This window comes from Leuciscus leuciscus (genome assembly GCF_965113295.1).
Source record: "Leuciscus leuciscus genome assembly, chromosome: 11".
Lineage (NCBI taxonomy): Eukaryota > Metazoa > Chordata > Actinopteri > Cypriniformes > Leuciscidae > Leuciscus > Leuciscus leuciscus.
In genome coordinates, this window is record NC_138735.1 from 16,967,545 (window position 1) to 17,039,633 (window position 72,089).

Here is a 72,089-nt window from a genome sequence, read left to right on the forward strand (position 1 = left end):
CGGTCTAATGACATTTGTTATGACATCAGCTTCAAACATTACAGTACTCATGATAACTTTCATTAACTCTTTAAATCCACTTCACCTGCTACTTACTCTTCGACAGCGATGCCATAGAAGTATACAGAATTACCGCAAAAACAGAAGTTCAAACACAAATTTCTAAAGATGGCTGCGTGCTTGTTTCTCTGACGCTCAAGGTCTATAGGCCTACATCCAATTTTCTTTGGTCTGAAAGAATGTGGAATGTTGTATATTGTATCAAATAATCTAGATATTCCTGCTTTATATTGCTGACAGATGTTTATGTCAGGAAAACAGAGCCCTGGTTTGTTTAGATGAATAGAATGTGAGTCATTTGCCAAGTACTCTATACACTACTCAGACTTTGGTTTTCTTAGTCATAGTGCTTACAATTAAGGGGTGATTCACTACATATAATCCATTATATGTTTACTCAATGATGATTCAATGGTGCTAAGCTAAAGACAGAAAGATCATTTTGCCCAAGCTAATGTCTTAGCAACTCTGTTTTAAGAAAACACATAACCAGCCATATCCCTTCCCTGCTTACTAGTCTTAATCCAATTTCAGCAACATGTTACATTCGCTTTTTAGAAGCTGGTAGATCTTTGACCGCTGAAGACGTTTAAGATTACACATGTGAAACTGATTCTTTGGTGTGGTGCACGGTGCTCACGCTATGTCTACATTTAGTCATGCAAAAGTGAAACGCTGAAAGTATTTTAAATGGTCAGAGGGTTGCACTGTATTATAACTGTACTGTACTTCTGTCTAGTACAGAATAACCCAACAAAAGTGAATAAATGTAAAACAGGGTGCTATTCTGTACCAAATGGGTGTCAGTTGATTTTAGAGATTTTTTTAATGTAATTATATTATAATGTTGTGATTCACTTTTAACATTAACAATTGTAGTTTTGAGTGTTTAAATTTTTTTTGGGGACACAATTACATAGAATTTTAATCAATTTTGGTAACACTTTACAATAAGGTCTCATTTGTTAATGCATTAACTAACATGAACTAACAATGAGCAATATATTCTGCATTTATTAACCTTTGCTAATGTTACTTAATAAAAATGTGCAAAAATGTTATTTTTAGTTCACTGGGCAGTAATTAATGTTAATAGATATAACTTTTGATCTTAAAAAATTATTGGTACATGTTAAGATTAACAATTAACTAAGATTAACAAATGCTGTAGAAGTATTGTTCATTGTTATAGTTCATGTAGCTAACTAATGTTAAAGTCAATCATTTTAACCCTTAAAATCAGCAAAATCCCTTAACTTTGATCACCAAAATGACATATTTAAAGTTTTTTCCTTGAAAAAAGATGCTTCATGCCTTTAATTATCTTGAATGAAACTCTACACACCCTTGTCTCATTTAGTATATGCAGTTCTATGAATATGCAAATTAGCCCCGCCTCCACTCACTCACACCAGCTCAGAGATCCACTTGTTGACGTGATTGGTTACAAGGTTCACTGATTCAGAATCAATGACCTTACAATTTTAAGTACAATTATGATGTTTAAGTCATTTCAACTTAAATTACATTAAATCCTCTATTTGGGTAATTTTGACCCAAAATTATATATATATATATTTTTATTTAGTGTTCATCCTCTGGACTTTTGTCGCACTTGAACCATGATTACACACACAAAAAAAGACTGGATTCGAGGAGTTTATGTGGGTGAAATAAAAAAAGTTACAAATCCTTCACTCAGGGTCAATTTGAGCCCCTTAGGAATGAATGGAATGCGAAGAATGCTTCAGTATAGAAAAACCTAAAAAATCTCAAAATTAAAACAAAAAATGCTAAATCTTGTGTATATGAATGCATACTGAAGAGAAAAACTGACTTTAGGACCCAACGGAACAGCTAAATCGCATAAAAAAATAGAAAAATATTCTAAAAATGAAATATATGTTTTCTGAAAAAAAAAAAGAAAAGAAAAAAAGTATAATTTTAGGGGCTTCAGGACCCGAGAGGGAAGGATTTGTTACAGGATGCGAGGAGAGGTTGAAGGTTAAAAAACCCAAAAATTAAAGTTGAATCTTGTATAACTTGTAATGTAAAAACATACGTTGTCATAACTTACTGATCATATAATTTTTTACAGTGTAACAAGTGCTTTAGCGTTGGACGAGAATCAGCCCATAGATGTGTTGTTTATTACAGCACAATAGTTGAAAAGGGGGAAAAAAATTATGGAGAAAGCAGACTTACAAGGTATAACATTTTATTATACAGATAAATACCATAACTTTTCAATTACAGAAATACGTGGGGCTCTATGGGCTCGAAATGTAACAGAGATTAGGGTTTTTTTTGCATTGAAGGGTTCAAAAAAGTATTCCTGCATCCTCAGCATTTCAAGTCACATTGAATCATATATAGTTTTAGTGTTTTAATTCTGATGTGTGAGATACAGTGCTTGATATAAAGGAGCTATACTGCTTTTGACAAAATACAGTTGTGCATTTCAATAGAAAAATATCGTAGAATTCGTATTGTAATGGCTGTGCTCTGTAAAAATTCTTATAAATAGAATAAACCTTATATAGTATATAAATGTCTTTTGTTTGTGCAACATCTGTTTTTAGAAAAATAATTCCTTGTCCTGTCCTGTTATAAGAGCTCCAAACTCTCCTTCAGAAAACATATAAAAAAGAGCCCGTACACATTGCACTGCATTGTTGCACAGAATTGAAATACAACCAAATAAAACACGTCCTTCAAGAGTAAATTTTGATGCCTTAAACATTTACCTCAGATTGTTTTGAATCAGATATACAGGCGTTAGTCCATTTAAAGTCTCCATGCAAACGAAAACTAAAAGCAAATGAGGGTTTGAAGAAGAGAAAGCCCTTGTACACTCACCAAACACTTGAAACGATATCTAGAATTCCATATATAATAAATAAATCTTTAATAAACCTCCCAAAGAGGAAAAATGCGCATAAATATGATAAGAAGAATAACAAACAGAAGTTAAATTTCCGGATGTACCCAAAGAAAATCATTTTACAATATAGTGGCACATTTAAAATCAATTCCCAATGACTGCGTCAGTCAAAATTTGCATACTACAGATTTAAGACAAAGACTTTTTCCTTTATTTCGTTTGAGGTAAACTGAAGTACTGTTAAAGACTCTTAAAGGCAATGTCCTACTTCCTCTAGCGCCACCTGACTGTGGCACTACCTGACTTTTGATATCCAAAGCATCCAAGGTCACAAGCATGCAAGCAAGCCCTCAACGACTTTTTTTTTTCCTCTCCGAAACATCTCACCTGCTGTCACATGTCATACCTGACATCTGAAGCATGACAACTCTTCCACAACATCGCATGCACAACGGCATAGGCTTCATTTACATAACATGACAAACAGTCAATTCCCAGAATTCAATAAATAACACACTTTATAAGACTTTTTGATTGGTTTTGCCATGACCAGAATGGGCGTGATCGAAAAAAAGAGCGGGAAATCGCATATCAGTGCATCATTAACTTTTCAAATCCGTTCATGTTTTTCCTTCTCTTAAATACCAGAACAAATGGGACAGAACTACAATGTCCCTCATTGGTGAAAGATTAAACTCTGTAAGTGTAAAAATAAATCATATTGCACATTTTTAATAAATAATATAATATTTTCCCATTTTTCAAATAGTACCAATACTCACACACACAAAAAAAATTGGTAGTGATTTTTTTTGCTTCGTATAATTCAAACACGGTGTTGATTGAGGTGAACAAACGTAAAGGAAAGAAAGAAAGGTACATGAAAACAAAAACTGAAACGTGATGAGTACAGTAGGGAGCTTCCGAGAAGAACGAAGGAGATGCTAGAAGAAACTGCAGTGGGTCAGTAAAGGGTGTAAGACGGGACGAGTGACGCTGGTGTACGCGTTCGGTTTCCTCTCACTGGAACGGACGCCCGCTGCAGCAAAGTCCCCTGAACGCATTCCTCTGGCACTCGGAGCACATCTCCCAGTTACACGTCAGATGGTAAATGAGTAAGGCAGCTGCTCTTGCCCATCATGTAAAAGTGCATCATCAAACATTTCCAGTTAAGTCTCTGCCAGAAGCCAGAGACCTATGGAGTGGCTGATATTAAGGCTTTCCATCAGCAGATATGAGTCACGTCACACTGCATTCTCTTCTTCTGTTTCCATTTTAATGGTAATTTTTCCCCCCGAAATATTTTCATCTCGTTTACCAGAGCCGCATGACATCAGACCATGTCATTTTCAAGGATGATGCTCTCTGGATTTCAAACTCCCATATGTTGATTCTTCAGCTCTCTCTGCTCTCTGGAGACTGCCTGGTGCCGTTTGGATTTCAGAAAGGTCATTGACACAACTGTGTGGGTTGCCATCCAACACTAAAGGAATAAATGTTATACAGGGTTAAAAGTCACAATACATCCAAAAAAAAGAAGCTTGGGATAGTTGTCACAGGGACTGTTGCAGTTAGTTTGTATGTTGGCTTTAAACACATTTTTCAAAAATGTCTTTCTGTAAATTAGGATTTTTTTGTGTGAATTCCATCCTCCAAACTGCAATTTCAGTTTTAGTATGAATGAACAAGCTACGTTTACTGTAAAAAGTTGCTGCCTTAAATTTTTAAGTATAATCAACTTGCATGTTTAAGTAATTTCAACTTAAATTACATTAAATTGACTTAAAATATGAGTTGAATCTTGTATAATTACATTTATTTGATCAGTAATACAGTAAAAGCTGTAATATTGTGAAATATTATTACAATTTAAAAGAATCGCTTTCTATTTGATTATATTTTGAAATGTAATTTATTTCTGTGATGCAAAGTTGCATTTTCAGTGTCACACGATCCTTAAGAAATTCTAATATGCTGATTTGGTGCTCAAGAAACATTTCTTATTATTATCAATGTTGATAACACTTGTGCTGCTTATTTTTAATTTTATTTTATTTATTTATGGAAACTGTGATACAAAATCTTTGTCAGGATTCTTTGATGAACAAAGTTAAAAAGAACAGCATTTAATTTAAATACAAATTTTACTGACTCCAACATTTTGAACTGCAGTGTATAAAGAAAAAAGCTTACCTTAAATGGTAGTGTTTCATGTCAGGAAATGGACAAAAATGATTGCCAATCCAATGTTCAAAAGCATAACCATTGCAACCAAAACTGAGTTAGGACCCTGGGTAAAAAAGACACATGATGTAACAATTACAGCACAATCCATAAAAAGACATTTGTAAGTATAAACGAGACACTTAAAGTAGCCAAGCACTTACAGATTCTTCCGCTAGTGTTTCATCTGCCATATCCATGCTGGCTTTCTTGGTATCAGCTAAGCTCTTTGGTTTAATGGACTCTTGTTTCCTGATCTTGGGCTCTGGTTTGGGAGGCGGAGGCATCCTGGCCAGGCTAGACTGTGTCATCTCAGGCTCTTCATCTTCTGGTTCTTCTGGTGGAGGCATCTTCGACATTGGCTTCACATAGTAACTGTGATAAGCAGCATGTAGCTGCCCATTACCTGTGCTCGCAGGTTTGGACGGGGGCATAAGGGTTTTAGGGGGTTTTGGTGGGGGCACTTCCTGTAACTTGATGGCCGGTACAAGAGGAGGGGCGGATACTTTGGTGATCTCTGCCACAATTGAGGCTCTCTCTTCTTTGCTTATCTTGCGAGCTACACTACTACTGTCCTTGCTTATCTTTCGGGCTACGCTGCTGTTGTCTTTGCTTATCTTGCGGCTGGCACTGGGGTTGGGTGCTTGGCTCTTCTGAGGAGAGTGAGGAGGTGACGGGTTTGGGCTCTGGGCAGGAGAGTGGGTTGGAGTCGTGCCGTGGCGATAGAAAGGGCTGCTAGAAGACTTCTCCTTCTCCTCCTCCTCTTTAGGTACTTCCTCCTTAATCTCATCCACCGGCTCACTGAACTTTTGTTTGATGTAGTCAAGTCCTATAAGGAAGGGATCAAATGTTGGAGAAAGTTAGGGATATTACAAACTAGAACAGGCAGCCAATACAGGTCAGAAAAACTAAAGAACAATCCTAAAGAGATTCAAGGATTCAATACAAGTTAACCAGCATTTTGACAGCAAACTTCACTTCATTTTAGCCAAATTCTAGATCATAGATTAATGTGGCCCTGTTATGCTATTTTAAAGGTTCCTCATTTTGTTTTGGAGGTTTCATACAACAGGAAACATGCATCTAAGGTAAAACTAAGTTTTTTTTTTTTTTTTTACAAATTAAATGTTTAGTTAGAAGATTCTGTCTCTCTAAACCCCTCCTTTACGTGAGGTTACTCTGCTCTGACTGATCAAATGGTCAGTCTGTTGTGATTGGGCGGGTCAAAGTAGATGTTGTTTGTGGGCAGCCAATGAAAACCATAGGCTGGCATTATGCAAATTCGTTACAAACTTATGTAGGCATTTTTATATTCAGTAATATTCTTTAAAATGAGATACTAGTAACATGTTACAGCCATGGATATTCCAAATCATAGCAACCAAAGCATCTCAGCTGGATTTTTTTAAAATATTCAAATTAATATATATATATAAACAAGTTAACACTGCTGCGATTTTTCCCTGTTTTGGAAAGCCGTGGAAATACTATAATGGATTTTTTCTTTTGCTATAGAGTAAATAGGAATACAAAAATTATATTTGCTGTGATCTCCCATTCACCACTATAGATGTTTACCCAACTATGCTGACTTCTGTTTCTGAGAACCCCAGAAATGTGAAAGGGTCCATGAACACCTTCTCAAGTCTATTCTGTAAAATAAAAGCCACTCTTTGTAATGTGTGCAAACCGTTCTCTGATACCCAACAAAAAACTTGGTTCACTCTGCCAATGAAAACTCTTAGTGCCTCTAGTCTAGATCAATTCACTTATAAGGTAACAGCAAAACTATGAATGACACAACGCTGAGTTTGCATAATAGAGCTTTCCGGGAAAATCAAATGGCTCGAACTAGCTTAAGCCCAAACAATTTAACCGCAGTTTAATTCACTTGACATCTCTGGCATCCATGATGACCAACTTCAAAGAGTGAGAGGGCATTCTTAATGTTTAAATGGCTTAAAGTATCTTCTGAACATAATTTCTCACAATAACTTGATAAGAGCTCATGCTTTATGAGGATCCATTCCGTTTCTTCCTGAACAGAACTTCTGTCACAAGTTCCTAGCATTGTCTGTGTTATTTGCTGACCTAAAGGGACCATGGTAGCGCACTGCAAGCATAATTCACTCCCAAACAAACACGCCTGTTCTTCTGTCATTTACAGAAGACACTGATCTACTCATATGACCAGCTATTGACTAGCTGAAGTAGAAAACAGAATAAGTAACTGTTAAAAAGTTAGCAAAGTTAAACATAACATACTAATGAAAGAAAATACGTTTCTATCAACATTAAGACTGATTTAGATCATATGATGTCTCATGTTACACGCCTTTGTGTAGAGTGTTACTCCAACGGCAATAACTTAATCTTGTAGTTGCGGAGCAACTTAAAAATAAAGTCCACATAATGCTCTAAGATTGCTTTGATCTCTCTTTAATCCTCAAGCAAGACTCTGAAAGTGGCAGACTGCTACCCTGGGATGGCACAATAGTAAAATACTGTATTTTATATAAACAAAACAATAAATACAATGCACTTGAGCAATTTTAATAATCATTTAAATTCAAAATCATCTTAATAATACACCATGGCTGTAAAATTAACAAACATCGAACTAGCGCACAGAACTACAATGGAAACTGAAAAACACACAATAGGGCATTAGACCAGTGATTCCCAAATAGAGTTACATGCACACCAAAGCAAAACAAAATAAATAAATAAAAAAAAAATTTTTTTAAGCAGTCAAAAGATTACAATTTAAACAGGTAAATAATAAATAAATTTAAAGAAATATTTTCAGTTATTTCTATAAAAATTAATCCAAAACAAGACTGGGTGTGCTACAGTGATATATGAGAGACAAATAATAGATATAAAATAAATACAAAAGATTAATTTGTTCTCAGATGAAACAACAACATTTTCCAGGACAACCACTGTTACAAGATGAAGATGAAGACAGACGAAAGCAGATTCAAAATATAAAAGGAGGTTTAATCCACAAGCAGGCGATAAAAGGTAACAGCGTGTGTTACACACACACACACACACACACACACACACACACACACACACACACACACACACACACACACACACACACACACACACACACACACACACACAAACAACAACCAACAGAGAACTGAGGAGAAAACGGAACTTAAGTGCAGATTCAAACAAGATAATTAATCAAACACAGCTAAACCCAACAAACTAATAATTTGTGACCATAGAAACAAAAGAGAAGCGGGAAAATCAAACAAAGGAACACGCAGGAATGAATGAAAACAAACTAAAAGTCCATGAAAACTGAAACTAACTGAACATAACTGTGATAGTACATCCCCCGCAGGGAACAGATGATGAAGAGGGAGGGATGGTGACTGGCGGTGGCGGAGGAATGGTGACATATCATAGCATACTTTTTAATAGTCGTGAAGTAAATTCAAAATTCAAATTCAATAGTATCTACACAAACAGTACGGGAGCTTGGACAATGGAAATACTGTAGGCAAAACTGTGTTACTTGATGCAACGATATGATTATATTCATAATCAGAATGCATAAAACAAATCAGTACAAATGCATTACAAGCATGTAACGTTAGGGCTGAAAAATAAAAGGTAATTTCAAAGCAATCCCATAGGTTTATAAGAATAATATGTTGCTTTGTGTTGTCCACAGATGACGGCTATATAATGGATAATCCTGGCCATATTCCAGCACCATTAGACAGGCCTATGGGGAAGCACGGGCCGTTTAAATCCTTTGGAGCATTGCATCCTCGCCAGCCTTAAATTAGACCAAGCGTCAATAACAAGAGGTATTCATTTGATAGTTGACGGGCCGGAAAAGGCCTCATCTTCTGAGTTAAATGTGCTGTGCTGGAGTTAAAAAATTGCCTTTGTGGATTAGATTATGGCATATGTGCGCTGTTATGATTATTATTATTTTTTTCGTAATTAGTATTTTTGTTTCCACCCCAAAAAATATCTAAACACCCTTCAAAGTAAATTCCAATATATTTTTTAGCACAATTGTAGAACATAATAAGACATTGTTTCAGAGATTATTTATTGAATTAAGCTTAAAAAAAAGCAAAAAATTCAAACAAATTTGGCCTTAGGGTAAGAAATATAAACTTAATTTAAGATATATTCTCTGAATACAAGGCTTATATAAATTTAACTTGTTTTAAGGATGCTTAGATGCTTATTTAAACAAGACAAAAACATTGCTTAAGAAATTATTTTTTATATTGTAACAAAGCAAAAAACAATTCTACTTACTAATGAAATAAAAACAATACTGAAAACTACCTTAAAAGAAGATCTTACAACAACATGATGAGACATCGAGATGTATAATGAGAACTGTCATGTTGCCATGTGAAATTCAACTCCAAAAATAAGTGGTGGCAATAGAACCTCACGGCTCAAAATCAGCATAAGGCATTTGACAAAGATCCAAAGGCCTCTCTTATAACATGAGAAGGATTATGAAATCTTTTCACCCACAGTTAAGAGACACAACTCAATTACCTGATACTCAATTAAAGCGGTACCCTTGTTTTAACATGCATTATATGAAGACGCTACGACACAGCACAAACAAACCTAGGCATGCAATCAACCTTAAAGTTTTGTTTATTATCTACATGGTCCGGAATATTAATAGGCTCTCTATCCCAATAAAAGCGGCTATCTGTCTTGATGGGGCATGTGATGCAGGGCCCGGGGGCTTTTGAATTTATTAAGCACTTCATAAATTCATGCCAGTGGAGTCTTGTGTGTATTTAAGATTCATACCGTAATGTATTTCATAATGACAGACAACTGATGGAATAGTACTGACTGATTTATAGTGGATCTATGTATATTTATCTTTTACTGTAGCGACAGTACAATAGATTCAATAGAACAATAGATGTTCCTTTCCTTCTCATAGAAAAATATTAATTAAGTAAATTAAATACTATTAAATTAATACTATATATTAATCGTGATTAATCGACTCTAAAATAAAAGTTTGTTTACATAATGTGTTTATATATGCATATATAAATACACACACACACATATATATATATATATATATATATATATATATATATATATATATACAAACATATTATGTAAACACAAACTTTTATTTTAGAATCGATTAATCGCGTTTTGACGGTGCTATAATATATATATATATATATATATATATATATATATATATAATATGAGTTTGATTTGTTTAAACAAGAAACAGTCGCAATTGTGAAATACATCAATATATTTATAATCTATTTACTTTCTACATGTTCTTGCCTTCTTTCATAATAATAATAATTATATATGTATAAAATGTATATTAATGTCTTAATATAGACATTAACATATACATTATTTATTTATAATAATGTATGTCATAATCTGAGCCATCAAGTTTGTACTGGAACGGCATAAATAAAGAGGGAAAACGATTTGGGGGTCATAGGGTCAGGGAACCAGCTGGCCTCTGTGCACCTTGCATTGAAGAGGTGGGCAATGATTTAAAGAGAGGTGGGAAGAGGAGGTGCAGTCAGGGTTCAAACGTCTGACTGAAGGAATGGACAGCTGCTCGCTGTCCTGCCATTCCAACTATCCCTCCGTTAGCTCCCTGTAAAGGACACACTCGCTCCAAATATAGCGCAATTAACGTCACTCTATAAACCTCGTTGGGTAGACCATTTCAAACGGGACCTAAAGACAACCGTGGCGACAGTGCAGCGTTTTTTTCTTGATGTGTTACAAAGGCATACATAACCTCTGCACTAATCTGCCATAAGCCAGAAATGTCAATTACGAGTGCTAGTGCTTACTCTTCTGAGCGGGATGTTTGAGAGCTAGTGGGAGAACAAGGCACCGCTGGGGATCAGGCGGATCAGGCCGGATCATATCAGAAAGCCACTTTGTTTTCATACGACACTTCAAATTGAACACACACAACTGTGTACATCAGCAAAATTTTATATTATTGTGCAAAGTTGCTGCATTCCTTGGCAATGTTTTTGAAAGAAGTCACTTCTGGCTACATTTATTTTATTGAAAAAAGTAGTACAATTTAAAAGAACCGTTTTCTATTTTAATATATTTTAAAATGTAACTTATTCCTGTGATGCAAAGCTGAATTTTCAGCATCATTACTCCAGTCTTCAGTGTCACATGATCATCTAATCATAATTAGAAATCATTCTAATATTCTGTTTTGCTACTCAAGAAATATTTCTTATTATTATCCGTGCTGAAAACAGTTGTGCTGCTTAATATTTTTGTGGAAACCGTGATGCATTCTTTTCCAACATTCTTTGATGAATAGAAAGTCCAAAACAACAGCATTTATTTGAAATATAAATCTTTTGTAAAATTATAAATGTCTTCTTTACTGTTACTTTTGATTCTAGCTGAATAAAAGTATTAATTTCTTTCAACAAAAAAAAGTCATCTTACTGACCCCAAATTTTGATGCATATGTAACTATTTATTCATCATATCGCTGATGCCAAAATTTGAAACAAACAGCCACTTGAGGCTCTGCGTTACAGTGACTCTAACAGTTTAAGCGAGGTTTCTCTTCATGTCATCACCAATAACATTTCGTACCCTTACCGATAGTAAAATCCCTATGTATGTACAGCTGTTTATGTCTTATAGATAAATCTAAAAGCTAAATCTGATCAGCAACAAGCAAATCTATATAACATGGTACTATTTGACATTATATTTGTAAAAGGTACAATCAATCATGGCTGATAAGACAATAATGATGATGTTAAAAACAAACCTACTTTAAAACTGAAATATAAAGAAGAGCAATACAGTGTTTGATGTTGCACTGAAAGTGTTGTTTAACTGGATGCAGTGTTGGTTCAAGTAGACTCTGTGCGTATTTAATACTTGGAAAGAAGATGAATGACATGTGGAAATGTTTGTGAAGCCTAAGCAACACAAATGAACAAACAGAACCAGGAAACGCCCAGGAATGTCTAATTTACATAGAAACATATGGGCAGCATATTGCATATGAGTTCTGTAAAAGAAACCTCACCTACATAAATACACAGAGTTCTACCACTTGCACTCATGAAATGTGAATGTCTGGTTAGTTTTAGCATGTAGGGTATGTACTGAAAACTTATCATATTAAATAAACACATGGCAGTTATGACCTCAAGTGTGTTAGTCATTAAATCTAGTGGCACTTATTAGAGGCTCATTAACAAATTATATCCTCCCTTGGATTAATCAACTATCAGAAGCACTACTATCAAAATAAACCTGTCTATTTGAATGAATCTAGTTTGACACATCATGTTTACAGTGAACTGAATTCTATTCATCAACAAAAATGTATTTTCAAATTTAAATATATTACATAAACTACCAGTTTTACTAGTCAGCAGTTTTTGTTAAAGATATTCTGCAAGGATGCAATAAATAATCAAAAGTGACAGTATAACATCTACTGTTCTTTTGAACTTTTTATTAATCAAAAATACTGAAAAGAAGTTTCCACGAACATATTAAGCATGTTTTTTGAGCAGCAAATATGCATATTAGAATGATTTCTGAAGGATCATGTGACACTGAAGACTGGAGTAATGATGCTGAAAATTCAGCTTTGCATCACAGGAATAAATTACATTTTAAACTATCTTAAAATAGAAAACAGCTGTTTTAAAATAGTTTTTATTGTGTTTTTTTTATTAAATAAATACAGCTTCTGTGAGCAGAAGAGACTTCTGAAAGAGCATACTCTTTACAGAAAGAGTGTACTCATTTTCAATAGACACAATCTAACGTTACAAATTCTTACAAAACCGGTTTCGCTTCATCTCTGAACAAGCCGGAATAAGGTGGTGTTTCTAACAATCTTATTCAAACAATAAGGTGGTGTTTCTGTAATGTGTGTGCGGTTGTGTAAATGTATTGTAATGTACAATGTAAAGCGACCTTGAGCTATGGAAAGGCGCGCTATATATATATATATATATATATATATATATATAAAAACTGGCATTGATTAGATTTCACAAATAATGGATTTTGTGGTTTAATGACAAAAAGGCGGTAAATAAGGTCACTCAGAGAGTAAAAATAACTGGTAGAACAAAAAGTAAGCTCTGAGCAACAACAGTTCTCCCGAACCAGCTGTTTAATTAAGATATTATCTCCCTAACAGCGCTCGCAAAGATTTCCCAGTACCTGCAAGACATGACTCATTTGCTCAGTCACATCCAGTCCAACATGAGTGTCTCCTCTTGAAGGTGATTTCCAGTTATAGATCTGCAGAAATGTATATACCAGCCCCCCCCTTGTGAGTTTGACCTTTCTCCCTTGACCTCCCTGTGCTCAGCTGGCAGGAGTTTATGTGTTTGTGTGGGGTTTGCTTCTGAAAACTGAGAAGTGTTTCTGGGACCTTTTCCATGAGAGGTGAGCGGCACAATAGAGCTGTAATTTGACATGCCCACTTCTTATCTGAATCCGCTTACTGATAGCAATGTGCCGTACGCACGACACACTCAACAAGCCTTGCATTCCTCATCCGGAGAACATTCTCGGTTTGATATGGACCACATTCTTTGGCTGCTGTCTGAAATATTTCTAAAGGGAACTAGAACAATCACTGAGGAGCAGTCTACTAATATTAGTGCTCTGTAATGTTGAGTTATACACTTCATTTGTTTTGATTAGGACTGCCAATGTAGGAGGCTCATTAATGATGTCGGGGAAAACTGAAGTATTTTCTTTCTTAGCACGAAATCTCTCGAAGAAGTTCCAAAAGATTAGACTTTATTGAACAAAACAACAAAGCCGAGTTGCTAATCATCTGTTACCTAAAAAGTGTGTTTCTGTGCTCTTTCCCAGGGTTTAACACATCCCATTTGTTTGCCACAATTAATTATCAGACCATCTGACTTCTTTTCAATGGTGGGATCCAGCCAACTAGTCTATTTTTAAAAAAGAACATTTAATCCCATTAATCAAGAAAGTGTACATTACATGTAAACAGAATAGAACAGCTTGATTAATGAGTGTGTCATTCAGTGATTGATGGATATTTTCTTCACTGTATTCCATTCTGTGTATCAATGCTGAGATGAGACGAGGCATATACAGTATAGTGAGGTAGACCTTTTGAGGCCTACTAAAACTAGATTTTCCTGGTTTATTCCAGGCTATATGTTTGAAACAAATATACTATCATGATAAAAAATCATATAAAAAACACATAATGCTAATAATGATCCACTACCACATTCAAATTTGAATCTACAAGTGCAAAGTTTAAAGGGACATAATTGAGGAAAACACATGTCTGTAGCCTCAAACAGTTCATCTGTATTTATATTTCATTTATTATTTTAATAAATATTTACTATTATAGTATAAAATCTCATATCATATAATACAAATATTATAAATGATATCAAATGTGGATAAAAACAGCATGACTCGCGTCATCTGATATTTGTTGTGCTCAGAGCAACCATCTGCATGTTTCATGAACATTATGAAATTAAATCATGTTTAAGAGTCAAATAAAGGTCAATACTTTCAGATCTGTCAGGTGTTCTAATATTTTTGGCCACCACTGTATATTAAAAATAGATTAGAGTACATTAACACATGACAGCTAATATTTACATATTAATGCTTTGATAAATGTCAATCATAACAGAGGTCAGAAATCTTAAAGGTACAGTAGCAAACAAGCCTGATTAGCTCTCAGGGTCAGAGAAATATGTCATTTCACTGTCAAAAAAACCTTGATCAACTTGATAACCCAGGGAAAAGCATTCATGTCTTTGTACTCTTTTGTTTCTACCCTCAACAGAGCTCCACTGAGCTAGTTTCATGTGGAGAGAAAGTATCTATTGCGAGGTTTTAATTACAGGTGTTTGGTTATAATCTAGTGACTTTCATCATGGGTATTTATTTATTTGCAGGGTGTGTGTGGGAAAGTAAAACATTTCTTATGTATAAACTGTACCTGGTTGATTGAAGCTTGGAGATAATTCATAAGCCACAGCTCTGGCTAAGTCGGATTCTTGACATCCTGCAAGTGCGGCCTGGTCTGCTGCTTCACTCTTAGTTCTTGCGTGGGACGTCCTGTAACCACAAAAGTTAATGGCATACATCATTTTCTGGCATATATACGTATGCATATGTGTGTATTATACAAAAAAAAAAAATCATACACAGTACACACATATATAATGTAAACACAAACTTTTATTTTGGATGCGATTAATCGTTGCCCAGCACTAATATGTAAATGTATACACACATATATGCCCACACACTCTTACAAATGAGTCTTTACTTTTTCTGAATGCTTCACTTTTTGGAACTTCATGTCCCCTTAATTTCACACTTCACATTAATTGTGAACTCAATCTATTAACTTGAAAGTTCATTTTCATAAGTATATCTATTGTCTTTTTGATTGTTTTGCTGTAAAAAGTGTGCTTATGCTATGTATATTTGAAATCCTGAAATATGCACAAACATATGAAGACTTCAGATGCAAAAGCCTCTAAGTGCCATCTGAAATTTTCTTCTAAAATTATCATTTTTATCAAGCTTGTATATTTAGGTTCAGTAATTTCACTTTAATGACAATTAATAGGTAATTTTCATTGCCATTAAAGTAAAATAACTGAACATAAACATACAAGCTTGATAAAAATGAAAATTTTAGAAGAAAATTTCAAATGGCACTTAGAGGCTTTTGCATCTGAAGTCTTCATATATTTAATACATTAAACACATATAGTACATACTGTTTAAAGTGTGTGTGAGTGAGCATTTCTTTGACTGAGTGGTTTGCTGAACCAAACCAGAGTGGTTTGCTGTTTGGGTTATTGAAACACAGATGCATTATCTTTTGTACTGTGGCCTGCCTTTAGCTGTGTATAGGGAGACAGAGGGAGGTTGTGTGTGTACATGCACATGTGTGCACACATGTATCTGTGTGTATGGAGGGTAGAGGATTCCTGTGCCTAAATAGTACTATGGGGTGTGCTGATCCCCCTGTTTTTGTCAAATCCAAATCCTGCTTTTACAAACGGACAGGGACAAAGCATTTAATCTGGTCAGAGGGCACAGACCACAGGAACACATCCCTCTTACTCAGCACACAACAGACATGGAACACTAAGACCTGTACTCCAATAAATAAACTATTCTACTAAATAAAAAATTATAATACTATATTTTATATATAATGAGCAAATCATATATTAGTATTTGAATATATACTATATATACTTTTATAGTGTGTATATGTATATATACTGTATATATCCAGTACTGTATTTTGCGAAATGCATAAATGTAAATGTAAATATACAGTACTGTGCAAAAGTCTTAGGCACGTTAGTATTTTCACCAAAAACAAAAAGGTTTTAAGCCAGTTATTTATATATTTTGCTATAGTGTGTCAGTAGGAAATATCAGTTTACATTTCCAAACATTCCTTTTGCAATTAATTGTAATAATCCAGTGAGATTTTTGTATGCACAAGAAGTCTGACAACAGCCAGTGGTCCACACGGAGATCTGATCTCACCATCATCAAGTCTGTCTGGGATTACATGAAGAAACAGAAATAAATGAGATGGGCCAAATGCAAAGGAGATCTGTGGCAACGTCTCCAAGACGCTTGAAGAAACCTGCCTAACAGTAGAAATGTGCTTTTGCAGACTTTTGCACAGTATTGTATACACAAACACACACACATACATACATACATATATATAGGGCCTAAAATGAACACTCGCCAAGCGCCAAATGTTAGTACAAATTGGTATTGGCGAGTATATTATGAAACGGTACCAATCGCCAGTTGGCTCGCAACAATATTATGAGTTCTAAAAATGCAAATTTGTGAGAATGTGAGTTCTAAAAATGCAAATTTGTGAGAACGTGAACAAATGTGAACGGCGCTCAGGACAGTTGATGGGGCAGTACTGCATCGGCACAAAAGTTTAAACCTACCCAATTTAAATATACAAGCTCAAGAAGACACAAAAGCGAACTAAATTTGTTCTTCTGTGCGTAAACATCCGAAATGCGCACCCAGAAATCCACTTCTAACTGGCAAAATTATCTCAAAATGCCCATATTGGCTAGTTTCCTTGTAAACAGTCAGTTATGCCTTAACTAACGTAAACAGTTGAGAAATAAAACGCAAGTGTGACAGTATATTCATTGGATCTGTGCATTAGCTCTTAAAGTGACAGTCAGCCTAATATTCCTGTAGCTGTCTGTGTTTTTAATGCTAATCAAACAACAAAAAAACAAAGAACAATCACTCATTGCTCTTGTCTGAATAACTTTAGTAACTTTAATCTATATTTCATTACTGGTAAAAAATATTTATGGCTCGTAAATTTTCTTAAGTCACTGACCCTGTATATATATTAGTATTTCAATATTTCTAATATGAATAACATTGTTCAAATGTTAATAAAATTAATATTATTACCAATAAAAATCGTATCTTATATCTGTATATGCTTGGGTGGGACATGCCTGAGGAAGTTACCAAGAGGACAATGTTCATTGCACAGCATGGGACGTTGTTGAGATTTGAAACAAGTGGAAACACACAAGATTACGAGGGTCTTTTTCTTAAGAGCAAAAGTCTCCATATGTCTCCAGGCGAAATAATCATGAACACAGGAAATGATCATACTAGCACATATTATAACAAGTAAAAGTTTATGTTGTGTTGGGATCATGATAGGCTTGGCCTCCGGACGGCTTTAATGAAGCCCGCATCATGCTGAAACACAAGCTTAGTTATCAAGAGGTGACCTGCTTCTCAAATCCCTTCAAAACCCCCAACGTGCTGCAACACACACTGTTTTCATCTTCTCACAGACAGGCCAGATTGAGTCTGTGCAGCGTATGCATTAGGCATTAGGGATTTTCCCCCGTCGGTTCAGAGCTATTACTATAACTATTACGCAACCCAGCATCAAAAGCACAAAATAAACTCTCTAAAATGCAGGGGATTAGTCCAACTTGATGCTTCAGTAAGAACTACCTCCAAAATATGAGTCAAGTCAAGATTCACGATGTCTGAAATAAATAGCTAAGTGTTCTGCAAAGAGACTAAAGCTTTTAGTTCTCTATAATATCAATCAGTTTCTTCCTGTGACCATGATGGATCGAGATGTTTACGGCTTTGTTAAACCCTTCTTAGACAAAGTGGTGGTCTGTTTTAATCATTAACCGTATTTCAAATGCAAGAGGCCAGATGCTTTGGGATAGTCTGGCCACCAGTGCAAAAATAGCTTATCATTTGGGGACAAAGAGGTGCTTTCTGCCCAGATTCCGATTCTGACACATATCGACCTCTATTTCCGATCGTCGCATAATAACGATCATTGTAGAGTCCTCATGTAGACAGTGTGAAGCATGCAAAGCAAGTGATAACGTGTGAGGGAGTTCTAGACGCATCTATTTGGGGTATGAGACAGACCGTGGGGTTATGGAGGCCCCCACTGACAGAATGTTTAACCTCACGGCCCTTAATAAGCAAATCCATAATGCTTTATTATAAATAAATACACCATGCAAGCTGTGTCAAATCTGTTTAAAATTATTCACAGTAAAACCTCAATGAAGTAATACACTACTGTTCAAAAGTTTGAGGTCAGTAAGATTTATTTTTTGAAAGAAATGAATACTTTTATTCACATGATGCATTAAATTGATCAAAAGTGAACGTATAAACATTTGTAGAGTTAAAATATTGAGCAGCACAACTGTTTTCAATATTAATAATAAGAAATGTTTCTTGAGCAGCAAATCAGCATATTAGAATTATTTCTGAAGGATCATGTGACATTGAAGACTGGAGTAATGATGCTGAAAATTCAGCTTTGCATCACAGGAATAAATTGCATTTTTAAATAGAAATTAGTTATTTTAAATTATGAAAATATTTTACAATATTACTGTTTTTTGATCAAATAAATGTAGCATCGGTGAGCATAATATTTTTAGTGGAGTCCAAAACTCTGACATCACTATTTCATATTTATTAAAGAATAAATTAAAAAACCTCCCCCGTCAACATGAATTGAAAAATGTATATGAATTTCAGAATATTTTGGTATTTAGCATACACTTAAGAATCTCAAATCTTTCTTATTTATTTTTTATTACTCATGTTTTCATTTAATTAAAAAAACATTATTCTTTTTATATGTTTTATTCCCAATTTGCAATGTGGTCTCAGAGACTCGACTGTACAACAGCATGCGAAGCATTATAGAATGAGAGAATAACAATTACAAATCCCTCTATTTCATATTCTCCCTCTATTCAAATCCCACCAGTTTCTGTGTGTACCTACTTCAAGACCTCTGGGTATTTAAAACCTCGGTATGCACCCCTCTAATTTTAATGGTGCACTTGAATTTCACCCCCTCTTTGTGACCTCCTTTCAGGCCAGGGCCGGGACAAATGTGCCTGCGGGATTGGCTGGTCATCCCTCAGGCCATTGGCCCACATTGAGACGAGCTAACATGGCTGATCAGAAACCAGTTTTGCCAGTTTTCATATAAGGATTAAGATGAGGGCTGTGGTACCACAGGATGCCTCCTGATCACAGCAAAAGGTTCATTTCCACCCGGAGCTATTTGCGGAATCTACATTTACTAACACTGTTTTGCAGTGAGCCGGTTCTGGCAATTGGTACAGTATGTGCCTGCCTCTCTCTCTCTCTCTCTCTCTCTCTCTCTCTCTCTCAGTGACCTTCTCCCTCCCACATTTTCTCAGTTATACAGGAGATATTTGCATTTTATTCAACAAGCCAAAATCTGCCCCCTAAGATGCTTACGTGGTACATAGACATAAATCAAACTCCGGGTCTCAGTTATGAGTCATAATAAAGACCAGCGTATTATGCATTTGAATAACTAATAAAGAGGTTTATATCACTTTGAATAACAAATCCCTTTAGGCTATGACAAGGGCTGATGAAGCACTGGATAAACAGTATCTAAAAGGGATAGATCACACAAACAGAAAAATCAATGAATTATTTACACCCTCATGTTGTTCCAAACCTTTATGACTTTCTTTCCTCCATGAAACACAAAATCTTGTTCCACAAGTCTTTTCCATACAGTTCATTGATTGATAATGACCCCATAAAAGTAGCATAAATACACGTTTAAATGTATGTGGTCAATATGTTTTTTTGAAAGACCTTATAAAAATACAATGAAATGCAGCAAGGGTGCATTAAATTGATCAAAAGTGACAGTAAAGACACTAATAATGTTACAAATTATTTCTATTTCAAATAAATGCAGTTGTTTTTAACTTTCTATTCATCAAAGAATCCTGAAGTATAATGGTTTCAACAAAAATATTAAGTAGCACAACTGTTTTTCCAACATTCATAATAATGTCAAATGTTTCTTGAGCAGCAAATCAGCATATTATAATGATTTCTGAAGGATCATGTGACACTGAAGACTGGAGTAATGATGCTAAACATTCAGCTTTGCCATCACATGAATAAAATAACATTTTGAAATCGAAACTCAGCAAGCAGAAAATAGATCAATGTCAACATTTTAAATTGTAATAATATGCTGTTTTGATCAAATAACTGCAGCCCTGGTGAGCATAAGATACATATAAAAAATACTGACCCCAAACTTCTGAACAGTAGTGTAATCCATATGATTTTGGATAATATGCAAAATCTTCTCAAGTCACTTGACAACTTTGTGTGATAAGAATAAGATAAGTTAATTTGAGTGAGAATAAGAATATGGCTCTTATTCACTGAGAACCACTGAGACCAAATCATTGAGTAATTAAGTTGAACATGAATCAAGTTAACATTTTAGACTAAAGGTTTGTTTATGAATTGGACTGATCCAATTCTGGAGTTCAACTCATTGACTCTATGATTTAGTTAACGGTTCACTGGATGGGAAGATTATCAGTGAATACTAACTAAATAAAGTTCTTCTAAAGTCAGGCGATTTAGAGCAATTCATGTAGTTTTTTGGTGTGTTGTTTTTGAAACATGACATGAAGCTTTTCCATGTCAAGGAAAGTACCCAAGTGCAGATTCTTCAAAAAGATTCTTATTTTGTTGTCCGCAGAAAAATAGAAGCATATAAAATAAAGTGTTCAAAAACGACCTGAGCGTAAATGATGAGACCAAATGATTTTGAAACTATATTACAATACTGGTAGTATAAAAACGCATTAAGCACATACATACGTAGACTGAGTGGAATACACTTCAGAAAATCAGTCAGATGTTGAAATGTAGCGTTTAGCATACTTAAAATTGTATACAATTAGCACAATGCTTTTACATACATGAAGCGTCTGATGCCGGACTCCCAGCAGGTGGGAATGTGGAATTATGCTGACATAATGAATGGCTTGCTAAAATAAACAACAAAACATAATCATTTATCCAAGCTGTGTTGATTTGAAAATGAGTTGAGGAACAAAATGGTATGTGGAACAACCTACATAAACAATGATGACAAGAATACAGCCATTGTAAACATGAAGATGTTAATGCTTTGGCATTCTGTCAGTCTCACTGATTAATGAGCATATGAGCACATTTAATCTAGAAAAAGATCTACAGCAACACAAAAACAGATCCTAATATTTATCTAGTACAAAATGAGAGAAGACTTTCAGAATGAGATAAATGAGGCTGATGGGAGACTTGGTGTAGGATGCTTTGTTGGGCAAAAATAAGGCAAAACAGTGGGATCTCGTCCAAAAGAATTGCATATTCCACCTCATCCAATTTATCACTCAAATGTCGTTAATAAAGAATGTTTTACGACATGGCTGAAATCAGAAATGAATCCTGGTTGTCTGTTGCAGGCAAGTTCAGGTTAGTGAGCTGTTCAACACGTAGTACATATCCCAAAACGTCTAAAGAGGCAACATCTCTTCAGCATCCATTACCAAACCATAGACAGATGCTTGGCAGGGAAAATAGTCAAAATCAGCTTTGATTAAATAGAAAATACGCAGTGCATGGGCATTTCTGTCTGGATTAGCTCTTTAATCTCTTTTTGACATACTTACTTTGAGTGGCAGTCATTGACGATTTAAAGTATTCCAGATATCACCAGCTCACAATAACCCTGGATACTTGTGCTTGAGTGAGTTTCAGTGTGACATCAAATCCAAAAAGGCCACATAAGACATCCTATTTGAGATTTTTCTCATTGCAAACTTCAGCTGATTCTTTGCATGTTCTAGTAACATCAGAAAGTGGAAGTAGCCTATGTCTTTTATTATTCTCAACAGCTTATAGTGACATCTGCAGAATCTTTAGAACATACTGCCTTGAACAAAATATTCCATCCATCCATCTATTATCCAAACCGCTTCATCCTTATTAGGTCACGGGGGCTGGAGCCTAACCCAGCGTCTTGGGTCAGAGGTGGGTAAACAACATGAAAGGATGGCCAGCCCATTGCAGGGCTCAACAAATATTGAATATTGAACAAACATTCACATGCTAAAATTAAAATGAACTGCATGGCAGATCTCAGATCAATGTGAAAAGTATTACTTTTATTCCTCATTGGCTGATGCCCTGAGTTAACCCGAGGCATTTCAGCATAACGCTTCGCAAAATACACCCACTAAAGTGAGCATTATATGATCTCCTGCTTAAAAAGCCCATGAAATCACTTGACAAAATAATAGTCTTTCGATTCGACACAGCTATGCATGGACTACGTATACTATATAGGAATAGGAATAGTATAGGAATAGCAGAGCATACTATGTCTGCAAATAATAATAATAATAATACATTTATTTATAAAGCGCCTTTCCCATATACATACTTTGCACAGAATGCAAATTTCCTGTAAGTACAGAATTACCCAAATGACCTACTACACTTGCCAAAATGAACAGGAAGTAATTTAAGCCGCAACATTAATATATTTATTTTATCTTGACTGATTATTTGGTTGGAGTACCAGATTTTCTTTACACAAAAATAAACAAAATGGCAAAATAACTTTCTGAGTTAAACATGACACCAATGCAGCATACTACTGTTTAAAAGTCTGTTATGACTACTGGCTACTGTTTCACTTCATCCTTAAAAGAATAGTAGGCAGTATGGAGTATAAACTGTGCAGTAAATATTTCTTTCTGAGCATGATTTGCTATTTGATGTGCTGCGTCCAAAAAACGCAAACTCTCTGAGAAGGTACTATTTTGAATAAGTCATTGAAAAGTACATTCTATATAGCATGAATGCAATCCGGTTGTAGTACATTAGCCATGTTGTCATTGTAATGTGAGTGACCTACATTGTCAGTTCTTCTGCCATTCACAAATCCTCTCCCATGGGCCATGGCCTCAAGGGATAGTAAAGTGATGGTGCAAGGATGGCGTACTTAGGCAATTGGTTTTTTGAATGGGTTTCAAACATTTTTTTTGTTATTGTTATTTTTGTTATTTAGTATTGCATTAAACAATCAGTTGTCAAAATGGTCATTAAACCCTGAGTTATGCTTTAAAACACTGCATAGTCTTAACTGTATCAATTAAATATACATTGAATCTTATAAAAATACTAAGAGCAGTGAGTGATTTTGTCTTAGTCTTTCGTTTAACATTAATGACACACAACAGCAGGCATTTGCATTAGGCTTTAAAGGGATAGTTCACTCAAAAATGAAAATTAGCTCATGATTTACTCACCCTGAAGCCATCCTAGGTGTATATGTGTATAGGTGAACTTAACGCACAACGTAATGACGAACACGGTTGCCCAGCCGCTGTTTGAACCGCGAGAGGCATCTAAGCTTACGCTACTCCTACATCCTACGTCAAGTGTTACTCTTTTGGCGTAAGTCGACTTGCGTACGGCCGTCTGCCGGAAGTTTTAAATATGGATATTTTTCTTACACGAACGCATCGCTTCACTTCAGAAGGTGTTTATTAACCCGCCAGAGCCGTGTCGAGTAGGGTTGTGCCGATGGACGATATCATCGTACATCGTGATGGCTGACCGACATCACGATGGAGAGCCACATTTCAAAATGCCAAGCCGAGTATTCCCGTTGCGTAAACACAGTAGATATAAGTAGCTACAATGTGCACTCTCTCTGTCTCTTCGTGATCGTCAGCACCCCCCGACGATATCATCGTCCATCGCGATGTTTTACTGTAAACATCGTCAACTGCCAATTTAGGGGACATCGCCCAACCCTAGTGTCGAGCACTTTTATCATGGATGGATGCGCTTTGATGGACTTCCAAAAAAATCGAAAAATAGGATAGCCGCTTCATAGGAAAGGAACGGCATGCGGCACAATGATCATTTTATCTTGATTATCACAATTTCAGAATCGTTGGAAGCCAAAATACTAAAACTAAAATTGTATTCAGCCCTGCTGTTGAATTATTGTTCAAATGCGTCACCACACATGAAAGACACATGATATAATTTGACCAGTCAGCACAGCCATCGAGTAGACAGTCATTGCTGTATTTTAACATTATTAAGAGGACATAAAAGATCACGATCTCTACGATTTCGCTTGAAATATAGTTCATGAACGTCTTCAAGATCGATTATGATATAAAATCTTCAGATCTCCCACCTCTAAGCTAACAGATATTTACTAAAAGCCACAAATCATTTTGATCAAGTCATTTTGATTTCATGCCATCTTTAATCTTGAGAATATATCAATGATTATCAAAGATTACATTGTCCACCTATTCATTTTAATGTTCATTTAATAAGCGAACCTTATTTATATCTGCCATTTTATAACAAAAGCTTGCAACATTTGCATTCTGTTTTTATCTTGTGATCAGCACACAGTGGTCACGTTGCCATCGCTTTCTAATTTTTGCTCTTTATTAAATTAATGAATTAAATAAACAGGAAGTAGGAGCGAACCATCTGCCTCCCTCACAGTAACGCTTCTACTGCAGAAAAAGCAGTGCATGGCTGACAGGATGCGGTCGCCATGGCAACGCTACAGCACTCTGGCAGGTGCTTCTACACATCATCTGGCCCTGTGTTAACAAATAGCAAGAGCTTTACAAACCAAGCGAAATAAAGACTTTACGGCTGTAGAGCACGTACAGGATCACATATACTCACTTAACACTCTTTGCGCACAAACACACATCTTCCAGCAGGGTGGGATATGACATGTCGGGCATTCAAGCGAAAGCATCGTGAGCTTAAACACACACACTCGGGTACGTTGTTGAGAAACTTGATGTCTGTTGTACAGCGTTCATAGCACCCTGTTAGAGGAAAGGTCACATCGCCTGGCAACAGAATGCAACGAGCTCCAGCTGCAATTTTAATTAGGGCAAAACCGTTTCCTGGCCTCTGCTTCCTCTCCTTCCATTCACAGGCGCGCGGTCGATACAAGCAGGTGAAGTGGACACATCTTACACCTCACTGCTTTGATTCACATGCAAACAAATCCGTATGGCCCTACCGAACAACTCCAGAACACATCTTTCATTTCAATCTATAGGTGAAAGGGGAAGAGGATAGTTTGCTTCTTAATACTATTAGTATTATCTTAATTATATTAAGTCTTAATACTAGTATGCTGTTTACTTGTGCAATATCGGTATATATAATATTGATTCTTAATCCATATGCACTGTAGAAAAATGTATGATTTAAAAATATATATATATATATATATATAAACATGCACTGCTGTTAAAAAGTTTGGGGTCCGTAAGATTTATTTTTATTTTTAAGAAATTAATACTTTTATTCAGAAAGGATGCCTTAAACTGATCAGGGCTGGGTTTCCCGATAACGTTGTCTTAGCGCGCTACGAAGACTCTTAAGGTATAACTTAACTGAAGGTATACCATTTCTAGGCATGTTCCCCGAACCATACCTTAGGAAGCTGCTTAAGATATACCTTCTTACGTGCGACATTACCAGGTGTTGTCCGTGGCGATGGTGCTGAATTTGTTGATATCGATGGCTCGAGAATCAATTATTCTCTCGTGCAGGGGCTGTTTATGTGAGAAAGCGGTGTTCTTTATAAAAGAAGCACTTCAGAAATAGTTGAAATTGCATTTATTAGGACTCAAAAATAATCCAAATTATAATAGCCTATAATAGCCTAGACTACATATTTTTAAATTTTTTCATATATTGCTGCCATAATAACCATTTCAAATTTTGACGTGCTTTCTTCTCTTTCCAATTTTTGGGAATAGGTGGAGCTGCGATGAAATATTGTTCTTGTAAATACTTTCCAGCATTTCAGTAATAAAAGTGTACATCTAACGTACGGTGCTCGGCAGTGATCAAAAAGGATTTAAACAGTGGATTTTGAATCTCTTCTTGTAAACGCAGAGATGTGGATTCAGACGGCAGTTAAATTACCACACGACCTGTTTGTCAAAAAACAGTAGGTACTAATTTGGCCAGGGATTTTTACGTGGGTTGGGTGAGAAAAAACACTGATATTATGGATTCGGACGGCACTAAAATCACCGTCTTACCCCTGTAAATGTTTAAAATACCGTACGAGCCCATGACATGAGAAACAATATTAGCGTCCGAATAGGACTTAACTGACAGTAGCCTATGCTTTCACTGGCCTTTAAAAGCGCTCTTTAATTAAATTAATAATATTGTATAATAATATAATTAAAAATCTAACAACAATCAGTGTAATGACAATTTTATTCTTTGCATGAAAATACTTGAATTAGCCTAATTTAACACTGTCTGGGAGTATTAAAACTTCAGAATTATATTCATATAGACTTGCAACAGTGATAAGGTAAAGCTAAGAGTGGTCCAGACCAACCTTCCGAACGTATGACTTACAGAAGGTATACTTAACTAAGAACGTTTCGGGAAACACGTATTAACGATAAGGTACAGCTTAAGGTGTAACTTAAGAACGACGTAGCGTTAAGGAGGTTTCGGGAAACCCAGCCCATAAGTGACAGAAAAGAAATGTATAAATGTTATAAAACAACTTTTGAACTTTTTATTCATCAACAAATCCTGAGAAAATGTATCACGGTTTCCACAAAAATATTAAGCAGCACAAATGTTTTCAACATGGATAATAATAAGATATGTTTCTTGAGCAGTAAATCAGCATATTAGAATGATTTCTGAAGATCATGTGACACTGAAGACTGGAGTAATGATGCTGAAAATTCAGCTTATAACATTATATAAATAAAAAATAAATCTTGAATCAAAATATGAACAGTTATTTATGATATGATTTATGTTAACATGATATATATTTGGACATTTGATTTGTCTTTAAGGTTACATTTGTATGGTTTATATTTTAAAATATTTTTTTATCATTTATATTTTTATCTTTATAACAGCTTATTACACAATTTGCTTCTCAAATAAATATATCTCGTTTAAAGGACGGCAAAATATTTTCACTGCCACGCAAAGAGTAAGAAATTCCATGTTTCGCAGTATGGCACTGTGCCGATTATTATATTAATATTATTGGGTCATATAAAGTTCAATAAGCTCTACGATAAGCACACAGGATTTAAAATCTCCTGAATGATCTAATGAGCTTAGAAAAAGGTGGTGGCGTTAAACAAAGGCCAGAGATGTAGCACAGGAAGTGAAGACAGATACAGTGGGATTAATATACAGGCAGAGATTGCAAAGGTTTAATGGATACTAACAAAAACAAAAAACTTTGACACAGCGGTGTTCTGTCCAGAGGTGCTGATCAGGGCAGTTTTACGTGCCAATTCAGTGCCGTTCCTAATATTTACTGTACACAGAGATCTTTCTGTTATTAATACCATGTGATGCTCCAAAAGGGAGGGTGAGGATGGAGAGGCCGCATGATAAAGCTGGCAGATGTTTTGTCTGACAGCGAGACACTAATCTTGGCGTTAAACACGATTGCTAATATCAATCACTACAGCTGAGGATTATTACATATTAACATAAATTATGCAAGTGTTTCAATAATCACATTTCGCTTCAATTTTACTGACATCCAGCAATGGACTTGCCACACTACAAACTAATCATGGCAGCATTCTGAGAGAAATTGAGATGTAATCGAGCATGCTTTCCATTTTCACCACAGCTATAATTTATGTGTCCTCATTCCAGAATGTATTAATTAAAAATACGATGGCTGCGTCTATCAGTCTTTTTATGTGTTGCTCATATTAAGCTCTAATAAGGGGACTTGTTGGGAGTTCGGCATCAGCACGTTTAATTTTAGTGGTTGCGCTGTGCTGGAGGGTAGGGTGGCTCTCACGTGGGCCTGCGTTGAGCTGGATGTGGACAGGCTCCTCACTCATAACCTGTCAACATGAAGTAATCCCTCACTGCAGTTCTGCCACAGCGATATACAGATCGGAGGGATTGGGCGAAGCAGGTAACGGACAGCTTCCTCAACCAATCAGAGTCTGTTCTTTCCTGTAAGTGGATTTTTTCACACACTGTAAAACACTCTGTGCTTTTTAAAAATGGCTCTGTGCCTTCTAAAGCACTGCCTAAAATGAATGGTCTAATTATATATTATATTCAACAGTTTGAACATTGGAACATGCAAACTATAATTTCTTAGCCTTATAATCTTTATTTATTTATATTATTTTTATGTTAAATACACTACCGTTCAAAAGTTTGGGGTCAGTAAGATAAAAAAATAAATTTGAAGTCAATACTTTTATTCAGGATACATTCAAATAAATATGGTTCATTTGAATTTTTCTTTTTAAAAAACATTGATAATTAATTTATTGAGCAGCAAATCATCATATCAGAATGATTTCTGAAGGTTCATGCCACGTTGAAGACCTAAGTAATGGCTGCTGAATTACAAATTATATTGAAATTATTGTGTTTTACTGTATTTTTGATCAAGTAAATGCAGCTTTTTATTTCCTATTATTTGATTGAAATAACCTACATCCAGCATTTTATGTCATAATTATTGTTATTCTTTGCTGTTTCCTTTACTAACTAACTGGCTCATAGTCAGTGTGTCAGCGTGTTTATATCTGTGTTCTCGCATGCGAGTAAGGGACAAATGCAGATGAAGTCATTGTTGCGATTGACGATAAACATTTGTGAACTCTATTGGCACGTAGGACAGATGACAGCCTGGCAGTGATGGGCTACTGTATCAACTGTTTACTGGCTTATGTATTTCTGTCCAGAGCTGATAAGTTGACTCCATCCTTGCCTTATTTAGTCAGCCAGAGTTCTGTGCTGCTGACACACCAGTGAGCATAAGAGAGAGAGAGAGAGAGAGAGAGAGAGAGAGAGAGAGAGAGAGAGAGAGAGAGAGAGAGAGAGAGAGAGAGAGAGCACAGGGCTGTAGGTTGACTGAACAATTAAATGCTCCTATACTCCCTCCTTTTTATGGTGAATGACTAATATCAACTGGAGCTGAGTGTGAAGAGGGTGAGAAAGGTGGGAGGGAAAATTGAAGGGCTCTTTTACCTCTCTCATTCTCTCATTCATAATCACTAGTATAGCCAGTGGCAAGGCAGTCATTATAAATGGGGGGAGGTGGGGTTTGCGCATATTCATACCACATTTAGAAATTTCTATCAATTTATGCTCATGCTCAACGTTTTGGGAGTTAATAAATATCAATGGCCTAATGTGACCCCCCACAGGTTTTAATTCGTTCTTAGGGTCATATTACATCTGAAAAACCTAAAGAACAAATAAGAAACAAAGAAACTAAACTTATTTTTGCACCATTAAGATTTTCTTTTAAATTGACCTTATTTTCCCTATTGACCCTAATTCTCATAAATGTAAAATGAAAAAATACAATATTTAAATGTAATAATTAAGTATTTATAGGTTATGGCCGCATGTTCTGTGCCTTTAAAATAAAAGAGTATGACAGTATTTTTTATTGTGAATAAATTCTAGGGTAAAATGTGACCTGGGCACTGGGCAGTCAGATTCATTTCTTTTTCTTTTCTTTTTTTTGAAGCTCTTGATGTGTCAACTTTTTTAAGGAGTGATAATAAAGAAATGCTATTCAATAATAAGAGATTTATTCAACCTAATTGTAGGTCCAAACAAAGTTAAAGCTAACCCCGCCAATGTGTACAACCAACCAAATTGTCAACAATTTCCCTGACTAACACTGTGTCTTATCCTAAAGTGAACCTGTTATATTCTGTAGTTGCCCTGACACTGAATCTATCACGTTTCCTTTCACAGTGAGGCCAAGTACGCAAGTTAACCTTTCACACCAACTCCTAAAACAGCAGATTCTGTTGACCACAGCAAGAGCCCAGCCCCTCAGGAAAGGGGGTGTGTGGGATTATATTTACGACCCTTTAAAGAGAATACACTCCAGGGTGGAGTGAAGATACGGAGCAGTATTACTGTATCAATCTCTAAAGCACTGATAGCCAGCCAAGATTGTAACCGTTAGCCTGCAAGCAAGCTCTAGCTCAGCTGTAACTGAATGCAAGTAATGCATAGTAAAATGGCTTTACTTTAATTTCATAGCACTGGTACTGACCCTGGAGCGTAAGCCCTGTAACCCTGACCCACTGCTCGCTGAGGGAGAGGTAACCACAGAACACAGGCCACTCTTGAGTGGGACAAATGCCAGATACTCAGCTAATGGTGCCCAGTATGTGCTATGTGGCTTATTCCATGTTATAATAAACACAGAAACTGTAAATAGCCTGAAAGTGCCACTCAAACCAACTGTTAACCTGTTTGACCCCTTTGTACACTGGCAGTGCTGCCTATATTCTACATCATGGTATTTATTTATTGATTGGCTGATCAACATGAGGTCAGAACGTCAGAGTCATGAGGCAGCCGGAACACACACATGAGGCAGACGTGCTCATATACACATACCAACAATCATTTACTAATGATGGTCTTTTATTTATGGTCTTTAACCCATAAATAAAAGATCTGGACTGAAAAGTGCTCTTTTATTCGTTACACCTACGTTAGTGGGTAGGGGTTAAATGTTACAAAGGTTACCGGTTCAGTTCCAAATTGGAGTGACACAGGAAGTCAGAATCTGTGCAATTCTGGTCTGTCGCTTTATACCAATCACATCATTTCTGTGTTGGCTTTGGGCCATTAAAATGGCACAATGTCTTACATTCTAACTGAGAATATGGAAACTACTGTATCTACACTACCGTTTAAAAGTTTGGGGTTGGGAAGATTTTGTAATGTCTTTGAAAGAAGTCAAATACAGTAAAAATAAATATTGTGAAATATTATAACAATTTGAAAGAACTGTTTTCTATTTTAGTCAAATCAAGTCATGTCATCTTCATTTATATAGCGCTTTTAACAATGTAGATTATTCCAAAGCAGCTTTGCTGTTCTGTTTTAACAGAAAACTCTTAAGTTCTTTCTGCGCAAACTTCAAAATAGCGAACCAGTGATAACGCCAATGGCGTGCACATGCGTATTAAGTTCTTTCTGCGCAATATAATATTATTATATTATTATAACAATTTAATATATGTTCAAATGTAATTTATTCCTATGATGGCAAAGGTGAATTTTCAGCATCATTACTCCAGTCTTCTGTCACATGATCCTTCGGAAATCATTATAATATGCTGAAGAAATATGTCATATTATTATCAATGTTGAAAACATGTATTTGTGTAAAAGAAAGAAAGTCATATCGGTTTGTAACAACTTGAGGGTGAGTAAATGATTAGGCTTATCATTTTTGGATGAACTATCCCTATAAAACCCATTAAGAAGTCTTTTTTTTTTTTTTTTTTGTAGTGCAAGCCCACTAATTTTTTAACCAAGACCCTTGTTCATTCGGTGGCTTCAACATTATGAGTGGGAGCACATAAGGATAACTTTCACTATATTAAAATACTCTAATGTTTGTTTGTGTAAAAATCACAGACTTGGATAATCCTTCATTAATCCTTCATTGGCTGCAAGTAAACTCTCTAATCCACTGGTTATGCTCATACAGTGTCTGTATACATTCATACCTTATGGAATTTGGTCTATTGAAGACGTTTGATTGAAGATGTTTGACGAAGCATCTGTTCGGGTGGTTAATGGAAGTAACATGAGCATGTGAGTTCCCCAAGACCTGTTTAGGATGCTTTGAATTTGCGTGCCTTGAATAAGTGGTTTACACAACACATCTATTAAAATATGTCTGTCTAGTATGGCTCTTGGCAAGGGAACAGACATCATAATAGAGTACATGAGATGCATGACCTCATGACTGCTCCCTGTGCACCTGAGCTATGGACAAATAATAGACACCAATCCTCAAAAAGGTTGTTTGTGCAGCCTTTTAAAATTCAGACTTCCTAAAGAAGATCGAACAAAAGAAATCTGTTAAAAACACCTGAGCTTTGCCGAACATGGTTGGTGTGACTGTGAAGCAACATCTAAAAATAGGTCTATGACATACGGTTAATGAATGAAATCTGAATAGTCGCCCCATACGCCATACGTCTGAACCATGCAGACATCACAGCTTAACAGTGCAAGTAGTAACAATCTTGGGAATGTTACAGAAGGCTTGATGTGGTTGGTGAACTTGATCACAACAGATTCAAGTCAACCTGTCGAGATTGCACATGATATATTACAAATTCTTGATGTCTCTACAGTTGTGACAGTCAAGTCATATATTCTTGTTATAATCATTTACTCACTTTCATGTCGTTTCAAAAACATTTGACTTTCTTACATCCAATACAAAAGAGAAGAATGTACTGGCCATATAATGATGATCGCACATGGGGATCTGTGCTGTTGAGCTTCAAAATGACAAAAACACACCATTAAACTATCATGAAAGTAGTCCATACGACTCATGTGCTATATACCATTTATTTGAAAGCCATATAGCTTTTTGTGACTAACAGACCAAAATGTGACTGATTATCAAAATGTTCTGAATATGAATATGTGGAAGTGCAACTGATATATAAAAGCTACAGTGGAGTTTCATTTTTATACCACTTTATTTTTATTATATAATATTATTATATTATTTATTTATTTTAAAAGGCTTTTATTTTTATATTTTCAGTTTTTTATTTATTTAAAGTTTTAGTAATTTTGTTATGGGCTTTTGTCATTTTTATACATTTTTTTATATATTTCTATTTAGCTTTATTTACTTTAAGCTGTCAGGGATCAAAATATTGATTTTGAAGATGTTGCAAATTATAGTTTTGAGAATATGTTTGAGATTGTGAATATGAGCCAGATGCTGAATACTGGGAAATGAGCTCTGATGAGGATAGTGATGATGGTATAAAACATCTGCTCAAACTGAACCCCTTCCAAGATCCAAAAGGTAACAAAATATGCTTTATTTTATTCCTCTGTAATTGTTACTCTAATATCAGGAAAGTTTTATATTATCACGACAGGTAGAGATCCATCCGTGTTAGATATAGATCTGGGTCACTAAAGACCCAAATATGTAATAATGATTGGCGAAACATTCTTGCATTTAAGGGTTAACAATAACACTGCAGTGCAGGGGATTGGGAAAGATTTAGACTAGGGCCTGTTTTTTTTTCTTCACACAAAACTATCTTATGGCTTCAGAATATTTTTTTGTCATTTTGGAGCTCAACAGCTCAGATTCCCATCCACTTTCATTACATGAAAAAGAGTGGACATTCTTCAACGTTTCTCCTTTCCCATTCCACTAAATATAGAAAGTCATACAAGTTTTGAAAAACATGAGGGTTAATAAATGATGAGAGAATTTTAATTTTTTGCCCCAGAAAGGAGATTTTCAGCAGAGGAGGTGCCTTACCTTGAAACTGCTATTTCCACTTTCGTCCTGGCGATAGCTGCCGCCCTTCGAGCCCCCTCCACGGCCCTGTCCACTTTCTCTTTAGTTTTATGGTTTTTAAGAGGAATAAGCTGCTTCCTTATCCCACGCACCAACACATTATTTTTATACTTCCCCTCCTCTTTGGTTCCATCTGGGAATATTGTGCATCCGTATCCATGCCTCTTGTTGTTCATCCATTCCCCTTCGTACTTCAGCCCATTGGATCGCTCACTGACTCCAAATCCATTGCGCTTATCATTCTTCCACTCGCCCATGTAGGACTCGGTGGTGGTGGCATCCACGTGGTCCTCCATGGGCGTGAACTCATCGGGCACTTCTCCGTCTCCATAGCTGATGGTGGAGTTGGCGTCGCTGGAGCTGATGCGGCTCATGGTGGCGTCACTACGCGCCGAGCTCCGTTTGCTAGAGATGGACGTTTTGGAGTCAGATTTCCGTAGCTGGCGGAGGCTGCCAAAGAGGGACCCGCGGCGGAACAGGCCCTTCTTCTTGCCGGTGACGACTTCGGTGTCGCTGTGAAAATTCAGCACGAAACCACCACGGCTTCCAACTGGCGTGTCGGGTACCGTATCCTGCAGGACGGCGCCATTGCTTTGCACACTCCTTAGGGAGGCCAGGGAGGTGCGAAGCGGAGAGCGTATGATGGTGGCCATTCCGTAAGGCACGCTCTGTCGCACACCGTAGCCATGCCTCATGCCCCCCATCCACTGGCCTTGATAAGTGCCTTATGAAACACAAAACAAAGTTAAACTTGTGTAGATCAAGTAAATGAACAGCACAAGCCTGGTAAAGTTGGTTTGGACCATATAATTTTAGTCTCAAATATAGCCTTAATGATTAAAGAAAGCATGCATTTTAGGTACATTAGCATATCAAGTATCAATTAATGTTAGTTGCATGAGAGTTATGTTTTATGTACAGAGTTCATCAGAGCTTAAACCACTGACACTCTTTACACACAATATCAGCAAGCACATTTGGAAACTAATATGGCTCCAAAATGCAAAGCATTAGGTAAATGTTGGATGTCACATTGCGATGCATTGAAAAAGCATAGAGTAGATTGTGGCACAAGTTTAATATACAATCTTGCTAAAATTAGCCTATATGTTATGCATTTATGTATATTTATCTTAATATCACCAGCATTTGTTTATTGTACTTTGAAAGCATTGGATTTTATGTACACACACTGGCAATGACCTCTGACCTGACAGTTGGCCAAAACATAAATAGAGTTAGGAACCTTGAATTGGTTCTTTTTCATGACGTTCTATTCCATTAAATTTCTTATAATTGCATTCTTATGGAATTGAATAATAGTATTTAGAGTGAAGACCTTTACAAAATCAGCACAAACCATACATCGACCAGTGCAGTCTGAATCTCACGAGTTGGTTCTTATTAGTGAACAAAAGCTAACATCCAGATAGACCAGTGTGTGCACAATTCCTGAGCGAATGACTCGGTTTTGAGAATATATAGGCCTAATCAATCTATTCAAAAACTATAAATACATAATATGTACATAATATATTACAGTTTTCTCTACACAAAGCCTTGATAAATGTTTATTTTATATTATATATGCAATTAATTTGTATTTTCTATCTTATTTTATTCATTACTTAGCACCTCATTTTAATAGTATTTTATTGTTGTTTTGTGTATTTCTTTTTCTAGTCATAATTTGTTTTCTGTATAATGTCTGTCTGTAAACAGAATCTTGCAATTAATGTACTTTAAATCTAAATTCAATTCAATAAAAACACAAACAAAACAAAAAAACAGTACGAACAGTGCGTCCGATTTTCAAACGAACGTATGATCAGATTCTTTTAAATGAATCAATACAATTTAAGACTCCCAAACGATACATTCTTATGAGCCGGTTCTTTTTAGTGAATCAAAAACAATTATGGATCAGTCGGAGCCGTTTCTGAATTAATCTGACTCACTTACTGAACCGCAAGTTATCGTCTTGTCCGAATCTAAACGAAGCAACAGCTGTTACAGTGTTATGTTGCACTAAACTCTTGAGGCTTAAAACGGCGTCGTTAGACTGGTTGTTCTATGATCATTTGTACATTTGTAGTCAAAGACATGAGTTTTTCTGCATGAATGAATGAATGAAATACGTTATAGGCTAATATATATATATATATATATATATATATATATATATATATATATATATATATATATATATATATATATATATATGCTGGTTTTGTCTTTCTGCAGAATAAAATTGATCCCTGATTTGTTTTATCTGCAATGATCGTTTGACAACAAGCTGCTAAGAGCAGTGTAGGCTATCAAAGCATGTGTGTGTGTGTTTTTTTGACGTTTCTTCCTCAAAACTACTAAAAAAAATCATTATTGTGACATTAAATAAAGGAACCGGAATCGTAATCATGCAATTGCTTACGATTCGAACCCCTCAACATACTTGACATTTGTAAACAGCAGTGGCACTTACCACCATCCCCATAGGTTTCGACTCCATATCCATCCTGTAGTCCATTACTCCATGTCCCATCGTATCTAGCAGGTGTATTGGTGCTCTGCCGAACTCCATAGCGACCCTTGAACCCGTGACTCCACTCCCCACGATAAAGCCATTTCCCCTTGGTCTCAACACCAAGCCCGTGGCGTTTGCCTTGCGACCAGTAGCCCTGGTACGTATTCCCGCTGGGCCAGGTGTAGACCCCGACTATCTCAAAACCGTGGGACCAGGACCCGGCGTACTCGCCTTGACCCTTGGGTCCCGTGCAGATGCCGTGTCCGTGGGCTTTCCCGTCCTCCCATCCGCCACAGAAAGTGCCTCCATCGTCGAAGTCGAACCGTCCGCCCGTCATTCAGAATGGGATGAAAATAAAAACAGTCGTAACGTTGCCGTGCGCTTCTTCTCGTCTTTCTCTTTCATTAAACCTTTTTTTCCCAGCCGAGTTCAGTAGCAACGATGAAACTTAGGCGAATTAATCACAGTGGAGATGTTGTTGGTTGGTATTTTTGCTTGGGTTGTGAGAGTATGAATGAGGAGGCAGGTTTAGTGCATCATTACCGAAGCCGCACACGCTGGAACCGCCGACTCCCTCCCGCTCGCAGGCGCTGCGCAGAGCAGAGAGAGAGCGCACACACCGAGACCGCGCGCGCCTCAGCTCAGCTGCGAGAGACGCTGTCAATCATCACGCGTCATCGGCGCGGCCACGCCCACTTCACCCTCACTGAAGACGCGCAGGTTCACTTTGTTTTGATTTTTTTATCTTCTTTATTTGAAATAAATAAATAAATAAATAAATAAATAAATAAATAAATAAATAAATAAATAAATAAATAAATAAATGAATGAATGAATGAATGAATGAATGAATGATTGAATGAATGAATGAATGAATAAATAAAATGTATCCCATAACTAATTTGAAGAATTATCTTACAATAGACTACCGAGAATTTACCAATTAAACATATTTTGGGAAGATTTAAGCTGAACTTTATTTTTATTTTTTTGTGGAATGGAAAAATAATTTTGCATTTGTATTTACTCAAAATGATTATGGAAGGATTTGAAAGGCTAATACATTTGTGTATTTGATGTGCTTTTTATATTTTCAGAATGACATTTTAGAATGTGAAGAACAATACAGTTTGCCATTATTTAATGAAGGCTGATAGGACAATTTACAATACATGAAAAGAAGTGGGCTTTTGCGAATGACGTTTTCATAGCACTGAAATGTATTTTCTTTCTTTTTCTTTCTCTGGCAGCTAATGTTGGAAATAATGTGACTATAATATACCTCTGTTCTTGTGGCATTAAATGGTTCAGATGGTGGAAATTGACCATCATGGACAGGCGAACTGCTGATAAAAGCTATATATAAGCGTATGTAAATGTAGAACTATAGAAGTAGGCCTATATTTCACAGATTGTTGCAAACCCACAACTCTGCATGCCATTCGTTTTATAAAATAGCAACATTTTCACTGAAACTCAATACGTTTTTACAACATATGTTTTTACATTGCTTTAACTCATCAAAATAAGTTAAGCAATTTTCAACTTTTTTATAAGTTATAAAAGATTCAACTCATTTTTAAGTCAGTTTAATGTGATTTAAGTTTAAATGACTTATATAGATTGTGCTTAAAAAATTAAATCGATTGTACTTTTAATCGATTTTTTTTTTTTTTTTTTTTTTTTTACATTGTAGAATGTTCTTTATTTTTGCAATTCTATTTTTCCCTTTAATCAAGATGATGACTTGAAGCAGTGGTTCTCAACCAGGATCCCAGAAGCCACTAGGGGGCATCAGCATACTTCCAAAGATGATTTGAAATTCTTTAAAATAAATTATAATTATCTAACTTATCTAAAACTCTACACGACATGACATCATGTTTCTTAAAATATTTTGATCTCATTTTAATTTGTCTCCTCAACTACTGCTGTTTTCAATAACAAACATAAAGTTCTTGAAATGTCTGGAATCACAAAAAGAATCACATACTTAATATAGCCTATAATATATGTAAAAAAATAAAAATATGCAGTGAATATGAAGCAGTGTAAATATGTGACAATTTTTTTTTAGGGTTGATACATGTTTTATTACTTAAAGGTGAACTGAACAACATTCTCGTTATTAATTTTTTTACTTTTCTTTCCTTTTTTTTCTTTTTCATGTAGAGATGTCTGTCTATATACCTACTTTCAACAACTGGGTTAATATGATTATATTGGATGCCATTCCTTTATGTAAAATCTCTGCGATTTGGATGGATGAATATTTTCAATGTAGCCTTAACATAATAGGTGTAATTTATCTACAAAAAAATATGTATTATAAAACATGGGAAAGTCTCTTTTTATTGTATGAAACAGATGACATTTCTAGCCTATTAAACTGCATATCATAAATTATCAGAATAAAATGTCAAAATTCTCATCAGTTTTGTAATAATGTAATGTATTTTGATAGAGAAGCACAGTCTACAGAGACATCTGCTGGTTCATTTAAAATGTGCGCCTCTGATTTATACTTCAACCATGATGAAAATTAATATAGGCCTAGCCTATTATAAATATTTACTGTTAAATAAAGCAGTTGACTAATTTTATTTGAGAGCATTAAATGCAATAATTTGCTTTTTATTTGATTTAAATTGAAAAAAAATTATTACTATTTTTTAAACAGCCTTTTGGCTATATAGGCTATGTTTTTTTTTGGGGGGGGGGGGGGGGGGGTATGAATGTGGATGTGTGTCCTTTAAGAAGTTGGGTACCACCACTTGAGGCTGCGCTGTTCAACAGACTGTGTCTTAAAACCTAGTGAGTTGCCTCCCTAGACAGCATTTGTGGGCATCATCTCTCGCTAGCAGGCTCAAGGCGCGATAGAATACGCGGGTACGCGCCTGTGATGGCGCTGCAAGCGCGTAATATGCTCAAAAATGATGCGCGCGCGTAGGATGCATAAACATATACCGTCGTAGTCAACTAGGTTTTGAGACACAGCCATCGACTGATAAAATGGCGCTGGAAAACATCGGCGAATCTCAGGATGAGAAGGAAATCCTTATTAAGAAGGATGCACAGGACAGCGGTGAGGTTGTCGAGAGCACAAAAAACAAAGAGTCCAAACTGATATTGTACCACTGGACTCAGTCATTCAGTTCTCAGAAGGTAAGCGATCCCATAATTCAACATTACTGGCGTAGACCGCTCAAGAGCATCAGGGTGGATGCAGTCTGTTGTTTTGATTGTGATATTCACATACTTTTAAAGATCTGACATTGTTTGGATTATTCCTCTATTCATATGGCTGTCTCAATTAAACAATTGCTGACTGACAATTGCATGTTAATTATTCATAAATTATACATTATTAATGATGCATGGTAATGCAAGTGTGAAGGCTGTGTCGAATTACTGTAATAATTACTGATAGATAATATATTAATGTAATACTGATTGATAGATAGATAGATATTTTACGCCTAAATTATATATTACACAACTATCTCAGAACCTTGGTTAACGTTCTGGCAAGGTTCCCCAGAGGGCACCTTGATATCAATTTGACGTCAAAAGTTAGTCAAGACTTGATCAAGATACTGCATATCATAAGGTCAGTTTGAAAGGCAATGTCTTCCAGTGGTAATTAGGTGAAAAGAGAAAGTTAAAACCCACATTGAAATTAGTTGGTGTATATGCAGGTCAATATGTTTGACATTCAGTTTACATCAAATCAATGTCATTGGTTTGGTTTTGACATCAATATGATTTGCATATTTCACCCTTTTTTATGTTGATTTTGACATCAATTTGATGTCTTTTCAATCAGTTGCCCACTGGGTCTCCTAAAGTTATGAACAAACATTGTTCCAGCAACGCTGGTAGAACATTAATTCAATGTTATCTGGTCTTTAATAATGTTCTCAAAAGGTTGGCACAAAAACATTATTTAAATTTCATTCATAGAAGTTTTTTTTTTTTTTTTTTTTTTAACGTTTTAGTTGGCGGTTCATCTAACATTTTTAAAAATGTTACTGCTTGTTTCAGAATGAACATTACATTCAAAAGTAACGTTCCTACAATGTTTGCTAAATTATCAAATGAAATGTTTCCTTAACGCTCAAATAACCATAATGGACATTTTGAATATTCAGAGAACGTACTCGGTTACTAACGTAACCTCGGTTCTCTCTAGAAGAGGGAACGAGTACTGCGTAAGATATCTTACGCTAGGGGAAAATCCTTTTCCGCGAGATATTGAAGCCAAAAATTATCCTTAATTTTGTAATAATGCAAAACGCGTTGCAGCAGCAATGCAGACATAGGCGAGACAGCTCGCGCGCCTATTGGCTGCTCTGCGGCAACTGCAGCAGCCTATCGAGCGAGGCCTGGCGTGACGTCAGACCCAATCAGGGCACTTCGCGCCCGCTGCGTCACGTCCCGCCGAAATGGGCGTGGTCTAGGCCTATAAATATCGCTCGCAGGCAGCTATTATCTGGTTTTTCATCATCGAAGCAACCAGAGCGTGTGCATGCACGGCAAGATACGCAGTACTCGTTCCCTCTTCTAGAGAGAACCGAGGTTACGTTAGTAACCGAGTACGTTCTCTTACAAGAGGTCTCTCGTACTGCGTAAGATATCTTACGCTAGGGGACCCAATGTAAAACGCCGAAAGCCCGGGGTACATATAGTGCACAATCACTCAGTGAACTCACAGAGAGTCCGGGAAGAAGGAGGGGTGCAGCCTCACTTTTCCACATAAAGTAGCGTCGATGGGACGCGAATTTCATCATACAGACAGGGCGGGGTACGGCCTGAACTGATGGGGAAAAATGTGGGTCTTACACAGTTTGCCCAGCTTTAAACTGTCGAACATTGAGCTGTGCTCAGCAAACGCAGCATTCTGAGCTGAACGCATCAGGTCAGATAATACTGGTAGTTTAGACCGACAGCAGCCTGGCCTGCAGGGCGGGAACCTCTAGGTTATAAAACCTTATAAATGTAGACGGGGAGGCCCAGCCTGCCGCCATACAAATATCTTGCAAGGCAATCCCACTTGACCAGGCCCACGAAGAGGCCATGCCTCTCGTGGAATGCGCTCTGACACCCAAAGGGCACTGCATGCCCTTGGAGGCGTATGCCAGCGCTATAGCATCAACTATCCATCTGGATAGGCTCTGTTTCGACGCGGCTAGTCCCTTAGAACGTCCGCTAAACGAAACAAAGAGCTGTTCCGTCTGTCTGAAAACAGACGAGCGAGACACATAAGCTCGTAATGCCCTGACTGGGCAAAGGAGGCTCGCGTCTCTTTCCTCATCAGGGACCGGTAGGGCTGACAGAGAGATAATCTGCGCCCTAAACGGTGTGTTGAGGGATTTTGGAACATAACCGTGCTTAGGTTTGAGTATAACTTTTGAGTCATTGGGCCCAAACTCCATGCACGCCGCGCTCACAGAGAGCGCGTGCAGATCCCCTATGCGCTTCACTGAAGCGAGAGCCAGCAAAAACACTGTTTTGAAAGACAGGTGTTTCAAATCGATTGACTGTAAAGGCTCAAATGGCGCACCTTTCATGGCTTCCAGAACCGTAGAAAGGTCCCATACGGGGACTGAGGGAGGTCTGGGAGGATTCAGTCTCTTAGCTCCTCTAAGGAAGCGGATGACTAAATCGTTCCTTCCTATTGACTGACCAAGCGTTGTTTCTGAGAACGCTGCTATAGCCGCCACATAAACTTTGAGCGTGGAGGGGGCCCTGCCCCCATCCAACAGCTCTTGTAGGAAGGAAAGCACCTCCGTCACATCACAGTTTGTGGGTGACACACCACGGGCTGTGCACCAGCCCGAAAACACTGACCATTTCGAAGAATAGAGTCGTCTTGTAGACGGAGCTCTAGCCTGCGTGATCGTGTTTAATACTCCTTTAGGGAGTCCAACATGTACCCGTTGATGGCCCAGACATGAAGGGACCATAGTTCCGGGTGAGGATGCCAGATCGAGCCGCGGGCCTGTGAGAGGAGATCTCTCCTCACTGGTACTGGCCACGGGGCAGTACTTGCTAACTGCATCACGGCTGGGAACCAAGGTTGGTTTTTCCAGAACGGTGCTACCAGCAGTACTGAGCATCCTTCTTCCCTGATCCGTTCTATCACCTGAGGCAGGAGAGAGACGGGGGGAAAAGCATAGAGCGGGCGGCGGGGCCACACATGGGCCAGCGCGCTCCTGCTCTTGGAGAAAAATTCTTGACAGTGAGCGTTTTCTTGAGACGCAAACAGGTCCACTTCCGCTCTGCCGAATTTCTTCCACAGCAGTTGGACTGTCTGTGGGTGTAGAGACCATTCGCCTGCCGGAACATTGTTCCTGGACAGTCTGTCTGGTCCTATATTCATGATCCCTGGCACGTGCGCTGCTCTGAGCGAGCGCAGGTTGCACTGAGCCCATACCGGGAGGCGTTCTGCCAGCCTGTACAGTTTCTCGGATCTGATGCCGCCCTGGCGATTTATGTAGGACACCACAGACATGTTGTCCGAACGGACCAAGACGTGGTGACCTCTTATTTGGGGACAAAAAACGCGTCAGCGCGTTGTCTACTGCCAGCATTTCGAGGCAGTTTATGTGCAGGAGCTTCTCCCGTTCTGACCACTGGCCGAAGAACGGTCTGCCCTCGAGCAGCGCTCCCCATCCCGAGGTGGACGCGTCCGTGGACACCACTTTCACCCTCGAGGAAGTCCCCAGGCTTACACCTGATTGGTACCAGTCGTTCGCTTTCCAGGGTTTCAGAGCTGTAACGCATTTCTGATTGACCCTGAGGCGAAGCAAACTGGGTGCCCACGCTTCGCGCGGGACTCGCGCTTTCAGCCAAAACTGCAGCGGGCGCATGCGGAGCAGACCCAGCTGGAGCACTGACGATGCTGAGGCCATGAGACCTAGCATCTTCTGAAATCTCTTGAGCGGGACAGACGCGCCGCAGCGAAAAGAGTTCGCTGTGCGTCGAATGTCTACCGCGCGCTGTTGTGATAGTCGCGCTATCATGGATAGTGAGTCCAGTTCTGTGCCCAGGAAAGATATTTTCTGACTGGGTGACAGGGAGCTCTTCGCCCAATTGACACTCAGACCCAAATCCTCGAGGTGATCGAGTAAAATGGTCGTGTGTTCTATGAGCACTGCGCGAGATTGCGCTAGAATCAGCCAATCGTCCAAATAGTTCAGCACTCGCATGCCTCTCATTCTGAGGGGTGCGAGCGCCGCATCCATGCACTTCGTAAATGTACGGGGTGCTAGGGACAAACCGAACGGCAGGACTGTGTACTGATATGCCTGGCCCTTGAAGGCGAATCTCAAATATCGCCTGAGACGTGACGCTATCTGTATTTGAAAATACGCGTCTTTCAGATCTATTGACACAAACCAATCTCCTTGGCGAATCTGCACAAGGATTTGCCTGGTCGTGAGCATCCTGAACTGTCGCTTCACAAGCACTTTGTTCAGTTGCCTTAGATCTAGTATGGGTCTGAGACCCCCGTCTTTTTTCGGTACCAGGAAGTATCTGCTGTATAGCCCTCCCTCGCTCTGATCTTGAGAGAGAGGTTCTATGGCCCCTTTGCTCAATAGTTTCGTCACTTCGGCTCGAAGTAGATGTGCTACTTCTGTTTTTACCGTGGTCTCGACGCGCGCCACATAGCGGCGAGGGCGTCGGCGAAACTGCAGCGAATAGCCTCTTTCTATAATGTTCAGCACCCACTTCGAAACCCCGGGTAGCTTTGCCCATGCGTCTGCATGGATAGCTAGGGGTCGAATACGAAGCGCGCTCCGCTCGCTCAGCGATGGAGAAGCTTCGGTGTGCTGTAACACAAGCGTGTCGCTCGTGACATTTGAGGCATGGGGCGCGCTGATGACAGCGGGCAGATTGCCCGCGCTCGACTCCTCTGCGGTGGTTAACCGCGAGGGGGAGGGCTGGGCGGTTCCCGTGGGAACTGTCATGTCTATGTGTGGATGTGGGCGCGGGACAGCGGGCACATTTATCACACCGAAAGCATCGTTCGCTTGCGTGAAGCGAGTGCACGTTGGTTTCGTTTTTACAGAAACCGTGAGACATGCATAACGTGGTGTTAGTGGGCACATTCACCATGTTTGAAGCGCAATCGGTCTGAGCCGATTCATGTGCGCGAGCCCTGTGTGACGGGCTGTGCTTGTGTGTAGAGATGGGCACTGGGCAGTGGGCATTCTTCTTACACATAAAGCACCATCGGCCGTGGCCGGGACACCAGAAAAAATTCACACTTATGGGATTTATCTGGGTAGCCGTAAAAACGGCGTTTGTGTGCAGGCAAGCGGGTGACAGAACCGACTTGTTTACTGCAGGATACACTGGAACAGTCACATTTACTGGAACTGAACGAGCGAGAAGTTGCCATAGAAACAGAGAGCGTCAACATGCTGGCGTTTATTGCAGGCCTGCGTGCATTACAACAGGCTTGTTCACTGCAATATTGACATTTCCAGTCGCCTGAATTCCAGAGGGGAATGGGAAATGTATAGGAAAAAGGAGGTTGGTCCGTCCGCAGCGGGACCAGAAAAACTCCCTTTTTTCCTTACGCCAGTGACGCACGGAACACCATAGAAACGGTGTTTGGGTGCAGGCGAGCGGGTTGTACAACGCGCTCGTTGGCTGCAAAATACACATCTGCAGTCGCCTTTTCAGGGAACTGACAGAGCGAGCATTGACGGCATAATTTTATCTGCCGGTAGACCCGGGGATCGAACGCGGGTCTCTCGCGTGCAAAAACCTGAGAGTCTGCCACTGGGCCACAGGGGGAGACACATTGTAACTCAGTTAGCGCGAGTATTATAAGAGAGCGTCAACGTGCTGGCGTTTGTTTGCAGGCATGCGTGTATTACAACAGGCTTGCTCACTGCAATACAGACATTTCCAGTCGCCCGAACTTCAGAGGGGAATGAGAAATGTACGAGAAAGAGGAGGTCGGTCCGTCCGCGGGGGGACCAGAAAACGCTCTTTTCTCCTTTCGCCAGTGACGCACGGAAACCATAGAAACGGTGTTTGGGTGCAGGCGAGCGGGTTGTGCAACGCGCTCGTTGGCTGCAAAATGCACGTCTGCAGTCGCTTTTCAGGGAACTGACAGAGCGAAGCATTGGCGGCATAATTTTAACTGCCGCTAGACCGGGATTCGAACTCCGGTCTCTCGTGAGAAAAACCAATGATTCCGCCACTGAGCCACAGGGGGGAACACAAAGATTTTCGGATGCACGAGCATATAAGAGCGTCACATGCTTTCTTCGGCGTATGCTTGCAGGCGCGCTTGTATTAAAACAGGCTCGCCTGCTGCAATATTGATATTTCCAGTCGCATGATCAGGGAACTGGGAATATGTATGAGAAATTGAAGGTCAGTCCATCCTCGGAGGGACTAAAAAACACATCTTTCTCCTTTCGCCGGTGAGTGACGCATGAATGGGGCGCAGAAGGCAGGGTAGCTTTCTTATAAAGTAAAGAAAAACTAACCCCGACCGTCCGCTTCCAGCCTCCCTTGTGAGCGGCGCAGTTTGCGCGGCTTGAACAGAGGGAGAGAGAAAGCTAGCCCCGTGACCGCCCGCTCCTGACATCCTCTGTGAGCGGCGCGGTGTGCGCGGCTCGAACAGAGGGAGAACAGGTATCGTCCCCCAAGCAGGCAAGGCAAGCGGGCGAACCGGCAAGCTTTGCGGGTTGGGGGGGGGGGCGGAGGAGCAGTCTCGGAGAAGGATGCCAGGTGAGTCCTCAGAGTCACCATAGGCAGTACCTAACTCGCAGTGAGGGCAGTCGCCGTCAGCGAGTGCGAGAGCTGCGTGATCAGGAAAAGGGGCGTCTTGAAAAAGACGGCCAGCTCTTTTAGTGCAATGGGAGTGTGTGTCGCTGCGGCGAGCACACACACATACATAAACACAGTAGCAGAGAAAGGATATAATGCCGGAAAGCGCAGCAGGAAGGCAAGGAAGGCGGCGCGGCCAGCGACTTCAGTGACTCGTCCCGCTGAAGGTGCTCTCTTTCAGACGGCGCGGCTTCTTATCCAGCTCCAGCGATGCGTGTGCTTCGCTTGAAGGATGAAAAATCAGATCGCTGCCTGCGAGCGATATTTATAGGCCTAGACCACGCCCATTTCGGCGGGACGTGACGCAGCGGGCGCGAAGTGCCCTGATTGGGTCTGACGTCACGCCAGGCCTCGCTCGATAGGCTGCTGCAGTTGCCGCAGAGCAGCCAATAGGCGCGCGAGCTGTCTCGCCTATGTCTGCATTGCTGCTGCAACGCGTTTTGCATTATTACAAAATTAAGGATAATTTTTGGCTTCAATATCTCGCGGAAAAGGATTTTCCCCTAGCGTAAGATATCTTACGCAGTACGAGAGACCTCTAGTAAGAGAACATAACGTTTTCAAAACTTTAGGAAAACGTTCTTATAACATATTTTTTGTTTGCTGGACTGCTGTTGTTTTCTTCAACAAAATGAGAGTTGGAGTGCAAAATAACTGATGTTTCAGTCTTTCTATGGTATAAAATTCTAAAGAAACGGCCCAAAAAATGAACATAATGTTTCTGTCATAGGTGAGACTGGCAATAGCTGAGAAAGGTCTTCAGTGTGAGGAGTATGATGTGAGTCTGCCTCTGAGTGAACACAATGAGCCCTGGTTTATGCATCTGAACCCCACTGGTGAGGTTCCTGTGCTGGTTCACAATGACAGTGTCATCTGTGACCCCACACAAATCATGGACTATTTGGAGCAGAACTTCTGTGATGGTAAACGCTTAGGATTAGGACTTAAACCTCATCACACTTTTATTTCATTAAAATGAATTAACCGCAAGAAAAGTATAGGTTTAATACTAAATTGGTTATCATAGATGTTACTGTATTTGTTGAATTCATAGTGTTCTAAACAATTGTTGTAAAAGTACATTCGAACATACCCACATCATTTGCCAAAATACTGATTAATCTTTATGTATAACACATGCTATGTTTATTTACATGGCCATAAACACCAGACGTGATAAACAATGTCAATAAACTAAACACAAATCTAAAGCAATAATACTTTCCCGATTTAAAAATAGTTGGAGACATTTGGGATATTGTAAGTAATCAACTTAAAAAAATATATAACACTGGCCTTGAGATTTTGGGATATTTTAATGCAAAATTCTTACATATTGTACCTTTAATGTTGTGTGCAAAACAGTATTTACATTCCAGAATGCATGAATTAAAGTGTAAATGCCATAAATACAAGAGTACTAAAGGGCATATCATGTTGATTAACCCTCTGATGTAAAATTATTGTAATCATCCAGGGTGTGATGTCACATCCTAATAATGATAATACTAATAGTTCTATATGTCTGTCCCTTTTATAAGTACCTCTGGAATATATCCCATTGGTATATATGCAATTTATATAATTCTTTTTTTAATATTACTTATTTAATTATTAGTAATATTAAAAAATAAATTATATCTACACTACTGGTCAAAAATTTGGGGGAAAAACGTGCAAAAGTTTTTGAAACAGGGCTGTATTTCTTTGATAAAAAATACAATAAAAACTGTAATAATTGTGAAAGATTATAGGGGTGTAAAGATACCCTAATTTCACGATTCGATACATATCACGAAACTGAACTCACGATACGATATTATTGCGATACTCCTATGAAGACATATGATAAAAAGTTAACAAAATATTTATTGTTGATTAAAATGCTAAATTTGATATTTAATTGTGGGTGTAAATGAATAGGCTTGGACTTGGTGCTGATAACCCAATGCACAGGACAATGGTAACACCAGAATAAATATTATTCTGAAGCTGAATATACAGAATTATTTTAGACGAATATGCTAGCACTCTGTTACTGACTAGATATATTTAAAATAACGTAGGCCACTTTTTACTGGTAACATAAGACATTTGGCATTATCACAGGACCCACAAATATTCACCTATTGCATTATTATACATTATATTCAACATAGTCGTTTAATGTAGTACTGACACTAAAACTCTGAAAACTTGAATTTTTTCTCTCACAGTAATTTTTATTATGCTTTTTTTGTATTGCAATATATTGTAACACCCCTAATTATTTAAATAACTGTTTTCTATTTGAATATTTTTTTTAATGGAATTTATTCCTGTGATGTGAAAGGTGAATTCTCAACAGCCATTACTCCAGTCTTCAGTGTCACGTGATCCTTAAGAAATAAATTCCTTGCAAGAATAAATTAAATTTTTAAATATTCAAAATAGAAAACATTATTTGAATATCCCACATTATTACTGTTTTACTGTATTTTGATCAAAGAAATGCAACCTTGGTGAGCATAAGAGACCTTCATTTTTTTAAGTACAATCAATTTAAATTTTTAAGTACAAGAGCATAAGAGATAAGAGAATCTTAATGATTCCAAACATTTGACCAGTAGTGTATATTTTAAATTAAATCAAAAACTGTTGGAAATGTTTCTGCTGTTGTTTTAAAGTAAAAAGAAACATTGCGTTTTTTTTCTTAGTGATTTAATTCATGCGTCAGAGGGTTCAATAAATGAATGAATAAACAAATGAACAGCTGATTTACCATGTGTTAATATCTGTCATTTTTTGCTACTGTGTGTTTATGTTTGTTTTATGCTTGAGCTGCTTTTGCTGTGTTCAGTGCATTTGTCGTCTTAAGGGTGAGCACCTGTCCCGCATTTTGCAGAACAGTCCCGAAATTGGGAGCTTTGTCCCCTCATCCCACGAGTCAAGACGTAGTCAGTGTCCCGCATTTCAATTATGCCTGTGTTATTTTATTTCTTCCCTAAAATTACAAAACCACAATAAGAAATATAATACAAAAAAAAGTGATTGGCTTTTGTGCAGCCATCATGTTGTAGCTAGAGCGGTAAAATAACCAACCAACGCATTCATTGGTAGGGATTTTTCTGCTAATGACGACTTTGTTGATGAAGCAAAGGAACCATGTGGACCTCATCAAAAGTAATTAAATCTAACTACACCAGCCAGGGCAACAAAAACATTCAAGTTCAAGATGCACTGAATCCGGTAAAAACTCCATTTATTATTTACATAGTCTAATAAAGGAAAATAAAGTAGTTGCTACTTAAGAAAATGTATTTTAATATAATATGTGTTTTTTTTTATCTATACTAGCCTGTTATTCAGTTCATTATATTTACCGGTTGTAGACTGAATAGTTCCAGAGTAAATTATATATTTATTACTTGAACTTGAGCAAATAGAATGCCAGTCACAGAGTCACAATTAACAAAGCTTATTGACGATTTAAAACGTTATCATCCAATGTGATGGCAAATAGGCTTTCCAACTAATGTAAATCAATATTTACATAGTATAATAGTAGTAAATGTATCTCTCACACACGTGTTTTGCATTGCCCTGCAAAATCACATCTACTGTTCTGCAACAGAGCAATAACCAGGTGGTCACCCTAGTCTTCTTTTCATTTGGTTCCATTTATGTTTGCATGCACCTTGTTAAGTTCAGCATGCCAGGGCAGAATTTTGGATAACATGAGAGGCATTGGAGGGTAAGTCAAAATAAGATATTTTCCATTGAGGATAGCAGGTCATGTAGATTGCAGCAACATTTTTTTGTCATTTATTTGGATAATGTACTGTATGTTGTTTGTTCTCTGAATCAGAGCACACACCAAAGCTCATCCCAGAAGAGGGAAGCACGTATTATCATCGAGTACAGCATTACAGAGAACTGCTGGACTCCCTGCAGATGGATGCGTACACCCATGGCTGCATCCTCCACCCAGAGATCACCGTAGACTCCCACATTCCAGCTTATGCCACCACTCACATTCGCAGTAAGACGGGGACGCAGCGTAATAACTTCATATGAACATACAGTTTTTGGGTATACTGTGAATTAACTGTGATTTCTGTCTTATAGCACAGATTGGAAACACAGAATCTGAGCTTAAGAAACTAGCAGCAGAGAATCCTGATCTTAAAGACGCTTATATTGCAAAACAGAGGCGCCTGAAGGTAAGTAAACATGCAGTGTTCAATTTTTCATATGATTACCCTCTCTGTTTTTATTCTGCTGAGTATGTGCAATTAATTTTGACTACAATCTTGCTTACGATGCCAAGAAAGTGATTGCTGAGTGTCATAAAATACTATTTATGTGAATCTCTCTAGAGTAAATTGTTTGACCATGATAACATGAAATACCTGAAGAAACTCCTGGATGAACTAGAGAGTGTTCTGGATCAAGTGGAGACGGAGCTGCAGAGGAGGATTGAGGAGACACCAGGTAGGAGAATCTTCTGTTAAACACATTGTAAAAATGTTTTGATGTGGGGACATAATAAATGAACTGGTTTTATTCAAAATTAAATTAACATTTACATTTACATTGAATCATTTAGCAGATGCATTTGTCCAAAGCGACTTACAAATAAGGAGAGCAATAGAAGCAATCAAAGTAGCAACAGGGCAGCAATATGCTAGTGCTGAGACCAGTCACAGTTAGTCTTGCACAGTATACATAGCAAGTTTTTTATTTATTTTTTATAAATAGATATAGTAAGTGTCAGTATTAATGGGTCAAGTGTTGCCTGAAAAAGATGCTTCTTCAGCAGGTTCTTGAAAATGGGTAAAGACTCAGCAGCTCGGGTTGAGTTAGGCAGGTCATCCACCAACAGGGAACCACAAGGTGCCATTCACTTGCAGAGCGCAAGCTTCTGGATGGCACGTTGGTTTGGAGTAATGAGTTTGGGAATAGGGGTGCAGAGCCAGTGGTTGTTCTGTAGGCAAGCATCAGTGCCTTGAATTTGATGCGAGAGAATTAGATTTTGGCAACCAGTGCAAGTTTTTGAGGAGAGGTGTGACGTGCGCTCTCTTCGACTCGTTGAAGACTACTCTTGCAGCAGCATTCTGGATCAATTGCAGAGGTTTGACAGTACACTCTGGAAGGCCTGCGAAGAGAGCATTACAATAGTCCAGTCTGGATAGAACAAGAGCTTGGACAAGGAGATGTGTAGCCTTCTAGGAAGGGTCTGGTCATCCTAATGTTGTATAAGGCAAATCTGCAGGACCGGGCAGTTCTAGCAATGTGGTCTGTGAAATTCAGCTATTCATCAATCACAACTCCAAGGTTCCTGGCTGTCCTAGATGGAGTTATTGTTGACGAACCCAGCTGAATGGAGAAGTTGTGATGGAGTGTTGGGTTGGCCGGGACCACAAGCAAAGTTTAGTTGAAGGTGGTGGTCCTTCATCCTGCAAGAAATGTCTGTCAGGCAGGCTGAGATGGGAGCAGCTACTGTCAGATCATCTGGTTGGAATGAGAGGTGTGTACTCAGCATAGCAGTGATAGGAAAAGCTATGTTTCTGATTGACCAATCCTAGTAACACATGTAGATGGATAAGAGAAGTGGTCCAAGCACTGAGCCCTGAGGCACCCCCGTGGCTAGATGTTGTGACCTAGACACTTCAACCCTCCACAACACCCTGACGGACCTACCTGAGAGGTTACCCGAGCCTGCTTAAATTCTGTGGGAAAGGTACCAGTGTGAAGAGAGGTGTTGATGATATGAGTGAGTGCGGGTACAACTGAAAAAGAAATGGCTTGAAGGAGGTGAGTGGGGATAGGATCAAGCGGACAGGTAGTAGGGTGATTAGAAAGGAGTTTGGAGACTTCTGCCTCTGATAGCGGAGAGAAGGAGGGGAGAGAGTGTGTGTGTGTAAGATATGTGTGTGTGTCAAATTGTGGTGTGGAAAAGAATGTGGCAAAGTCGTCAGCTGTTAGGGTTGATGAAAGAGGGGGGGAGGAGGAGGGTTAAGAAGAGAGGAGAAGGTATTGAAAAGCATGCGAGAATCAGAAGAATTGTTCATTTTGTTGTGGTAGTAAGTCATTTTAGCAGTAGTGACATTAGCAGAGAAGCAAGAGAGGAGGGATTGATACAAACCAAGGGGGGCAGAGGGGTTGGCACAGGCTGGCCTGGATGAAAGGGGGCAGAAGTTGTCAAAGCAGGATGTTAGAGTGGAGAAAAGAGTATCAGTTGCACTGTTAGTATCTAGTTATGAGTGATGAGGACTGATTAGGGGGAGGAAGTGTGGATGAGGCCAAAGAGGACAGGCGGGAGGGTGAGAGTAAGCGTAGGTTACGCCGAATGGTGACCTGTGGAGGAGTGTGTGTTGTGTCCTGAGCGAGGTTGAGGTTAAGAGTGAGGAGGAAGTGATAAAAGCCTGTTTAAATACGGTCCAATTGGTTACCTGATTTTTGAGTAGATACTCGCTTGAGGTCAAATGAGGCAAGCAGAGTCTGAGGTTTTTCTAGGTGGATGTTGAAGTCTTCAAGAACTACCAGAGGTGTACCATCCTCAGGGAAGGATGAGAGTAACACATCCAACTCCTCCAACAAATTTCCAAGCAGTTCTGTCTTCGCAAGAAATTAATTAATTATTTTCTAAACAAACAATCTGGCTGGGAGAAAAAATATATATATTATTTTCGTTTTTAGCACATCGTTGTCATGTAAACGTATCCTACATTATTGGAGAAGTATCACCAATCAGTATCCCCATCAGAGAATAGATGACTAGTGAATTTCCATTTTATGCCGACTTTATTTCTTTTAGCTTTTTAAACTTCTCGTCTCTCTCTAGAAGAGGGCAGTCAGCAGGCTTGGCTCTGTGGCGAGTTCTTCAGCATTGCGGACGTTTCCCTCGCCGTCACCCTTCATCGCCTCAAGTTCCTGGGCCTGTCCCGTCGGTACTGGGGAAATGGGATTCGGGTCAACCTGGAGACATATTATGAGCGTGTCCTGAACAGACCGACATTCCGCAGAGTGCTTGGCCAAGTCAATAACATCCTCATATCCGCTGTGCTGCCCACCGCATTCAGGGTGGCAAAGAAAAAGGCTCCAGCCTTTGTTGGTGCCACTTTATTGATTGGGTTGATTGGGGGTGCCACTTACCTGGCTTTCAATTATTTTAAAAAGAGACTTACTGTGTCTTGAGACATCTATTGGGACTCATTCAACATTGTTCTGTCTTGACCTGTGTATAATTATTGTCACAATTGGCTCATATATACTGTAACAGTTTGATGATTGTTGCACAAGAAGCACTTTTCTGCCATAATATGAAGCAAATCAGTTTGGAAAACTGACACAAAGCTTTTTTTTTTTTTTTTTTTTGTGATATGTTCATTAAACTAACTTACATGGCTTCAATTCTTGCTGTAAGTCCTTCATGGCCAGCTTTAGCTTTATGCTAAAATTTCTTTGTAAATGTCTGCTCGCAATTACAGAAAAAAATAAATCCCAGATTTCCAAGCATCAGGCTTGTAAAATCCATATACTAAAATATGTGTATTATTAGGATGAGAGTTTGTGACTGTTCTGCACAAGTTTCATTCATTCATGCTTTTCACTTGATAAGTCAAAGGATTTACAATACTATATGCAAACCTAATTTCTCTGCACAGGAAAGACAAATATAATAAAGCCTATTTCTCAGTTATGCAAGTGTCTGGTTTACAGTAATTATAGAATGTTTTGTTTGAAATCAGTGGGCCTACTGCATCAAAGTTGAAGCTAAACAGAAGTATTCCTCTCCTATGTCCCCTTTTTATATATATATATACAGTATATCTGTCTGGTGCCATTGATCCATGTTGTGTAGGACCACAAACACCATGAGGTGGCAGTGTTGCCATTTTATTGTTAAGCAGTAAAGAGGATTTTATAGCGACCTCTGACTGAGTTGCCTGAGATAAAGTTAAAGAAATATTGCATTCAGCAACTGATCATCATGCAACTCACCCATTCCTATTTCTCAACTGATTGGACTTGACATCTTGCTCTTTAGTTGCCAGTTGCTGTGTTTCATTAATTTGCTGAAGTCTTTATATTCTAAAATGTAAGACATGATTTCCCATTGCATTAATTCAGGTATCCAAATCACTGTCGGGTGTGGTTATGTCTTATAAATATTGCAAATGTCATCATATTAATGTGTTCTGGCCAGATGTAAGAAACATCTGGATGATTCACAAAGAGTTCACATTTACAATATGGCCCATTAGGTTGCCATAAAAGAAATGAGTCTGGAAAAGCAGAGTCTCTTCTTCTATGAATACACAAAGTGTATTGGCGAGTATTTTATAAGCTTCAGGCTTTGTGCGTGCCCTTTTGCTGACGTGGTGCACTTGTTTGAACTATTTCCCATTCTAAGTGTATATTTATTCTAAGACTAGTTTTATCTCAACAAAAAGAAAACATTGAAATTCAACACCACTTCCTTAGTGTCAAAACACACTTGACTTGTTTGACCATAATCTGTATGATCTATTGTGTTGCTCACACAACAGTTGCTTTTAAGTAACCATAAAGTTGAAGAACTGTTGAATTTATAGGGGTAAACCAGGTTATATTTAAATCCCTTGAAAACGGCAACGATTCACTTTCATGGAACTGACCAAGTGTGCGATTTATATTCACTTCAGACTGATTAACTTGTAATCAAGGGCCTAATGGCTTTATAAATAAATCTAAAATATGGTTAATATTTGGCCATCTCAATTCCCTAGACAGTCCATGACCAATTGAAGCGTCTTAAACTTGGCCGGGAATGTCTGAAACATCTGTCCTGCTTATCTTTAAGGAGGAGCCAAGGCTTGCCCTACCCTTGAAGAAGGAAAACTCTGATCAGACAGACTGTAATAAGACGAAAGAGAACAGAGGAGGAGAAAGGGAGGATTTTGGCCTTGGGTATAAGGTAAATATCGTCCCACACAGCTCAATGTGGAGTGGCAGAGATCCCGGTCTCCAAACGGGTGGGGTGGATGGAAACTTCCAAGGTGCTTTTTCTCGCCAGTCCATCTTTGCGGCCCGAGTGTCGTGCAGGAGAAAGACAGATGCTAGGAGTGGGCAGAGAATCCAGTTTCCATGGACACGCATGATATACACTCCTGAGTGCTTCGCAAGACCCCTAGAAATATTGCTTCATGTGGCTCTGTCTGTTGTCTGTCATTGGCACATGAATTTATGCTTGATGTTCTTACCATAGACTCACCGTTCAACAGCCTTCTCCACTGCTATTCTCAGAATATGATGTAAGCTGTTTAAGTTACAGCTTTCATACCTAAACTGTGAAATTTGTCTTTTGGCCAAACCACTGCACTGACATTCTGCCCAATCGGTTTTGCAAATGTACCAAGCCCAAAGGGTGATTAGTATCACACTGAGGTAATTTGACTGACCTTGCCACCACTTGGCTTGCATACAGACATCCCTTTTTCATAATTCTGGCTGCCAGCGGCGTGGGTGCAGCTGCATTAATGTGCACTATAAGCACTATAGTAAACTGCATGATTTTTTTTTTCTTCCCGAAACCAGTTCAGCGCAAATCCTGCCCTGCAACCAATTTCATTGGGTAATGTTAGGGTGTGGGGTAGGGTTAGGGTTTAGTATTTGTTGTAGCATTGTGTTGGCATTCAGCACTGTGATTGACTTGACCAATGAAATCTTTAGAATCGGCTGCAGTTTGTGCGGAACTGGTTTGGGAAAAGAAAAATCATACTAGACAAACCCCTCTGAAAATGCAAGTGGGTTATGGGGAGCCACAGAATAATCATTTGATAAATCAGTAAATCAAAAATCTATTTTAGCAATCAATTATAAATGTGAATAAGTAGATTAAAAAAAGCAATTAGTAAAACAACAGATAAATAAATTAAACATGCAATATTCAATTTAAATAATATTGAATTTATTCAATATTCAATATAAAATGTAAATATTTTTAAGATGTGATTATATCGTTATGTTTTTATTATAATGTACTTTATTAAAAAATAATATACAATATTATTTTTATTGTATTGTATTTTTAATGTGTGATTATTTAATTATATTCTTAATTACATTGTTTTTTCATTTTTTATATGTGATTATATAATTATTTTAATTAATTAATTATATTTTTAATGGAAGTAATGAAATAATGACAGTAACAGCTCATCAGCAATGATTGATGGCAGCAGATTAAGCACCACACCTTCAATTTCAGGGGGAAATCAATAAAATGTCAATAGATTAAAAAAAACAACAACATTATTTTAAATTGCTTAATTGAATATTGCAAATTGTTAATTATTTTTTGTCTTCCATATGTTTATAATTGACTGGTCAACTGATTTATCGTTAAATCAGGTTAATCTTAGTTAACGTGAACTAAGAATAAACAATACTGCAGCATTTATTAATCGTAATGTTAATTTGAACATTTACTAATACATTAAAATCAAAAGTTTGTTAACATTAGTCAATGCACTGTGAATTAACATGAACAAACAATGAACAGCTGGACTTTTATTAACTAACATTAACAAAGATTGATATATATATATATGGTAACAAATGTATTGCTCATTGTTAGTTCATGTTACATTTACTAATGTTAACCAATGAGACCTTATTGTAAAGTGTTACCGAATTATCAATTTCTCAGTTGATTTACTGATTCATCAAATGATTTTGGTTCCCAATAGTGAGTGACGTTGAAGCATTTCGAAGTAAAAATGAAAATGTTTTTCAGTCACATTTGGTGTCATTACACATTCTCCTCAGGCTCAAAGAGAAAGACAATCCCCCCCATCAAAAGACATTCTCAGAAAACTTGCCCATCTTCCCGAAATGTCTTTCAGGGTCTGTTTTATGGTATTTACTGATTGGGCTGCTTGGTTCCTGTTGTTGACACGAGTGTTAGAATGGCCCCCCTGCAAGTTTGAACATCGTAACTTCATGATGAAACCTGCTGCGTTCATCCATCTGTACATGTGCTCCTCAAATATTTAAACAATCACTGCATAAATACAAGCACACCGGAGAGCCAAGTCACCGCTGCTGGATCTGTGCACTGTAAAGCCTGCTTACTGAGCCAAGCTAAGCATACCAGCTCATTTTAAACCCTTAATTAATTTTCTGAATGTGCAGAAATGAACTTGTTGCCTCCCATGAAAAAAAGCCACTGCTTCAGTTTGGATTGTATGATCCCTCCTCATTGTTTTAAAATACCAGCTCTTTTTTTCTTTTTACTGTGAAAATTACATCTTATATAAAGCCAATATTTGGGACCACACATTATTATTGGTATATTCAGGCTTTTGTGCTTTCTTGTTGACATGAGTAAAAATTCTTAACATAACTAGAGCTGGGAATTGGATAGCTTTGGTCAAAACTGTCACAAGCAATGAAATACTACATATTTTAAATGTCTATAAATCACAAAAATGAAACCATAACCATATAAAACATATTTTCCCATTTAAACAAGAGTGTACCACATATAGGCCTACTCGAAATCTCAAAACTGAATTTTAAACACTTGTTTTTGAGCCAATCATGAGTAATAAATGCCATGTGACTAAAGACACATGGCGGAAAGAAAATAACCCATAGGGGTTTGTGGAATTTGTATTATTGTATTGTGTGTAAACATAAATTATGTGTAAAAAAATAATACCATAATACTGTATTTTTTTTTAAGTATAATGATAATTATTTAAAAGGATCATTTTAATTAATTTTTTTAATGTACACTGTAAAAAAGTTATGAGAACATGTTTTACATTGCTTTAACTCATCAAAACAATTTAAGCAATTTTCTACTTTTTTTATACAAGATTCAACTCATTTAAGTCAGTTTAATGTCATTTAAGTTTAAATGACTTAAACATCCAAGTTAAATTAACTTAAAAATTCACAGTGTACGAATACAGTTTTTTTCAATTACATTAAGAAAAACAAAACATAATACAACATTAATACATATATACCGGTAATAGTCCTATAAAATCAATTCTATTTTAAAAGGTTAATATTAGTAGGCCTACTTAAAAAAATCAGTTCTTCAAGTAAAAAATTTAAAAGATGCCACAGAGGTTCTGATGACAAAAACAGTTTGAGAACCACTGGATTAGAGGATTTGTCTGCAAGTTATTGTCTTATATTTGAGAGACTCCAGTGTGTGACTGACAGACTGATATGATGGACATTCTTTTCTCAAATGCTCTCAAATCTCTGTATTGTGAGTTTGCTTTGAGCCAAGCCAGTGCTTCTGGTCTCATGCTCCGGTTGGGTCTCTGTGTCTCCTCTCACCAGCCTGTGAATACTCATGTGTTTGCTACACAAATATGCCAAGACCATCAGTGTCCAACAGCTTTGATCTATAGCGTCTCAGGCTCTGAGTAGATACTTAAACAGGCAAATGTGAACTCAACATCTTAATGAATGCAAAGGCTAAAGGAAAAGGCTTATTTTTTTATTTACTTATATATATATATATATATAAATATATAGGTTTTATTTCGTTTTTTTTAATTATTATTATTACTGGGAACAAGGAGTTGACTTTAAAGTAAAAATTATATTAGATAGGAGAAGTATTGCATTATGATGTCCAACTCATTTCTTGTAAATAAAAAACACTTTATTTTCTGCTACATCCTGTACAGAATGACCTTTTGATCCCATCCCAAATGCGTCCTAGGCCCTTCTAGTCATCCTTCGAGTCCACACTTTTGGAAATGTAATGTTCTGTAGAGTCTCTAAGTGCAAGCTTGGCAAAACCACAGATAGTGACTGCAAAGGGGGCACCTCATGAGCACCTTTCAAAATCATAAAATGACAAATGGGACACCCTCATGGACTTCACAGAACTCTGAAAGAAAGAGAGTTCACATTATGTACACCATCTGGGTATAAGGACCTTTGAAAATCAGGTTACATGATCATTAACTGTAACACACTAGAATAAAAAAATTTAAAAATAATAAATATCATAGTATTTATTCATATTTTGAATTAGCTAACATTTTTATGTTTAATTTACATTTTAAATTTGATTTAAGTTTTAGTAATTTTGTTATGTGTTTTTGTCATTTTTTTTTAATTAGTTTAAGTTTTTATTATTATTTCTGTTTAGTTTTAATTTATATTTATCTGTATATTTCCTAATATATCAATATTTAATTTAATTTCAGCTTTATTCCAATTAAAGAAATTTATTTTTAATATAGGACAATATAGGACTGTCTTTAATGACGTCACATGCAGGTGGTGAAGTGCTTGGTGAATAACTTCTATAATAAATCGATTCAAGATTATTATAGTTTATATAGTTGGCTCAAGATTATTGTAGTTCATTAACACGAAAAAACTGAAAAACGGTAATTTCTTAATCACGTTTACAAGCAGAGTTTCCTCTTACGTCATACTCCAGGGTTCCCTTGGGCATTTAAGCAAATGCTTCAAAATGCTGCTGATTGTTGACCTGCTAAAATTTAAAGTCTTTATATATTTAAATGGGATGAAAGATAGGGAAAGTACTGCATGTTAACTTGCTTTATTGTGTCCAAGTATATGATCTAATTCTACAAACTGGCTGCATCCTGATTCAGAGGCTGATCCTTCATGGATTTCGGAGCCATGGCCTTTGAAGTCCGTTATCCTTTGAAGGATGCAGCCTCTGGATCAAGAGCTGTAGCTCCAACCACTCAAACTTGTGATGTTGTTTGCGAATGTTCATAGAAACCATGGTTTCGGGAATCACAGAATAGTTGAACTATGTTAGTAACAACAGAATTTGCAACCATATTTGGCTTACGATCCTTTCGGGAAACGCACCTCAAGTCATTATATGCACTAAAGAAACAACTGTATTCAAACCATGAGTTTTCCTGAACTCATGCTATTGGTTGAGCCGTGTTGATTTTCTCATCCATAAAGGGAAAAATATTTGAGGGAAAGGCTATGAACTGTGAAAGTGAAAGTGGCTGAGAAAATCTGCTAATACTGTCTGTGAGTGTAATATTATTCCTATTTAATAATGCTCAATATATTTCATCAATGGTCCTGAATGTGAAGGTATTCCAGAGGACACATGCATCACAGCTGAACTGTTTAACACCTGCCATTCTTCTCACAAGGATTTATTTTTATGCAAAGCTCAATGTGCCAAATGGACTGCATATGAGATTTAAAAAACAAAACAATATGATGCATCCTGGTACAAATGTCTGGGGGTCAAGTGTCATTTGTCAAATATGTCAGCAGAGTTTGTAAGAAGTGTTTTCACATTCCCCATTCTCATATACAGATAAACTCTTGTGTCCAGCCTCAAAAGACGGGGCAGCATACATTGCTGTCACAACACAGTAGATCAAAGCATTGAAAACATGCATTTCACATGGGATTCAAAGAGTTGAGCTGTAGTGCTAGGTACAATTCAACCAGAACCTGTAGTGTTTGCATTCTGACAGCAAAGCTCAAACTCAGGCAAGTGTTAAAACAAGCCACTCAGGTGTTTGTGGCGTGGTAAACATGGTAACCTTCGTGTGTTTTTAAACATCAGCATTTTGGAATATGGAAAACACTCATAGAGTTAAAGTAACGGTCTGAATTGACATGATTGTATGTAAAATATAATTTTTTTACAGTTAGAGTTACAATTTACAGTTTAATATGGGGCAAGACATTCTGGAGGGTTTCAAAGCAGAAATATACAGGACAGACTTTGTTAAAGTATTCTTTTTTTTTATTTGTACAAAATGTGTTATTTTAGTGGTCAGACTATTCCAGGCAGATGAATGTCTGGTTGTGCGTAATTCCTGTGGATTTTTATTTTATTTTTATAAACGGTACCTCTCTGGTTTTTAAAAGTCAGTAAAAATAGGGCCCAATGTACTGTGTTAATATGAAAGAATTTCCATATTGATATTCAATGGTTTTTAACACATATTTTGAATTAGACATTGCATTGTGTTGTGTTTTAGAGTAAAGTATAGATAATGTTCTGGCAGAAAATTATCAGTACTTTTTCCATTTTTCTATGGATTTTATTCTTACAGTGTAGCTTACATGGTTAAAAGAAAAAAAAAATGATACAATAGTATAGAAATACACACACACACACACACACACACACACACACACACACACACACACACACACACACACATACATATATAATTTGAAAATATACAATTTGAAAACCCCTGCCACAGATGAAGATGAATGTATATACCATATTATATACAGATGAAAAATGTTTACTGATCATGTTGCTGGAACAGTACATACAATACTGATTTTCAAATTTTAGGTTTGAACATGCTCAGAAAAAAAAAGAAAAAAAAGTGTGTTGGATGAATGCAGCCCACTGGATGCATTCAAGTGACCCTTATGCCAGAGCCTCTCAAGACACATTTTAATTACTAAACTGGTAATAAGGCCAGCTGACTTTTTTTGTAAATTGCAGATTTTTGGTGCTGCTCGAGGAGCCCTTGGTCTCAAAAGACAAATACAGTTTGATCGGGCCACAGCCAAAGATAACAGCAGACATAGTTTCTTGGCCAACCTGCTTGGCTCACTGCTACATTTGGCAGGAGATCATTGACTTCATGGGCCTATTACTATGATCTCTATCAGCCACTAATAACGCTAATGACCATGAGGGGGCCTGCTTCAGATCAAACACACACAGTCATGTTAATAGCCCAGGAGGGAAGATTGGGAACATGCTGAACCAGAAACAGTGTCAGTGATCCATCAAACATATACATTATAAATTATAGCTAACCATGACATACAGGATCTTAGCATCAATTTATAATCAATATACTGTCCCTAACAGAAAAAAAATACTATCCATGTAAAAGAGAAAGAATAAGGAAGTTGGTCGAATAATTTAGGGGGAAAACAAATAGTCCACCAGTAATAAAAATTAATAAAAATTATTTTATAATTACCTCAAAAAGAATTCTGCTTTAGCCTGTTAAAAGAAATGCACAAAGATATTTTTTCATAACTTGTAATATAATGTGAATGTAATATCATTTTGCCATTTTTATATCTTTCATAATTGCTAAATGTCTTTCATAACTGTCATACTTTTTTGGACTATTTCCAGAGGGGAAATTTAGCATATAGCAGCAAATATATATCAAACCCTGATTGAGCATCCTGACCATCCTAACACGGCAGCTTTGACTTAATAGTGTGAGTTTGGGGCAGGAGTCAGGACTATCTGTGTGTCTGGCTAATGGCAGAAAAAGACACTTCACCTTTAAACAAGTTTGGTATATCTCACTGGGGAACAAGCATTAACAATAATTCATTGTAATACACATTAATTAAATGAGAAGGCAGCAAGGTTTATTGACGTAAATTATTCACTGAGGATCTCTGTTTTCTCAGCAAGGGCTGAAAAGTTGCTTTGGCAAACTCAAAACCAAGCTATTTTCCAATGTTTAATTTCCAGTGTTTAATTCTTAAACTAAACTCCAACAAGCCACACTCATCAGCTCCAATACTCAAAATAAACTCGACTGTTTCGGCAGCTTTCACTGTCCTTCACACGTCAACAGCATATGTGTCATTTACCTTTACATTTACAGTATTTTCTTGGCAGGCTCTTTCTTAGCAAAGACTATGAGAAAGTGCATATTTTGGTTTATGATAACTTCAGTTGCTATAAATAAAAGCAAAGCACAATTCTATAGTGCAGATTATACACCATCAAAGCAATTTTCTTAAGATTCACATTTTAAGGTTCTGAGTATTGTTGGAAAGTTTTCTTTCATCGAAGCAGGACCAGGAGACGTTGGGATCACGCTCAAACAAAAGAGTTTCTTTATTTGAGCGCGGCTGCGGTTCGTCCAACAAAATCTAACTAAGGGAACTTTACATGGTATCTTATAGGCATTTTAGGAGGAGGGACTTTTGAAGGTGGAGACAAATTCAAACAAAGCATGTAACAGGTTTAGGTAACACTCTAGACTAAGGGTCTGGCCAATCCTAATTCAATCAGCATAAGGCTCCAAGAGCCATTTGGGTCCGAAAGCCATTTGTAGAACAAAAGGTGAGATTCTCAGTGAATCATTCGTGTGCTAATCCCATCAGTCTGAGTGAAACTGGGGCTTCAAGAGCCATTTAAGACAATAAGGAGAGTACATGAATTGCAACTTTGCTGAGATCTTAACATTAAAAGCTAAAATCAGTATTCTTCACCGTGATGTATGTAAGGAAGCATATCTGAAATAGATTCTTAAATTTGTAACCCTTCAGTATGTTGCCTACTTCTATTATTTACAAATTATTAGGTAACACTTTACAATATGGGTTGTAAGGTTTTATTTGTTAACATAGTTAACATGAATTAACAGTGTAAAAAAAAGTTGCTGCCTTAAATTTTTAAGTACAATCAACTTGGATGTTTAAGTCATTTCAACTTAAATTACATTAAACTGACTTAAACATTTAGTTGAATCTTGTATTGTCACGGCAGACTAAAAACAAAAGGTGTGAGGACTCAAATGCTGGAGAAAATAAGAATTTATTAATGAAAACAAAACAAACCCACGAGGGGGAAAACAGAACTAAGTAAATACAAAAACAACAACAGACTAAGAAAACTCTGGAAAATCTCGGGGAACAGGAAACAAAAGACAACGTACCGACACAGACTGCAAACAAGAGGGAACTAATAAAGGGAAACTAATCAGGAGGGAACAGGTGGATGAACTCAAACAATAATCAGATAACAAGGGGGAGGGATCAGACAATAACACGAGCACATGGCCCAAAATAACAAAACACCCATGTGCAGCACAAGACAGGACAGGCATGTGACATTACCCCCTCCCTACGGAGCGGCTACCAGACGCTCCGTAAGACCAGGGCGGGACGGGAGGGACAGACCAGGGCGGGACGGGAGGGACAGACCAGGGCGGGACGGGAGGGACAGACCAGGGCGGGACGGGAGGGACAGACCAGGGCGGGGCGGGACAAACCAGGGCGGGACGGACAGACCAGGGCGGGACGGGAGAAACAAAATGTTTGTGACACCGGAGTGGCCCACAGGGTTCGGGAGGCCAGGACGGAGCAGGCTGTGCCGACGGCCAGAGTGGAGACGACAGTTCATCTGGCGGCCAGGGCGGAGACCTCTCCTCGGGCGGCCAGGGCGGAGACCTCTCCTCGGGCGGCCAGGGCGGAGACCTCTCCTCGGGCGGCCAGGGCGGAGACCTCTCCTCGGGCGGCCAGGGCGGAGACCTCTCCTCGGGCGGCCAGGGCGGAGACCTCTCCTCGGGCGGCCAGGGCGGAGACCTCTCCTCGGGCGGCCAGGGCGGAGACCTCTCCTCGGGCGGCCAGGGCGGAGACCTCTCCTCGGGCGGCCAGGCCAGACACAGGCACCGGCTCAGGAACAGACACAGGCTCAGGAACAGACACAGGCTCAGGAACAGACACAGGCACCGGCTCAGGAACAGACACAGGCACCGGCTCAGGAACAGACACAGGCACCGGCTCAGGAACAGACACAGGCACCGGCTCAGGAACAGACACAGGCACCGGCTCAGGAACAGACACAGGCACCGGCTCGGCGGCGGCCATCTTGTCCAAAGACACAGGCTCGGCAGACGCGACGTGAACAGTCTCTGTGGCGGCCATCTTGTCCGAAGACACAGGCTCGGCAGACGTGACGTGAACAGGCTCGGCCATCTTGTCTGAAGACACAGGCTCGGCAGACGTGACGTGAACAGTCACTGTGGCGGCCATCTTGTCCGAAGACACAGGCCCGGCAGACGTATCGTGAACAGTCTCTGTGGCGGCCATCTTGTCCGAAGACACAGGCCCGGCAGACGTGACGTGAACAGTCTCTGGCTGGGCAGACGTGACCAGTCTCTGGGTGGGCAGACGTGACCAGTCTCTGGGTGGGCAGACGTGACGGATCGCTGGGGTGGTGCGGGCAGTGCGAGCAGCTTGGGCGGTGCGGGCAGAGCAAGACGCCTGGGCGGTGCGGGCAGAGCAAGACGCCTGGGCGGTGCGGGCAGAGCAAGACGCCTGGGCGGTGCGTCAGGGACGGTAGTCACCTCCGGGATGGTCTCCGTGTTAGGGACCACCGGAACAGGGACCACCGGAACAGGGACCACCGGAACAGGGACCACCGGAACAGTTACGGAGGGAGCCTTTCTCCTCCTCCTGTGTCTTGGAGCCACCGGACTCGGGACCACCGGACTCGGGACCACCGGAACTGGGATCACTGGAACAGAGACCACTCCCCTGGCGATCCTCTCCTGATGGCGAATGAAACCCTCCACCATTGCCTCAAAACTGACATGATCAAACGCTCTACAGATCAGCCAGTCGATCGATTCATCCAGCGCATAATTAAATAGATCCCTGCAAGCCTCCTCGCCCAGGTTCAGCCCTTCAGCAGCACGACGGAACCTCTGACCGAAAACCCTCACCTCCATTCCCTGCTGACGGAGGGAGACCAACTCCTGAAATCGGAGAATCCGCTCCCATTGCGGACAGGAGACTGTTTGCGGCTCTCTTCTCCGCTGAGTCCTCATAATGGTCGGTACATTCTGTCACGGCAGACTAAAAACAAAAGGTGTGAGGACTCAAATGCTGGAGAAAATAAGAATTTATTAATGAAAACAAAACAAACCCACCAGGGGGAAAACAGAACTAAGTAAATACAAAAACAACAACAGACTACGAAAACTCTGGAAAATCTCGGGGACCAGGAAACAAAAGACAACGTACCGACACAGACTGCAAACAAGAGGGAACTAATAAAGGGAAACTAATCAGGAGGGAACAGGTGGATGAACTCAAACAATAATCAGATAACAAGGGGGAGGGATCAGACAATAACACGAGCACATGGCCCAAAATACAAAACACCCATGTGCAGCACAAGACAGGACAGGCATGTGACATGTATAACATAAAAAAGTTGAAAATGTCATTATTTTGATGAGTTCAAGCAATGTAAAAACTTGTTGTCGTAACTTATTGATCATATATATTTTTTTACAGTGAACAATACTTCTACAGGATGTATCAATCTTGGTTAATGCTAATTGCAACATTTACTAATACATTTTTAAGTTCAAAAGTGGTATCTGTTAACATTAATTAACATTAATGGATTGTGAACTAACATGAACATGATTATTTTATTAACAAAGATTAATAAATGATGTAAGAATATGTTGCTTATTGTTAGTTCATGTTAGTTAATCAATTATTACTTATTTTAAAGTGTTCCAAGTATATCAAAAACTAAAATCATATATTTATTTGATTATGTTAATAGTGTAAGCTAGTGGTACAATAAGACATTTAAAAGACATAAACTATGATTAAACACACAGCAAGAGTTTGACATAAACAGTGATGTGATTTTAAATAAAGTTGAAGTCTTTGTTTTAGAGAACTTGGCTTATTCACAAAAAAACAGAAGAAACTCTTTGTGAACTTCACAGTGATAAAGCTGAGCATGTGCATTTAAATCATGTTGACAGGATGTAGTCTAAAAAGGTTTCGCTATCTCAAAATCACTCCAGACGAATTTCAGCTTTATGGGTCACTGCAGAAAATGGAAATTTAACAAAGGTGTTTAATAGATGTTTGGCTTGGCTGTAAAGTATGCAACGGTTCGTCCTGGTGTTCATTAGATAATGCAGGTGAGTGGAGGTCTGGCATAATCGTTGATAGCTCTCACCCCGCCGAGCTCAAATGTTTGCGTAATGAGGATAAACTTCTGGGCAGAGTCAGTGTGAACGGTTATTGTGGTCATGAAAACCCAGTTTTATGTAATATTACTGGCTCTGAACGCAGCTGTTTATTTAGTTCTAGTTTAGACGTAAGATAAGCCACATGATTCACACACTGGTTTCTCAAGAATGAAATGTCCACTATGGTGACCTCTTACCAGAACATCTTGGAAACGCTTCAGTCCTCTCCAAATTTATGTTAGTATGGTAAAAGCTGAGTGTTTTTCTAATTTATGTTGTACTCTGAAGTGCCCTCGTCATTTCTCCTACCTTTCCACTCTTCCAGCTGAAATGGCCTGAAAACCATATTTCAGAACAGATACTGTCTCCACTCCCCCTTCTGGTATGGAACCGAGGGATTTCTGAGCAAATAAAATGACAAGACACAAAGAATTCAGAAAAGATGAATTGCAGACTCAGTGAGATACTTCAGTCATGCTTTCTTCCAGGCATACTGTGGGCATGTGCTCTGACAGCCTCATATAAACTGTCCTCATATATAGAAACAGAACATTCTGCACCATAATACACATCATCAGCCAATCCAGAGGGATATGGAGCATGGAATGTGCCTCGGTTGGTGTGAGAGGTGTTAACAGTGGGATATTTTCCGTTTTCATGTCCTTATTCCTTTGCCAAAAACCGAGTTCAGTCATTTGCTGCTAGCAATGGCAAATTAAATACTGTACTTCTTAACATACTCAAAAAGTAGATTCTTTATAAATGAGTATCAATTAATGATATTGATGATGACATGAAGAAAAAACACACAATAATCTATAATTAAGCAATATAATTTGTTTGCAGATAATCACAGACATATTAATATTCAATACAATTCTATAAACAAAAAGTTAATATTGAATAACTTACAGATCACAAAAAGAAGCTAGCCCAGAGCATAAAGATTTGCTTGTCACTAAGCAGCACATGGACTGGAATAATGTATCTGACTGGTACAGTGAAGCAGAAGAACTAGCACATTCACTCTTAATCGAATGCCTTGGTTCCGTTAATGTTTCTTGTGTAGTCATATTTATTTACAAATTAAATTTATCTAAACTGCATTACACTGCCTGCCAAGATTGACTGCTGATTTAAAGTTCCGTGTTTCAAACAGTAGGCTACAGAAAGTGCAACTGGTGCAATTTTTATGGGTAATCTAGTTACTGGACTCTTTGAATAGGATATCGTATCTTCCATGAAATCAGTTCAAAATGAACATTTGGTCTTGAATGAACAAATCTGTTAGATTCTTCTTTTTTTTCCCACATGGCTAATAAAAACAAGATCAGAAAATGTCTCTTCCATTCAAATTGCCACACACTCATGCCAGGGCCATGTGGCACTTGGATGGAAATATTATTGTGTTAATTTAATTCACAGTGGGAAAATACATGAACTCAGTACCCTCTTGTTTATTTACAGCTTTAAGGCTTTAGTGTTTACACTTCCCTACCCCAATAAACAAGACAGACCACAGCCACATTGCCATGTTAAGAACCTCATAGTTAAAGCCAAAAATGAGTTTTGAGTTTATGAATAAGCTGTTCATTCTCTCCACTTGTGCAGGGATTTAAAATTTTCTGGAGTGACAATCTCAAGTGGGCAATGCAGCCTAAACTCCCATTGTGCAATGTTAGCAATATTATTACAGTTCATAATGTTTATCAGAGCTAATTGAGAAAGCCTTTATCAATGCATTGACCAGAAATAAGGCCTTATCTTAACAATCTAAGCGCATGGTCTAAAGCGCATGGCGCTAACGCACTTAGGGCGTGTCCGAATCCACTTTTGCTAGTTTAACGAGGGTTGTCTCTATTCTCTTAATGAGTAATGGGTGTGTTTTGGGTGTAACGTGCAATAAACCAATCAGAGTCTCATCTCCCATTCCCTTTAAAGCCAGTTGCGCTCGCGCCATGGCGGATTCGCTATTTACATGGCGGAATTTGCAAGCAGAAAAACTGAACAATTCTCTAGTGAGGAAACGGATCTGCTCGTGTGCGAGGTTAAAGCGCGCGAGCCAACCATCTATGGGACAAAGTGTACGCGCGTTGTGGACCTGCCTATAGGCTCATATTACTAACGTGCTCTTTAAATAAATAACAAAAAAAATATTGCGCCATTGACCAGGTTTCAGTTGGTCAATGGCACAGTCTATTTCAGTTGCCTCAAAATAGCAATGCGCCAACAATGCGCCTGAACACACCTCGTTTTCAGACCAGCACGCCCATGGGCGCACAAATGGCCGCGTCGGGCTGAAACTAGCAAAAAACACTTGCGTCGTGCCTGGCGCTGCATTGCGCTGGGTGTATGATAGGGCCCATAGTGTCCAAAGACAATAATAAAACTATAATCTTGTCTGTCCATTACATTCTCTTCTGCCCTAGTGGAATTGAGACAAGAAAATTGCTCCACTGAGACTTGTAATCACCTATTTCAGATGAAAAAGATAAAGTATCCAGACTTTTCTTTGGTGATCCCATTAATCATAACCAGCAGAACCTAATCTTGGGAAAAAAAGCAAAATGGCTCGATATTGGATAATAAAATAAACTTCTCTTCCCCCAAGGAACAGTTAAAATGTATTCATAGTCCAGAGAAAATAACATGCTACTGCCCATAATACCTTAGACAGTTATTGTTCCCTGAAAAATTGTTGAAAAATTGTTGAATATTGGATTAATTGATATAGGGTATGACAAATATTGCACTGTTATGTCCAAACAAAATAAATTAAGCTTATTAATTAGGTTAATATCATCTAGAGAGGAAACAATGAGAAAGCTGCACCCTTTCTGAGAAAAACTGAGAAAACTATGTATATAGAGTAGATTGGATTTATTTACTTAATTGCTGTACTTTTTATTACACAACACAAGGAATTTAGGATCACCAGGAAGCTCAGGGATGAAGAAAAATGCAAACCACCATGTACCACGAATGAACAACATTCAGAATAGACAACAGGGAACTAAAACACGGGTCAGTAAATAGGTGAGAACGAGGGACTGAACAAGGAACAGGTGGAACTTAAGAGGTTATGATAATGGATCCCAGGAGCATTATCTGGAAGACTGCCATGAAGAAGCCGGCAGAGGAGAATCACGATGGTACACTGTGTATCGGCTGGCGGATGACATGACCACGGTGGAGGAAGAGACCATAGTGAGGCCTGTGGAGATAATGACCACGGTGGAGCTGTAGACCCCAATGGAGGAGCCAGTGGGAAGGAAGCCCACGATGTAACCAGCAGAGTGGATGACCATGGAGAAGTCGGAGGGATGGAGGTCCATGGCGGAGCCAATGGATTGAAAGGCTGAGGTGGAAACCAAGGCAGAGCTGAGGGAATGGAGGACTAAGGAGGACCTGGTGGGACTGAGGACAATAGTGGAGCCTGAGGGATGATGGACCGGAGGGTACGGGACGGAACGGAGGGTGAAGGGACGAAGCACAGCTAGAGGACCAGAAGTCCATAGAGGAATCAAAGGGTTGACAGACCAAGGTGGAGTTGAGGACTCAGAGAACCTCAGGATCAAAGGGCAAAGGCAGAGATAAAGTCAAAGGGTTGTTACTCCTTTCCGTAAGTCCCAACTGTGAAGACCACGGTGGCTCTGGCTGGCCAGGAAACCGTGGTCGTACCAGTGGAGCCTGAGAACTGGAGAGAGCCGACAGGACAGGAATGTGGAGCAGCAGGTCAACTGGATGTACCAGATTATTGACTACTCAAGGGGGTGTCATGATCATCCTCCAACCAGTTGCAGGCAAGATCCATTTACCTGTGGACCGTCCTTAAGCAGCACTAACTTCAAAGGTATGTTTAAACCCGCTCTAATATATGATAAAGGAATTGTCATGGAAGTGCACTGATTTGGCTAGAAGCAAATTCACGGATCACAATTAATGTTTTACTGTATTTAGGTTTTTTTTTGTGCATTGAAGTTTTCCAGACAACAGAGAAGTGTGTAGGCTGGAAGGACAGAACAACATTGAATAATAAGCCCTGGATGACCATTTAGCTTGGCATTTACTTAGGATAGCTCGTAAATCAAACAACATCGGTCCATTTATCATTAAGATGACCTACTTGCATTTGCGAGAAAAACTCCCTAAACATCAACAGTGGGAGTGTGACCTAATTTATTACAATCAAACATTTTAAATGGGTTTTTGGAAATGTGTAAATGTCTTCAGAGAACTATTGACATTGCATCAATGGTAGTGTGATTTTCTCCAAGCTACATGTGCTGAGAGTATGTGTATTTGTGTAACTGCATGAATGAAACCAAAATTTTATGCTTCAGCCATTTTAGAGCTTAAGTCTTTGTGGCAGCTTGCGTCACTGTGCCACCAGCTCCCCTAAAATAACAGATCTGTTGCATTTTGAGATTAATGTCAATCATTACCTTTGTATTTTGGTAAATGTTTCCCTCATGAAATGATATTAGGTATTAGTGCTTACAAAGATAAACTCATGTCCATAGACTTTGCATTCTATCACTGCTGTATATTATCTTCTTCTACTATGAAAAGTTATATTAGACATTCAGAATCAGCTGTATTAGGTATATTAGGTATTAGGACCGGAAGCAATATGAGAGAAAACAGGGACACCAAACAGAGAAAGGAAAGTGAACCAGGACTTCCAACTCAGATTGTTCGAAGTCAGTGTGTAGTTCATAGTTAACTTGATATAATACACCTTTGGTTCTAAAAATCAGCAGGACATATTTAACCCTTAATTATTTTTTATATCCTGGCTGATAATTTTTTTTATAGGTTTAAGAGTGAAACAGTGAGTAAGTGAGCCAACTAAATCAACTAAAATATTGATGGTCC

The 72,089-nt window shown here is 38.3% G+C and overlaps 2 protein-coding genes across 3 annotated transcripts; one reads left to right on the forward strand and one right to left on the reverse strand.

The window, feature by feature from the left end:
* Window positions 1–2,261: 2,261 nt before the first annotated feature.
* On the reverse strand, window positions 2,262–37,248 carry jph1a (junctophilin 1a). The gene is made up of 6 exons (XM_082183632.1): window positions 36,565–37,248; window positions 34,044–34,806; window positions 15,204–15,322; window positions 5,332–5,996; window positions 5,138–5,234; window positions 2,262–4,427 (listed from the first exon to the last, which is right to left on the reverse strand). The coding sequence occupies exons 1-5, from the start codon at window positions 36,941–36,943 to the stop codon at window positions 5,154–5,156; spliced, it is 2,007 nt and encodes a 668-aa protein (XP_082039758.1). The 5' UTR covers window positions 36,944–37,248; the 3' UTR covers window positions 2,262–4,427; window positions 5,138–5,153.
* A 2,196-nt stretch (window positions 37,249–39,444) lies between these two features.
* On the forward strand, window positions 39,445–53,928 carry gdap1 (ganglioside induced differentiation associated protein 1). 2 transcript variants are annotated; one of them, XM_082183768.1, is made up of 6 exons: window positions 39,445–39,771; window positions 47,192–47,384; window positions 50,309–50,482; window positions 50,569–50,663; window positions 50,820–50,934; window positions 53,291–53,928. In XM_082183768.1, exons 1-6 carry the CDS (start codon window positions 39,619–39,621, stop codon window positions 53,638–53,640), a joined length of 1,080 nt encoding a protein of 359 aa, XP_082039894.1. In that variant the 5' UTR covers window positions 39,445–39,618; the 3' UTR covers window positions 53,641–53,928. The 2 variants fall into 2 exon arrangements, with proteins under 2 accessions (XP_082039894.1, XP_082039893.1); XM_082183767.1 differs by having other exon boundaries at window positions 39,447–39,771; window positions 53,288–53,928.
* The last annotated feature ends 18,161 nt before the right edge of the window (window positions 53,929–72,089 follow it).

What these genes read in the sequence shown, in the direction of transcription:
- jph1a (XM_082183632.1), bottom strand. Translation starts at nt 36,943, where the DNA reads ATGACGGGCGGACGGTTCGACTTCGACGATGGAGGCACTTTCTGTGGC. An exon ending in CGAAACCTATGGGGATGGTG is followed by an intron (nt 34,807 to 36,564) that starts GTAAGTGCCACT and finishes GTGTTTCATAAG; the next exon opens with GCACTTATCAAGGCCAGTGG. An exon ending in TCCAAGCTTCAATCAACCAG is followed by an intron (nt 5,997 to 15,203) that starts GTACAGTTTATA and finishes CCTTCCTTATAG; the next exon opens with GACTTGACTACATCAAACAA.
- gdap1 (XM_082183767.1), top strand. Translation starts at nt 39,619, where the DNA reads ATGGCGCTGGAAAACATCGGCGAATCTCAGGATGAGAAGGAAATCCTT. An exon ending in AGTCATTCAGTTCTCAGAAG is followed by an intron (nt 39,772 to 47,191) that starts GTAAGCGATCCC and finishes TTTCTGTCATAG; the next exon opens with GTGAGACTGGCAATAGCTGA. An exon ending in GAGGATTGAGGAGACACCAG is followed by an intron (nt 50,935 to 53,287) that starts GTAGGAGAATCT and finishes GTCTCTCTCTAG; the next exon opens with AAGAGGGCAGTCAGCAGGCT.